At 42.2% G+C, this 66,087-nt stretch overlaps 2 protein-coding genes across 3 annotated transcripts; both read left to right on the forward strand.

Annotated features, from left to right (window-relative positions):
- The first annotated feature begins 1,494 nt into the window (after window positions 1–1,494).
- Window positions 1,495–28,774, forward strand: DYNC1LI1 (dynein cytoplasmic 1 light intermediate chain 1). 2 transcript variants are annotated; one of them, XM_075271333.1, is made up of 13 exons: window positions 1,495–1,797; window positions 10,779–10,852; window positions 10,939–11,055; window positions 13,074–13,304; window positions 13,457–13,626; window positions 18,546–18,639; window positions 19,237–19,372; window positions 20,462–20,573; window positions 22,726–22,785; window positions 22,919–22,960; window positions 24,606–24,726; window positions 24,821–24,964; window positions 26,040–28,774. In XM_075271333.1, exons 1-13 carry the CDS (start codon window positions 1,682–1,684, stop codon window positions 26,150–26,152), a joined length of 1,530 nt encoding a protein of 509 aa, XP_075127434.1. In that variant the 5' UTR covers window positions 1,495–1,681; the 3' UTR covers window positions 26,153–28,774. The 2 variants fall into 2 exon arrangements, with proteins under 2 accessions (XP_075127434.1, XP_075127435.1); XM_075271334.1 differs by having other exon boundaries at window positions 24,821–24,931.
- A 6,894-nt stretch (window positions 28,775–35,668) lies between these two features.
- Window positions 35,669–60,289, forward strand: CMTM6 (CKLF like MARVEL transmembrane domain containing 6). The gene is made up of 4 exons (XM_075271320.1): window positions 35,669–35,911; window positions 54,322–54,498; window positions 55,994–56,092; window positions 57,877–60,289. The coding sequence occupies exons 1-4, from the start codon at window positions 35,801–35,803 to the stop codon at window positions 58,036–58,038; spliced, it is 549 nt and encodes a 182-aa protein (XP_075127421.1). The 5' UTR covers window positions 35,669–35,800; the 3' UTR covers window positions 58,039–60,289.
- The last annotated feature ends 5,798 nt before the right edge of the window (window positions 60,290–66,087 follow it).

A 66,087-nucleotide genomic window follows, 5' to 3' on the forward strand; every position in this document is an offset into this window, starting at 1 on the left:
ATAGTAGTGTATAGTATACCATATAGTAATGTATAGTATACCATATAGTAGTGTATATTATACCATATAGTAGTGTATATTATACCATATAGTAGTGTATATTATACCATATAGTAATGTATAGTATACCATATAGTAGTGTATAGTATACCATATAGTAATGTATAGTATACCATATAGTAGTGTATAGTATACCATATAGTAATGTATAGTATACCATATAGTAATGTATAGTATACCATATAGTAATGTATATTATACCATATAGTAATGTATAGTATACCATATAGTAATGTATAGTATACCATATAGTAATGTATAGTATACCATATAGTAGTGTATAGTATACCATATAGTAATGTATATTATACCATATAGTAGTGTATATTATACCATATAGTAGTGTATATTATACCATATAGTAATGTATAGTATACCATATAGTAGTGTATAGTATACCATATAGTAATGTATAGTATACCATATAGTAGTGTATAGTATACCATATAGTAATGTATAGTATACCATATAGTAATGTATAGTATACCATATAGTAATGTATATTATACCATATAGTAATGTATAGTATACCATATAGTAGTGTATAGTATACCATATAGTAATGTATAGTATACCATATAGTAATGTATAGTATACCATATAGTAGTGTATAGTATACCATATAGTAATGTATAGTATACCATATAGTAGTGTATAGTATACCATATAGTAATGTATAGTATACCATATAGTAATGTATATTATACCATATAGTAATGTATAGTATACCATATAGTAGTGTATAGTATACCATATAGTAATGTATAGTATACCATATAGTAGTGTATAGTATACCATATAGTAATGTATAGTATACCATATAGTAATGTATATTATACCATATAGTAATGTATAGTATACCATATAGTAATGTATATTATACCATATAGTAGTGTATATTATACCATATAGTAGTGTATATTATACCATATAGTAATGTATAGTATACCATATAGTAGTGTATATTATACCATATAGTAGTGTATATTATACCATATAGTAGTGTATATTATACCATATAGTAGTGTATAGTATACCATATAGTAATGTATATTATACCATATAGTAATGTATAGTATACCATATAGTAATGTATATCATACCATATAGTAATGTATATTATACCATATAGTAGTGTATATTATACCATATAGTAGTGTATATTATACCATATAATGTTATACCATATAGTAATGTGACCAAGTGTGCATAGCCTTCTCGGTTGCTCTTTATTCTAGTTACTGCCATTACACAGACGTGCGCCCCTAGCCCGGCTCCATATGGCAGCACTTGCACAGATTACAGGACACTAGTATTAACCACCATACACACAGTCCAGTGATTCAGCAGGTATTACCGTCACATCGAATGGGCGGAGCCTATTCCCCGCCGCAACGTCACCTCCGCCATGCCTTGTGCCCTGACTCCGCCCCTCCTCCTGTCTCCCGCCGTCCTCTTGCTTCCCCCCCTCTCCACGGCTCCTGTTTCTTCTTCCCAGGAACCGCGCCTTGTCTGTCAAGCGGAAGGGTGGCCGGGACCAAATTTCAGAGAGGGGGGTGTCCCTGAGGCAAGCTGTCCTAATAACCATACTGAAAGCTGTCAGTAGTAAAGGAGTCCTAGGATGGCAGCGGGGAGAGCCGCCTCTTACTCGTCTCCATCCTCCAGCTTCAATGCTGGATATGGCAACAGCCACAGCGGGGCGGCGGCCAGTGAGGACGAGGATGGACAGAACCTCTGGTCAGTGTCTGTTATCTGGTGCTGGGGGCGGGCAGGGACGTCCAGGCTGTGCAGCCTCATACAGCCTGGCTGCTGCTCATTCATTAGCTAAGGCCAGAACCGTTATACGGAGCCTGTCACATACCGCACTACAGAGGGGAGGGCGCAGCCTCATTAACCCCTTCGTGCGTCAGACTTGCGTCCAATTTCAGCGTTGGGTGGAAAGAAGCCCAGTATTAACCCTTTACACATGAGTTACGTGAGCGGGCGGGACTAGATACAGGTGACAGTTTGCCAGTCCCCATCACTACACGGGAGGGGCCGCGCTTTACCTGTGTGGAGGTGGGCGATGGCAACCACCTGGGAACACGGGAGCGCGCATTGCCTGGTGGCTGAGCTGTGTGCGCATGCGCGGCAGCAGGGCTTGTTATGCTGTCAGGTAGCGTGTGCTGAGAGCTGGGCGCGGCCTGTGATGTTTGGGTGTGTGGAGGAGTAGGTGGTGTGCAGTCATTACAGACAGTCGTCAGGTTTGGGCGTGTAACTGTTACAGTCAGGTGTCATGTTTGGGTGTGTGGTAGAGTAGGTGGTGTGTGGAAGAGTAGGTGGTGTCATAGAGTAGGTGGTGTGCACCCATTACATTTAGGGGTGATGTGGTAGAGTAGGTGGTGTGCACCCATTACATTTAGGGGTGATGTGGTAGAGTAGGTGGTGTGCACCCATTACATTTAGGGGTGATGTGGTAGAGTAGGTGGTGTGCACCCGTTACATTTTAGGGGTGATGTCGTAGAGTAGGTGGTGTGTACCATTACATTTAGGGGTGATGTCGTGGAGTAGGTGGTGTGCACCCATTACATTTAGGGCTAGTTCGCACGTAAATTACGTGTGGCTTATTTTGGTCATGAAGAAAACCGCTTCCTAATTAGGAAGCAGTTTTTGGACCTTGCTGCGCTTTTTTTTTTTTATTTGGAGCGGTTTTCCTCTCCTGTAAAGTGAATGGTCCGCAAAGCCGCGTGGGAAAAAAATGTGCGTTTTTCGCCTCCCATTCACTTCTATTGCTTTCTTCAGGCTGAAAACGCTTGAAGAAAGGTCATGTCGCTTCTTTTTTCTGCTAGCAGAGAAAAACTGGTAGCAGAAAAAAAAGCTAGCGGTCTACTTAGACCACTATTGTAATGAGGTGGATTTTGAGGCGAAATCCGCCTCTTTGCCCCCATGTGAACTAGCCCTTAGGGGTAATATTGGGATGTGTGCACCCATTACAGGCAGGTTGGATGTGATGTTTGGCTGTGGCATGCAGGCACTACAGTCAGGTGTGTTCCATGGATGAGTATGTGGTGTGAAGGTCCTGGTCATGAAGCTGTCTTATTTTATTGTAATAAATAGTATACGGCCTCAGAACCATCTGTTATTTTTCACTATGCATTGTGTATATAGCAGGAAAATAAAAATAATTATTTTAATAATTAAGAGACGGATGTGTTGTATGACTGATGTGTATAACATTCATCTGGCCCAGCTGGCTATATAGGGGTCCATCAGGGGCTGGCATTTTACCAGACAAAAGTATTGCATGGCTTATTGCTAGGATGTGTTCCTTTACATTATCATCTGTAGGGGACCTGACCTCTGGGCCCCCCATCAGCCCTGGCAGCATGCTATGTGCTGTATTGTGGTCACCTGTCAATTTGGGGGCAGGGGCTACACATGCTATGGTCAGGTTCATGTATTTGGCAAATTTTATTAAGCTTGGGGTATTATACACCAGTATTAATAAACGGCCCAACAGGTTCAGGGACCAAGAGATTTATGAAGACACTGTAACCTCTTCAAAAAATCTCTCAAAGATCCTATGGCCAGAATGGAAATCTACGATTCCATACTAGGTCCCACCTGGAAACTGGTGTGAGATTTAGTAAATCAGCTGGAAGGAGGTGTCCCCACCTCAGGCTGCCCCTACTCTCCCCTCATGTAATGCCCATAGTCTCAGAATGTGGCAGGTTTGTGGCTCATGTTTGGCACAAGAAAGGGCCTTGCCCCAAATGTGCACCTCAATATTATCACTGCTGTAGAGGGGATGATAAATTCCCCCTATTGTCTGTGTAACAAATAGATGAAATTACATTTATTTGGCTTGGAGATGGTTGTCTGACATAGGCGACTTTGGCTGTGATCAAAGCCCCACAATTCCTTCACCAATGATAGTGAATAGAGTTGCATTGTTGTCCATAGTGTGCTGTGACCACAGCTTCAAGTTGAACATTGCACGACATTTTCTATTAGAAGTTGAGGTCACAATGCAACTCCATTGACTTGACAATAGCAAAGGAGTCACAGAGCGACTCGGGGATCTTTAGTCGCACGATAGGCCAAAGTGATCGTGTAGCCCTAGCCTTAATATTACTATAGTGAGCACTGTACTTGGCTTGACGTTCCCATGGACAGTGGATGGAACTGCAGTGTGCATACTTAGCCAGTTGCCTAATTCCAATGAGGGAGCTGGGCCCCCATTGTAGTCATCAGTCAGCATAGAATGGATAGGTGATAACATTAAGGCTTAGGCCCCAAGTGATGTAAATACTGCAGCAATTATGGTCACTGCAAAGTTCTAGTGAATCCCATCCACACATTGCAGAAAATTACGTGCAACGGAAATGTTGCAATTTACAAAACAATCATGGTTTTGGAAATCGCAGCATTTCAATGACCCCTATGGAAACACAGGCAATTTCCCTTTAGTTATAATTGAAGCAGAAAATCCGCCGAGGATACCAAAGCGCACTTTCTTTTGAAAAGCACTGCGGGGAAAAAACATGGTGTTTGCATTGTGATTCTTTCCTGCAGCGTTTTTTTTTTTGTGCTGTGGCCTTCTACGTGGGGCCTTAGCCTAAGAATTGGGCTGACGTTTTTAGTTGCCATTTTCTTCACCGTCTTCTTGCAAACAGCAATTTGCCACTGAGATGCCAAAATCTACTTATTTTTTTCACGTTGTTATTGCTAGGATGTATATAAAAATACAACTTCTAACCAAAATACAACTTGCAATCAAAATGCACTTTCCTAAAAACTGTAATATGTGAGGAGTTCATGCATGCCACTCACAAAAAGAAAACAATTACAATCTCTAATGCTAAGTAACTAGGGCTTCTTTCAGATTAGCGTAATATGGCTGCTGCTCCCCTATTACGGACATAACATCTGAAGCCCCCGCTGATCATCATTACATCAGTTAGGGTCAGGTCACACTACTGCTATGTAATTCTAATGATAGATGTAGACGGAGCCCCCTCCGTTGGTTGTCTGTCTGCATTCACCCCAATAATAAAAAAGATGTGATAGAAGGCATCAGTGGTTTGTCCATTGTTGTCGTCCTATGACGGATGACAGCAGTGGACATTAATAACACTCGCTATTATGGCCATCTGAAACCTGCTAATAACTGATTCTTTTTTTTTTTTTCCTATGGTGACAGTAGCTGAAAATATCTCATCTGACTGAGTGGAACATTTTACGCCTGTCAGAAACGTTTTGTATTCTCATCTCTAATGATAGTCGCTGTTCTTGTAACTGATATCGCTACAGTGGCAGTCATATTTTACTCTATAAAGATCAAGTAGTGACAGTGTCAGATATAAAGTTTATTGTTGTTGTTTGTGTATGTGCTGTTTGGTGCAACTCTTTTGGCACCACGATCTGGATGCTGGTAAGCACCTGAGTCATGGCGTAAATGACCTGATTAAGCTTAGAAGGTCATTACATTACCCCTCTATCTGACAGTCGCAGAGCCAAAGTACATTATGCTCTCTGATTGATACAGGTTATGTGTAGAGTGATATATTTTCATTCTTTATGCAGCTTTGCCCCCTCGTTTTCCGCACTGGCTGGAGATTCTGGTAGGGGGGTTATTTTAATGGCTAGTATCTCTGGATCTATAAGCGCTATTAAGATTATCTTAGATTTATTTTAACAATGAGAATCTCGGCACATCAACCCTGAACATAACATTACCTCCATCATATTTATCTGGATGGGGCTTGTAGAACTCCATGCTGCAGAGTTTGTGTAGCCTAACACGAGACTCACACTAGTGTTCCGGGACTCCGTCCCCACTTCTGCTTATAGGGATTTTTTTTTTTTTTTCTCTTTAACATGTCGGAATAGCATTAAGAAAGGCTATTCTTCTCCTACCTTTAGAAGTCGTCTCCAGCCCGCTGTTCGGTTAAAATCCCAGTTTTTGTCGGTATGCAGATGAGTTCTCTCGCAGCACTGGGTGCGGGCCTCGGCGCTCAAACAGCACTGGGGGCGTCCCCAATACTGCGAGAGAACTCTCTCCAGCGACGCCTCCATCTTCTTCAGCAACCACCTCTTCACTCGTCTTCTGGCTGGGGGTCACACTTTGACGCCTGCGCAGTCGGCTCTGCCATCGGGCCTCGTGTAGAGCCGACTGCAAATGCCGGCGGGCATTTTTTGTGGCTGCTACAGAGCGTACTGCACATGCTCGCGTAAGTGGTCACAGAAAAATGGAGTTCTGTGAAGAACGGAAACCCAAATGCTAGTGTGAACCTAGCCATTAATTTGCATTGTTTTTGTTTATCTGCCCCATTGAATGGCACCCCTATACAGATACTAAATAAGACCCTGTGCCTCACATTAATAAGTGAGTGACTTCAACTAATGGCAAAATTATCTCATGAAAGGGAGTCTGTCTGCAGTAAAATTCTTAGAAACTTAATCCCAGTACCTTGTAGAGGTCATTCTACAGTTTCCAAATATGTTTTATTCCAATTTGGAGCCTTTTGCATTTCCGTGCAAATCTATTTTATTCTTTTCAAATGAGGAGAAAAGTGCTTTGCACAAAAATTTAGAGCTGAAGCTAAGACACGCCCCAAAGCACATTTCCCCTAATTTGCATATGAATGTAATCGTTACTCCAGGCTAATATTCGGTAATACCTGACTGGGACTGTCACTGGCATAGACACAGCCGCACACCCCCACCTCCCACTACCTGCTCCCTCACACATCTCATAACTCTCAGTATTTGATGGATTGTTGACAGCAGTGATGACAGGGAGGAGGAACGTTCCTGCCTCTTCCAGTGATGCACTGATAAGTGGTGATTCGGGGAGGGCACAGGCCAGAGAACGGTTCAGTGCAGATTGAATAGTCAGCGGTGCTTAGCTGCTGCAAGACCTTACAGAGTCTACAGAGAGCAGGATGAGGCGCCAGTGCCAAATTATTTTCTTCTCCAAAGTATTGCAATAGCTTTGAAAACCCAATCCATAATATAACCATATATTGTATCAGCAGGGTGTGGGTGGTTTGCTATAAACTGTATTGAAGTAGGGTCCCAACTTGTCTCAAAGCAATCGGAATAGACTTCACACAGACGTGCAGTATTCCAATTTATTTATTAATCACCAGATCGGTGTAATTGTAAGTAATTACATCCAGCAGCGTTGATGTGGTATATCCCAGACGTTGCAAGCTATTGATGTAATACAATTTGTAGAGTAATAGTGGAACGTTTTTCGGTCAAAACTGACCTTCCTCAAACTCTACAACAGAAATAAATATATTTATTTTGATATACCATGTCAACGCTGCTGGATGTACTTGCTTACAATTACACCAATCTGGCGATTAATAAGTTGGAATATTGCACGTCTTTGTGAAGTCTATTCCGATTGCTTTGAGACGGTAGGTACAGTCTTTATTTCGGTAGGTTGCCATTGCTTTAGGTGGGATAGTTTGTTAGGGAGTGTTCATACTATCGTCGGTGTCTGACAGCTAGTGTCCGCTGCTAATGTCCGTGTCGGGTTTTGCTGTCCACTTAAAAAGTCGGACATCTTTGGGAACGGACAGTTAAGGACAGACACGGACAGTAAAAAAAACGCACTCGATCTCCATTTAAATCAATGCAAAATGTCAGACACAGCTAATGTCCGCACAAGATTTTGAAAGGACACTACCTGTCTGACACCGACGGTAGTGTGAGCGCTCCCTAACACTATTCTATTTAATACATAAATGGGAACTTGGTGGATCTCATTAGTCAGTGGGATCCACTGCAGAAAGAAGCTTTGAGTTTAGGTAATCCTGTAAATTCTATAGCACAGAAATCCAGTCCGATGCACCTTATCTATACTGATCCATTGTAACAAACCCCCAGAACAAGAGAAGCATTTGTGCTATTGCTTTTTCATTAAGCCCACATAGGATTGCCTAGAATGGATACAATTTCAGTAAGAGTAGAGCTAGTATTGGCCCACTTAGTAATGTGCATGGTTTGCCATCTCTATCTCAGTAGCAGATTATGTGGGAAGTAGAATGGAATTCTAGGATTTCAATGTGTCTGATATAATTTCTTCCCTATATTGTCTCGAAGCCCAAAAAGTGCATGCAATGTTTTTGCAACTTGCTGTCACGTGATTATATTAGAGGTAAAATGTGGTTGTTGCAGTTAGATGTAGTCCACAAGATTGCATGCAACTCAATGTATTTATTACGCTAGGGTCACGCTTGCCCTCGGGTTTCTATTCTTTGGGTTCACTTTGGAATCTGAATAATGGAAACCTGTGGGCCCGATGGACTATAGTGGAGTACACTGGGTGTCTTAACGAAAATGCAGAGAGAAAAAGCTTAAAAAGCACTTTTTTAGCAGAATAGATGATGGAATCCCTAAACAGAAATCAATTGCACATGTGAACCCAGTGTTAGAGCTGCAGCTGCCACTCAATAGTTAAAATCAACTCATAGGGCTACAAAAAGTTGCAGCGTAGCCCTGGACTAAACCTTCAGCCTTGGCAAATATGAGGTGTAAGGATCAGCCTCTGGATGTGATCAGGCCTGGTATATTTACTGATGGCAAGCAGTGATGCTGAAAATTATGAGGAATGCAACATGTATTATAATGTTACATAATTCTCACGGGTTATATAAATATGTATGAGGAAGTGTGTGAAAGGATTTCAGAATATACTACTGTATATCTCATGTTATTTCTAAAATTGAAACACAATGGGGCAGTTACTAATACTAAATTTTAGTCAGAGCAAACTTAAACTAGCCAACTTAAACTCAACTTTTAGACAACTTTTGATTTTCTAGTAGCATTTTTGTTAATAAATTTCCTGCGTTTTTCAGCCTTTCCCTTGTTTCTCTATTGAGAGCTATCGCCTGCTTCTAACTGTGTATGGTGTAGGGGTTTGTGTAAAATGTAGAGAAAATTAGGGTGGAGGTCTGACACACAGCACTCACATGAATCAGCTGGTCTTAGCAGTTCACTTTGACCACAATCTGCTTCATTCTCAGTGAGTCAGCTGGTAAGAACTGCTGATAAAAGGGGTGCAGGAATTTGAACCCCAACAATCTGATATTGGGAACCTTTTCTTTAGATATTGATGATCATAGCCCAGGAAACCCCCTTTAATAAACGGGATGTAAAGCATTTATGTCAGGTTTTTTGGGGTTTGTAAATTCCTCCTGAATTCTGGCACATTAGTAAATCTACCTCACCTATTCAGTAACGCTAGTACACCTACCTGACACATTATCTGTATATGCACTTGCTGCAGCTTGGTTTTTTGACCAGTGACCTTGTATTTTGCAGAAATGTCTCTGATTTCTGCAGCCTCATTGTAACCAGAATACAGTTCGTGCCTCTCTTGTAATGCCATCTACCATTTACAGTATGCCAACGCTTGTCTTTGGTCTCAGTTCTCTTACATCCGCATGAAGAGTAGTTTTCTCTAAGGGGTTGTTAATCCCCATGAAATTATTTTTGCAAACATGACAATTGTTTTGGTCTGAGGGCCACATTGTTAGATGATGCCACTCCCAAGCACATTGGAAACTTGTGCAGATGAAGCTAAGAAAGGTATATCTTTATGGTACATACACCTGATGTGCAGTAAAACAAGGCCTAAAGGCTTCTGCTTCATGTGTAGTGTGCATGTCCCTATATCCCTGGGGATGAGTCTCGTACTTGCCTCTGGTAGTTTATATGCTTTTTTTAATAAACATTATACAGACTGACTGGGGATGCGAAATTCCAGCCACATAAGGACATACTTGTAGTTTGGTGGCAACAAAGTGCGTATTTATGAAAAAAAATCTTTATATTGGCTTCAGTATATGAGAAACACTAAATCTACAAAAATGCCGTAAGGATATATAGGATTATGCAAGTATTATCCTTTAGAAAACACATTGACAATATAAAGCTATTGTTACTGCCTGTGCCAGTTCTATTGGTATCTATATACTACATCCAATCCCCTGGTACTGCCTCTAATGATGCCATTTAGGATGTGATCATTGATGAGGATGGTGACTTGAATACATTAAGCAGACATGTGCTTGTACCTTAAATCATAGTGGTTTCCTATTGGCTAAGGACCACAGAAGCATGTGGGCATTATAAGCTGTGCCAGTTTGCCATAAAGCAGGATTTGCTATATATGTCCGTATATTTGCGTAGGTTTTTCTTTGTACATCTCTGAATGGTCTAATTACCCACAGCTATTTGTCTCATTAAATGGGTTTATATAAAAGTACCATTGCCTAGTGAATTTATGGGTTATAGCATTGATATGTTATGAACTTTATAAGCATCTGATGCTACTATATGGCCGGACCAGTTTGAAGTTAAGAGTATCCACAGGATATGTGATAAATTTCTTAGCTCGAGAACATGAATCAGAGACCTCTGTCCCACACTGCTGTGAATGAAGAGGCGGCTCTCTGTGCAAGTTTCAAAAACAGTCAACACCACTTACTTGATTCTTTTTGGAACTCCCATAGAAATTAATGGAGACCTGTACATTTGCAGCTACCTTTACTTTCACAACGGGTGCAGGGCGGGGTCCCCAAGTCCCATTCTGGAGATACGTGCAGGTCTTGTTGATAGGCTGTGAATTTCTGAGCTGGGAAAAAATCCTTTCAAGTGGTTTTATGCAGTCACTATGTGGATTGCTAGATTAACTTTCCATGTCTGTATTTCTTCAGGTCATCCATCCTAAGTGAAGTCTCCACTCGCTCCCGTTCTAAGTTACCATCTGGGAAGAATGTGCTGCTGCTTGGTGAGTGGAGATGTGTACAGTCGTTGAGAGAGAAAATGATCTAGTACTAAGTAGCGAAAGAATTAAAAACGTTTTCTTATTTACAGGTGAGGATGGAGCAGGTAAAACCAGCTTGATAGGGAAACTTCAGGGAATTGAGGAGTACAAAAAAGGAAGAGGCATGGAGTATCTGTATATTAATGTCCACGATGAGGACAGAGATGGTAAGTAACGGGGATTAAAGCGGTTTTCCAGGCTAAAGTTGGTCATCAATATCAGATTGGCGAGAGTCTAACACTTGTCACTCCACTGATCGCCAGTTCACAACAGCAGAATCCATATGGAAGCAAAAAAAAACAGCTTTTCCAAATCATGGGGCCTCAGCCTTAAAGAGGACCTTTTATCAGATTGGGCACTGGCAGTTCTATATACTGCTGAAAAGCTGACAGTGTGCTGAATTCAGCACACTATCGGCTTTCCCGATCTGTGCCCTGGGTAAAGAGCTATTGGTCCCGGTACCGTAGCTCTTTACAGTAAGAAGGGCGTTTCTGACAATCTGTCAGGTACGTCCTTCTTCAAAGCAGCGCCTACCGCGCTGTACAGTGTGAGCGGGGAGGAACGCCCCCTCCCTCTGCTCACAGTGCTCGTCCATAGACGAGTATTATCAGGAGAGGAGGGGGTGTTCCTCCCCGCTCACACTGTACAGCGCGATAGGTGCTGCTGTGGAGAAGGACATACCTGACAGAAACGCCCTTCTGACTGTAAATAACTACGGTACCGGAACCGATAGTGCTTTACCCAGGGCACAGATCGGGATAGCCGATAGTGCGCTGAATTCAGCAAACTGTCAGCTTTTCAGCAGTATATGGAACTGTCTGTGCCCAATCTGATGAAAGGTCCTCTTTAAACTAGTTTTGGAGCATACAGTTAAAATGTCTCCCCTTTGTTATAAGGCTAGGTTTACATCTGTGCTGGCTTATCCTTTGTTCCGGCCTACTGAGGGACCCAAGCAACAGAGAGCCTGACCAACAAAATAGCAATTACCTTATGGACACTGGCAGACCACATAATCTGTAATGGGGTCTTCCCTTTTTTATACTGAGACCAGTGGAGAGAAAAGTTCTCCATACCGGAGTTTTCTCTCCAGTGCAGATGTGAACTTGGCCTGTCATAATAAGATTTCTGTGTAGATCATGTTTTTTTTTTTTTTTTTTTTTTTTTTTCACTATTCTGTTTTTCTCAACTTTGTGTGTGTGTGTGTGTGGGGGGGGGAGGGGTTGGGGTTGCCCTTAAAAACAAAGGACTTGAGTTTAATCCTTACCTCGCTCCGGAACTTGGTGTAGGGAGTCACAAAGACACCACACACTTTAGCTGGTTGGTTGATCCTTCCAAAATCGTTGGGCTTCTATTAATGTATGTGTGTACATATACTTAATATGTAATTCCTTTGTCACAAGTATAGGATGCTGTACTATATCCCTTCCTGGAGACTGGTAATCTGTAACATTTCTTTATCAAGTCATTGAATGCTCTTACTTCCATCTCCAATAAAGTGTACTCACTCTGCTGTACTTTCTGTTTAGGAAATATCGGAAGAAAGTGTTTCTCTAATGGCCAAAAAAACCCAAATTGATTCACGGCATTGTAGGAGTTCAGCTGTGATGTTTAGGCACTGAATGTATCTAACAAGCTTGTTTAGAATTATGACGAGCTGAATTTTGATTGCAGCTCTGGTCTACAACACAGGATGTAAGGCTTCATGCACATGGCAGAGTGTGCAGCCTGGGGCCACACGGTGACTCAGTGGTTAGCACTGCAGCCTTGCAGCGCTGGGTCCTTGTGTTCAAATCCCGCCAAGGGCAAAAAAACCATCTGCAAGGAGTTTGTATGGTCTCCCTGTGTTTGCATGAATTTCCATCCCATATTCCAAAAAGACATACTGATAGGGAAACAAGTACATTGTGAGCCCTATGTGGGACTCAGTCTACATGGAAAAGAAAAAAAAAGTGCAGCCCAAGGCTCTTCTGACTTGGGTTCTGATTCTTCGTTCTGTTCTGATAGTTATAGATCATGACCTATAAAATAACCTCAGGCTACAGACTCGGTCGTGTGCATAAGGCCTAATTTCGCATCAGTACAAGGAAATGCAAGAAAAGTATTGACTGTAAACTGTAATTTAATTATAAATTAATATATTTGAGTGGTCTTTGTCAATGTATTGACTGCATTTTTTTTGTTATAGATCAAACCAGATGTAATGTGTGGATCTTGGATGGTGATCTGTATCACAAAGGCTTGTTAAAGTTTGCTATGGATGCCAGCAGTGTGAAGGACACATTAGTTATGTTGATTGTAGACATGTCACGACCATGGTTAGCTTTGGATTCACTTCAGAAATGGGCTAGTGTTATCCGGGAACACATGGACAAACTGAAAATAGCACCAGAGGAAATGAAAGAGATGGAAGAGAAAAGTAAGTTTATCTCAAGTTTGCCAAGTTAAAGCTGAGGAAACAAGACTTGATATTGACAGAGGTCTTTCAGCTATTATTTGTGCTTCATGTCATGGATTTCTAAAGGTGAGTTCAGGTAGTTGGGTTTTACTAATTGTACTTTTTCTTTCCAGTGGTTAGAAGCTTTCAAGAGTACGTAGAGCCTGGGGAGGAATTCCCTGCTTCCCCTCAAAGAAGAAATACATCCTCGCAGGATGATCGGGATGAAAGTGTGATTTTGCCCTTAGGAGAAGACACGCTTACACATAACCTTGGCATTCCTGTAGTAGTTGTTTGCACAAAGGTCAGTTCATGGGATAGCCTGTTGTTTTCCCCGTGTCCAGTATTTTTACTTTAATTCCACTGACAATCTATGTCATCTACAGTACACAAAATACTGGAAGGACTAGCTTGATATTGCTTTGTTTTTTTATGTATATGTCTAGCTTACATTCATGTTTTGAGCCACATAGCCAATGATGCTAGAAATTCGCTTTCTGTCCCTAACGTATTGGGTTCTTTTTGGTTCATCTATAAGTGTATGTTCACATGGAGTTTCTTGCAGGCTGATTTTCAGTGGAAACCGCATCAAAATACGCCTCCAATTCACTTCAATGGGAGTCAGTAGCAGCTTTTTTTCCTCAGATTTTATTTATTTTTTTTCAGCTTGAGGGGAAAAAAAGCGACATGGCCTAGCTTCAGGCGGATTCAGTCTTGAAAAGCCCATTGAAGTCAATGGGAAGCCTGAAAAATTGCAATACAGGTTTTTAATGCGGTTTTTGCAAAAGCTGCAGCAAAAACTACTAGCGTTTTTGTAAAGTGGAGTTTCGAGGTCCATACAGTGTGCTGGAGCAAAAAAAAAAAAAAAAAATGTGGCAAAAAACATATTACAACAAAAAAGGGGCAAAAACCATTTCCTAATTCCTCAAGCAGATTTTCTCAGCCTGCAGAAAACTCAGTGTGAACAACAGTGCTCTTACTGTTGAGGATCTGAAAAGCAGCGGCAGCTTTCTCGCGTCTACACCAGAGCTGTACTGACATGGCAGTCTTATTCACATTCAGTAAAACTCTTGTGTTTTGTAGCCACAATGTCCTCGAAGTCAATGTTGGTTTAATAATAGTAACCAGAATTCTAGACTGAGGCTTCTAATACATTCTGCTGTAATTCCTTGAGTTATTCATGGTCTGTAATGCCCTAGGCTGAAGGGCATAGCTTAATGAGGGGTTTTCTACTCAGTAGACATGGACATGACATAACTAGGGTATACAAAAATTCTAAGCACAGTATAATGTGGTAAGTGATGGGCGAGTGATTAACCATGGAGAAAACCTAAATCTGAGGTTTATAATGCACATAAGAAATAAAAGGAACATAATTGTCCAATAAGTTTAGCTAATTTAATTGTACTGTATATTATACAGATGTGCTGCAGAGTATAGATAGTTACTCCCATCTCAGCCTCTCATGAGTATAGCAGCTGCAGTTATTTATATGTATTTTCCAGCAGCCTTCCCCCCCCCTCCACTCTCCATAGACTATTACGAAAACGTAAGGATCTATTCTGATCACATTTTTTACATCCATTTAAAGGATGCATCTGATGGTCATCAGTTTATATAGACAGCAGTGTTATGAAAAGGGAAAAAAGCAATATCTGTTTCTGTCCTTTTTTTTTTTTTTTTTTTTTTTTTTATGGGGGGGGGGGCGCAGACACAAGTATGGTATACTATGTTTTTGTGTCCTTCAAAAAGGACTAAAACTAAAAGTGGTGTGTTTTTTTTTTTTTTTTTTTTTTTTTTTTTAACCTTGATGTAAATGAATGACCATCCGTTTGTATCCTTTATGCATCAGTCTTTTGCAGCCTTTAAACGGATGTAAAAAACGTCATCTGAATCTCAGCTTGATATATGAAGATAACATACTTCTTAAATAAGATATCATATATATATATATATATATATATATATATATATATATATATATGATAATGTGTATATATATATATATATATATATATATATATATATATAAAAATATATTATATATATATATATATATATATATATATATATATATATATATATAAAAAATAAGTTTCTGCTATTCACATGAAGTTTTAACAGATCAAAACATGCTTTATAATTGGAGGTATACCTTACGTTTTATGCAGATTGTCACTGACCTTAAAGGGGTCATCCAAATCATCTGCATAACATCCACAGCAGTGCTAAACACTCACTATTCCCTTTTGCACCCTTTGCTTGGCTTCATTTTACTTGCTGCTCCTTGTATTCCTGATGTTTACATGCAGTGACTCTGTGGACAAACTACATTTCCCATGATTCATCTGTCTGCTCTCACTCTTGGTGTACCCCCTCCCTTCTCGTCTCTTCCTTGCAATGAAATCGCAGATAATAAATCTCTCCCATATCCAAGGTTAGATGCAGCTGTCATGTTTTGTTTGCTGCCTGAATTGCTCACAGGGAGGGGTAGTGAGCTTGCAAACTGAACGTGACTCTAAGGTCCTTGGCCTGAAAATTAATCAGATAAATGGTGCTGAATTTAAATAGGATATATATTAGGAAGTACCGTATTTTTCGGACTATAAGACGCACCTAGGTTTTAGAGGAGGAAAATAGGGAAAAAAAAATTTAAGCAAAAACTGGTAAAATATTTAATATATGGGAGTTGTAGTTTTGCAACAGCTGCAAGGCCACATTGACAGGTGACCCTGCAGCTGTACGGGGATGCATAGAGCGTTTTTTTTGCGGGGCCAGCTGTACTTTTTAGTTATACCATTTTGGGGGGATAGCTATTGCTTAGATCACCTTGTATTGAAAAAAGAGGAGGTGATTTAGAACTTTTATTTATTTCATATTTTTAAAGCTTTTTTTTTTTTTTTTTTTTACTATTTTATTCCCCCCCGGGGGCTTGAACCTGCGGTCACTTGATCGCAAGTCCCATAGACGGCAATACAACTGTATTGCCGTCTATGGGACATTCTGTGTATTAGTATTACGGCTGGTCATAGACCCAGCCGCAATACTAATATATAGCAGTGACAGGCCCGGGAGCTTCATTAGGCTCCCGGCTGTCACCCGAACAGGTCGGCTCCTGCGATATCGCCGCGCAGGAGCCGGCCTGCAACTTTACAGGTACAGGGCCGGTGGGGACCGGCCCCGGGGGAGAAGGGGCCGCTGATACTGACCCGGCATCCGCTGTACTAGAGAGGCGGATGCCAGGGAGGGATAGACGCCAGGGCCTGAGACATCGCTACGATCCTCCCCCCTGCATGAAGCCAGAGGCGGGGGCACGGAGGAGCCCCTGCCGCTGCTGGCTTCATGCGGGGCAGAGGAGCGCAGCGATGTCGCAGGCCCCGGCACCTGTAATGGCGTCTATCACTTACCGGCTTCCGCCTCTCTATTACAGCGGATGCCAGGCGCCACCTTCAGACTATAAGACGCACCCTTCTTTTCCCCAAAAATTTTGGGGAAAAAAAGTGCGTCTTATAGTCCGAAAAATACGGTATTTTGTATTGATGCCTCCTGCTTCAATATCTTCATGAATTAAGCCCTTGCCTGGGGGGAGAGACGGAGAAAGGAACACTCGGCCACATCCAAAGATTAGAGCTTAAGGGCTTGTTCACACGGACACAGAGGGGGCGAATTATGGCGCAGAATCTACGTCGTAATCCGCCCCCTCACAATGGTGGTCTATGGAGACTGCTAGCGGAAAAAAGAAGCGAGCTGCCCTTTCTTCAGGCGGAATCCGCGGCTGGTTCAGCCACAGCGTCCACCTTGCGGCAGCACGCTCCTGTCTAGATCCATTCATTTGCACTGCACGGCATTCCGTCGCGGCAGCCGCGATGGAATATGCACACGCAGAATTGCATGTGAACTTAGCCTGACAGTACCACAGACCTGGGACATTGTTCCTATAACCAAAAGAGACCATACCTTGTCAAAACGTGGACGAATATTGACGGATTAAATTGTTCCAGTTGGAGGCTATATGGATTCCTTTTTTCTTTTTTTTTGTTCTCTTAAAGAGGACCTTTCACCACTTTTGGGCACATGCAGTGTTATATACTGCTGGAAAGCTGACAGTGCGCTGAATTCAGCGCACTGTCGGCTTTCCCGATCTGTGCCCGCTGTAAAGAGCTTACGGTGCCGGTACCGTAGTGCTCTATGGTCAGAAGGGCGTTTCTGACCATTAGCTAGAGACGTCCTTCTGCCTCGCGGCGCCAATCGCGCTGTGCTGTGGAGCAGGGAGGAACGCCCCCTCCCTCTGCTCACACAGCTCGTCCATAGACGAGCATTATTAGGAGCGGGAGGGGGGAGTTCCTCCCCGCTCCACAGTACAGCGTGATTGGCGCCGCGAGGCAGAAGGACGTCTCTAGCTAATGGTCAGAAACGCCCTTCTGACCATAGAGCACTACGGTACCGGCACCGTAAGCTCTTTACAGCGGGCACAGATCGGGAAAGCCGACAGTGTGCTGAATTCAGGGCACTGTCAGCTTTCCAGCAGTATATAACACTGCATGTGCCCAAAAGTGGTGAAAGGTCCTCTTTAACAGCCATAAGGATATGCTGGAGTAATTTGTATTGCACATATCTAACATTAACTGGCACAGTTAGTGGAATTGACTGCCCCAAGAGGAGTTGCATCATCCAATGGATACATGGCCAGACACGACAGACAAATGGGAAAATCCACCAAATATGGAGGTTGTCACCTATACCGTTGCAACCCTCGGGGAAAAAAAAAAAAAAGGGATGAAACCCCAGGATAGAAGCTGTATAGTCTAGGTGAAACTATTTAGGTTCTATGAAGAATTTTTAGGGAGAGTATCAGAAGGGTGACCTGCCCATTACCCATGCTAATGAATGTTAGGGTGGTTTCTAGGTCCTGTTCCAGTCTGTCATAAAGTCCAAGTTGAGTGCAGGATGTGCAGCATTCATCTCACTATATATAAAGGAAAGAGAACCTCTATCTGTCACCCTATAGAGACTTATTCTTTTAGTGGGAGTGATCACAGTGTTATATGGATCGAGTGAACACCTGTGTGAAAGACCTGATAAGTTTGGAAAACCTTAGATGAAGCAAACTGTTCGGTGAACAGTAAGCGTTAACTTTTGCATGTCATCTACCTTTATAACCTCGGCTCTATACTCTTTCCTTCTAACAGTTTATTTCAGTAATCCCTCTATATTTTTTCCCAGTGTGATGCCATTAGTATTCTGGAAAAAGAACATGACTATACAGATGAACACTTCGACTTTATTCAGTCACATATCAGGAAGTTTTGTTTACAATGTATCCTTTTTATGAAGAGCCTACACATGAGACTTCTGAACAGATTGAGCTAAAGCTGGCCAAATATACTGACAGCCCTTTCCAAATGGCTTCCAGTGGTAGGTGTTGAATTGAGAGGAGGATTGTATGTACTTGATTTCAACATGAGTAATTCTGATCTATGAGAAGAGACTGATATCACTTGTACTAGCTGAAGCTCAGCTCAGTGGAAACAGCCTGGTCTGTGCATTGGCTTCACGCTGCTCGATGTAGCAAGATGAGACGGAGATACAAACAGCGGGAAGCTTTGCTTTCTGTGCCATGCACTGCTGTGTTTAGAAACCTGTAGATTATAGTGAAAAATCTATGTCCTCTTTTATTCTACCTTATGTGCTCCATAGAACTTGTAAGAATTGAGGTGCACTAGCATAGTTTTATTGTTCAAGTATGAACATTGTACAATAATACAAGCATTTTATACACACGGTGTAATTACTTAGTTGTCTATGGATTTTGTGGCTTGTGTTGCCTTCTAAAAGGTTTGGATGAAGACATTGCCCATCTGGCTGAATCTGGCTTGTGTTTTACCTAATAACTTCCTTGACCTGTTCCCTTCAGATGGCGCTGCACTAATTTATACATCAATAAAAGAGAACAAAAATATTGACATTGTATATAAATATATTGTTCAACATTTATACGGATTCCCATTCAACATGCCTGCTGTTGTTGTGGAGAAGGATGCAGTATTTATGTAAGTACTAGTCCTTCCATCATATCTAGAATAGAAATTGGCAATCACATATGTTTGGCTTTACAGAATCTTGCTATAGATTTGTGGCTTCCTGAAACCAATAAACGCTTGGACCTGCCAAGTAAAATTAGTATTGGAAACCTTGTAGGGTTTGAAGTGTTGCAAGTAAATCCTAATAAATTTGCAGAATTTACTTTGAAAAAAGCAAACTAAACAGAATAGATATACAGATGCAAATTGACCTGATTAGAATGGAAAAAAACAAAAAAAAACAACCTTTCATTGGTTTCAGGGTATTTCAATGTATTTTTTTAACGGTTTGCAGACCACCTGTCACTTGTAAACTTATGGTGGGTTGAGAAGAAACTTTGCAGTGATATTTAAAGTCTGCAGCCGTATGGAGAGAGTGCAGATAAAGGAGCTGCTGGACGACCCATAGAAAGGCCAGAAATGCTTAACTTCTGTCCTTGCCTTCCTGAGTGTAGAGTAGGGTATGGGGGCACTCGTCCACATTAGGGAGAGTGTTTGCCTACATAGGCAGTACGGAGACTTACAAGTCATTCCTGCTCCGCTAGGGATTATGGGTAAAAAATATGCAAATCTATTCTCCTGGATGGAATTAGGAGAACAGAGTGCACTCTGTACACCACCCTATAGAGGGCAGCATCCTTGTGTAGAGTATACAGATAAGGAAGCCACTGTGTCTCTTCTTCCTGGAAGGAAGGAGGCTATGTGATCTCTGAGTATTAGGAGTTCAGGTTTGCAGTGATTCAGGAGGTTGTATTCCTCCTGTAACTGACAATAACAAAAAAAAAAAAATGTTGATGTAAGGAATAAATAAAAATAAAAAACAAAGCTCCACCCATAATCCGCACTTCAACTTCTATCACCATCCCCAACAACCCAAAAATATGTATCTTGTATATAAAAATGACCATAATTGAATGCATGAATAAACCACAAGTAGAGAAAAAAACAAAAATCCTGAAAATTGGTCGTGAACCAGGATAAATGGTCTTGAATTGGTTGAGCAGCATTTTATCATTTTAATCTTCTAATTTTCACAATGTTTTTTTTTTTTTTTTCTAGTCCAGCAGGATGGGACAATGACAAAAAAATAGGAATTTTACATGAAAATTTTCAAACACTAAAACCAGATGACACTTTTGAAGAAATTATCACTAAGCCACCAGTGCGCAAGGTAAGCGGTATACAGCTGTGCGTGTCCTGTAAACTGACATGTAAATGCCATTTTTTTGATGAGGTTTGAAACCTTGGCTTTTGTGTGCCAAAGCTCATGGAATGTATCCTATTCATTTTTCATCCTGTTATATAAATGTTTGTTTTTGATATGGTGATATAATGACATTGAGCCTGTCTAATCCGCAGTGCCAGCTAGTGACCCAATGCCTGATAACACAAATTCACCATGAGCTTTTGCTACCTTGCTGGTACTGATAATGTCACCAACTTGATGTTGAAGATGGAACGGATAGTGTCACATACAGTACTAGTGTGCATTTCTCCGTTTACAGCAGCATTGATAGATGTTCTGTGATGTTATCACTATTTAGCATAAATTGAACAATTACATTTTCTGGACTGCAAAATGCCTAACTGCTGGTTGCCGACACTGCCTGAGTGTTGAGCGGAAGTGAACGGGATAACACTGCAGTACTTAGAACGCTGTCTTATTCTGAGCATAGCCGATTCTGGCATGTAAACAATAAAGACACCGCTCTCACACGAGTGCTGCGACCCCCTTCATAACAGTGGATTGGTGCAGATCCTGACAGTCTAAAATGGCCTGTGTGAAGGTTAAATCATTCATTTTGAAAACCGGGATCACCCCTTTTAATTTTCCTACTGGTTAGACTTCTGGTTTTTGCTAAAATAAAATAATGGCTTTAATGACTGCAAATACAAATCTTATTAGGATAAATTAATGTGGCAGAATTTGCCTCAAAATCCGCACCAAATTCAGCTTTAAATCTGCCTCTAGTTTTATTTATTTTTGTCTTGCACATTCTACCTGATCGTTCCCATTGAAGTGAATCAGAAGGATTAAAATTCCACCTGATGACTAGTGAGGAATTTGCAAATTTGCGTCCGATGCCGCGGCGGAATATTATGAAGCAGAAAAATTCAGCTTCAACTTCTGCCATTTAAACATCCCCTTATTAAGACAAAAATGATGTGGAAAAGCAAGCTAATTTAATATTTGTAGGATAAGCCCTTTAGTACTGTATTTTTCGGACTATAAGACGCACTTTTTTCCCCCCAAATTTGGGGGGAAAAGAAGGGTGCGTCTTATAGGCCGAATGTGGCGCCTGGCATCCGCTGTAATAGAGAGGCGGAAGCCGGCAAGTGATAGACGCCATTACAGGTGCCGGGGCCTGCGACATCGCTGCGCTCCTCTGCCCTACATGAAGCCAGCAGCGGGAGCTGGCTTCATGCAGGGCAGGGCAGCGATGTCTCAGGCCCCGGCGTCTATCCCTCACCGGCATCCGCCTCTCTAGTACAGCGGATGCCGGGTCAGTATCAGCGGCCCCTTCTCCCCCGAACCTGTGCCTCCCCCGTACCTGTAAAGATGCAGGCCGGCTCCTGCGCGGCGATATCGCAGGAGCCGACCTGTTCGGGTGACAGCCGGGAGCCTAATGAGGCTCCCAGGCCTGTCACTGCTATATTAGTATTGCGGCTGGTCTCTATGACCAGCCGTAATACTAATAGACAGAATGTCCCATAGACGGCAATACAGTTGTATTGCCGTCTATGGGACTTGCAATCAAGCGACCGCAGGCTCAAGCCCCGGGGGGGGGGGGGGGGGGGAATAAAATAGTAAAAAAAAAAAAAAAAAGCTTTAAAAATATATAATAAAAATATGAAATAAATAAAAGTTCTAAATCACCTCCTGTCCCTAGAATATATATATATATAAAAGTAGAAGATCATATGTCATAAACCACCGTTTTTTTTTCAATAAAAGGTGATCTAAGCAATAGACATTCCCCAAAATGGTAAACTAAAAAGTACTTCTGGCCCCGCAAAAAAAAAACACTCTATGCGTCCCCGTACAGCTGCAGGGTCACCTGTCAATGTGGCCTTGCAGCTGTTGCAAAACTACAACTCCCATATATTAAATATTTTACCAGTTTTTGCTTCAAAAATTTTTTTTCCCTATTTTCCTCCTCTAAAACCTGGGTGCGTCTTATAGTCCGAAAAATACGGTATATCAGGACAAGAAGTTGTTGAGTCTTTAGATTTTGGTGTGTGTGTTACCTGTTAACTCTGCTCGTGCTATAGTTTTATTGGTTCTAGGTTATTGTTTATACTTATTTCATCTTTTTTTCCAGTTTGTTCATGAGAAAGAGATTGTTGCAGAGGATGATCAAGTATTCCTTATGAAACAGCAGGTAAGTGTCTACTTGTGTACTAGACCGATGTATGTATTCAGTTATTAGGGTTTGTTGATGAATGTGAGGTTTTATATCGTTATGTTACTATTATCACGTCCTCTAATATAGCACGGTTTATGCTTTCTTCTAGTCACAGCTGGCAAAACAACCACCAAGCACCGCAGGGCGTCCAGTAAGTATTGTATTGTATTCTGATTCTTAATACTCTGAGGTAGAAATTTCACTTTTCCCAGAAAGCGGATTCATTGTGTAATGAAGTAACATATTTCAGTACATCTGCTTAGTGCCAGTGAATTAAGGCCCCATTCACATCTGTGTTCGGGCCATTCCGCTCCCCTATCCGCATGAAATACGCAGAGAGAAAAGTCCTGCAAGCAGCAATTTTTCTCTGCATTTTCTGTGCGGAAACCATACAGACCCCATTATACTCTGTGGGGTCCTCTGCTTTTGTTAGGTATCCGCTTTTTATGTGGATTAGGTTTCCGTTTGGGTGGCCAAGTGGATTCCCCGAAAGGAAACCCAAACACAGATGTGAACAGTGGGGCAAATCAACTCCGTCTCTTTTAGACAGCACTAATTTAGACCAGACAGTCTTAAACTTCACCAGATTTTTCAAAGTGTCTAATTTGGTTTAAAAATCTGTCATGAGACTATCTAGTCTGACTTTATACAACTTATTAGTTGGCTTAGTTTCTGACCCAAAAAAAAAAATGCAGCTAATATTGATGCGTATTGTGTCAGAAAGGCTCAGAAACTGTTAGGGTGAAAATGAGGTATAAAACCTTTATGCCACTTTTTGGCACAAATTGTATTCTTATTAGTTCATTATCCAGAGTGTTTCTACAGGACAGAGACAATATATGCCTTAGCTCATAAATTGCTGCAAACCGGCAGCTATGAGAATAAGGTCTGTATAGATTTTGATATTAAAGGGTTTGTCCAAGGGTTTGTTCACACTAGCGCTTGTATTCCGTCCGCAAGGAGACACCCCCCCCCCTCCGGACGGAATACCAACGCTAATGCAAGCGTTGTGCAGTTAAGCACACGGAGCCCACAGACTATAATGGGCTCCGTGTGCTTGCCGTGCACTGCCCGCACAATTCATTCGTGATAATAGTCTATGGGCTCCATGTGCTTTGCAAGCACATCGCTTGCAATTGTGATTGCATTCCGTCTGGGGGGGGGGGGTGTGTCTCCATGCGGACGGAATACAAGCGTTACTGTTCCACAAAGTAACTTAAATCTGGGATCCAGGGCAACGTACTGCAGTACATAGTGTTGCAGCACATTGTAAATATGTGTAACAAGGAATGACCTTACAGTGCCGAGCATTTACTATACACTCAGGAATTAGTTAAATGCTGGCCAATGATGGCAGCATAAAGTAGTGACAGAGATCAAGATTATATTACTTGTGAATGTACTTGCTGTCATTTTGTTAAAACAGCAGAAGATGGGGAGGGAGAGTGAGGACTTATGGATATTGTGGACTACCCTACGCACACAGAATACAGAGGACTACATCCTTGGCCCCCCACTGTAGATGAGACAGTGAATTTATGAAAACTACAGCAAGTACTGTACACTTGCATATGTGTTACAGGGATGGAATCGGAGTCTGTCACTACGTTAGTTTGTTACCAGATCTGAGGACATTATAAGATTGGCGACTCCTTTTGTTTAATTCTTCTATCATTTATTCTTATATTATACACACATGCCTAAAAATAAATCCAACAACACTTTCACTAACATATTGTTCAATAAAGTGGTCAAGTTGTGTCTCTCTTGTTAACCCCTGCTTCTCTTTACTACAGGATGCATCTCCTAGAGTACCTGGTGGCTCTCCAAGGACACCCAGCAGATCAGGGACTTCTAATGTTGCCAGCGTGTCACCAGTCCCTGCTGGCACAAAGAAAATTGATCCTAATATGAAAGGTATCCGAGGTTCTTACTGCTGCACTTTAGGAGACAAGACATATTGCAATTACTTGCATTAACTTTTTCTTTTTTTTTTTTTTGTGCGTCACAGCTGGGACAACTAGTGAAGGAGTGCTTGCAAATTTCTTCAACAGCTTATTAAGCAAGAAAACTGGGTCACCTGGTCCTGGAGGTACAGGCACCCCTGCAGGCAATTCAGGAGGTAATAGTCTGCCAACTGCTGCCAAAAAGCCAGGTACTCCACCCTGTGTGTCAAAATCTATTGGATTCTAGCGTTAATTTTTTCCATTAAATTAATTCATAGTTGTCATCAGATTGGTTGGTATGGCCGGACACTTTTTGTGTGCTTAAAAGTTCCCAGGGTATTCATACAGCCACCGCTTTATCACCAGTATCTACTGAAGGGCATTACAGAAACGTTATTATTTTGCTGGACACAACTTCAAAGTTTAAGTAACTTTATGCAATTTTTTTAATAAATCAGTAGTGCAGGTGAAGAGAACAAACTGCAATATACTTCACTGAAGAATAGTGTTTGTATCTTTGAGTATTATCTATATTTCTTATCTGAGTGATTTTGATCTGTACTCCATACACAACCGTATTATTGCAGTCTATGAGGTGCTAGAGAGACAAGAGATATGCGGCCGTTTACAGCATTAAATGAGTCATTTCTTTTGGGAGGAGGCCAAATTGTACTGCTGTGTCGTGAAAGAAGGCAGTCTCGCTATCGTGCAGATGTCTCATTGCTGTGAGAACTCTCCTCATTGTCTTCTCTATAAGATGTCTATTGCACAAAATTCTTCAGTGGCATAAGGCGCTAAATAAGTAAGCCGCACTTTTCTTAAACTATTAGTCTCTTCACTTCACCTGCACTATGTTCACACAGCCGTGAATTGTGATAATTCTCTACTGTGTGGTTTTGTTTTGTTTTTGGTTTTTTTCACTGACCCACTCGCTGTTGGGTCTGTGAAAATAGAGCAGTGTCCCCAATCTGTCGAGCATATACTGCTTTTTTTCAGGGATCATGGGAAGCAATATCCAACAGTGCGGAGTTCTTTAAAGACAACTTCTAATGATATCTTCTGTAATAACACGTCAGTAAGTTACAGTAATACTTCAGGTTTACAATACAAATACATAGGCGAACCCAGCAGTGTTGCATAGAAGCATCAGCCTTTGCTACTTGATGGGAATAGTCACTTCCTCACATTGAGTAACTGTTAGAAGTTACTAAACAGACCTGGACAATGTAGCTTCGGCATAGTGTATGTAATGTTCCTGAAACCTATTTTCATCTTGTTCTTCAGGCCAGAAGCCGGTGTTAACAGATGTTCAAGCAGAGCTGGAGAGAATCTCCCGTAAACCTGATCTTGTATCCCCTACATCACCAACCTCCCCTACAGAAAGTGAAGCATCTTGAAGATCGCAGAATCACCTTCGGAGCTGTGTAAAATCGCCTCTGCATTCTCCTTTCTCAGTGATTGTGGAACAGCAGAGACCAACTTTACCCCCACTGTTTTTTTTTTTTTGTTTTTTTTTTAAGTGAAGACACTTATCGTTTTGATACATCCCAAACTAACAAAATCCAGTTTTGGGATAATAGAAATCATGACTGGATGGAGATATAAATAATTTTTTTTTTTTTTACGGCACAGATTTAAGTTGCTCTTATTTTGTTAAGCTACTGTTTGGTAGAGCTGCAATTCTTTACAGTTACTTACCAATTCTGAGGAAATGTTCACGAATAAAACTGCAATTCAATAGGCTACCGCTGGTTCGCCAGTGTTATGAGACTATGGAAAATGGTAAGAAAGAGGTTCTGCTTGTTTTATCTAGAAGGTAAATGGAGGAGGGGGCAAATTAATTTTTTGTGGGCTTTTTAGAATACAAAATTCAATTCGGAACCTAAGTAATGACAACTGGCATTAAGAATATTGCTGCTGTGCTCAACAATACACTGACGTACGGTATGGGCAGGTTCTATTACCAATAACTGCAAGCACTGAATGACTATCTTGTGTGATTTCCTTAAGGCGCAGATTAGTTTCACTGTGTAGTATTATCTAACGTCTCAAGATTTGTTTGTCTGCTGTGTACAGCTCTGCACTAGCCGGTATGGTTTACATTGGTGGGTCACAGAGTCCTGTCTTCTACAATCAGTTAATAAAGTTGTATTTATTATCTGCATAGATTTAACTTTTTTTTTAATAATTTTGTTGAGCTATTTATTTTAATACTTTGGCCTTATTTTAGTTTCTGTGATTAGAATAAGTACTACTAAGAAGTCTAGAAAAATATTCTAAGTAATTTACTTAGGGTATACCTATATCCTTAAATTCCTTTGTAGGTGGCATCTGGCTTACCAGTTATACATGTATGTATAAAGAGAGGCTGTCTGTGCTTACTCTAACTAATCCAGCAGTGGTTAATGGACAGTTTTATAGGCCTACCTTTTGTCTCTAAGCAGATCCCCAGTTACAGTGAACTTTAATGTGATATACTAATCACCTTACAAGTGTCCAGAGGGCAGTCTAGAAGCCACCAAGTGTTCAGGCCCTGCTGAATAAATGCTGTCCTATACTGGTCTTGATTGACAACTTCATTACTCTTGCCACCACTATGCCTTCTTTTCTAGGTGTACTACATATGTGCAGTATAGTCATGGATGCCCACATGCACGACCTTGGGATAGCATCACACATGTGCAAGATTTCAGTGCAGGAGACCATGATGATGGACAGTACTGAAGCTCTCTGTAAAGTCCAAGGGGCGGCATAGGGCAGGAGACAAATACGAGAGAGCATACGTACTTGTGGCTTTAGGACCGCCCACTGGGCACTTGTAAACTCATTTGCATATTATTATTGATTGAACCTCTCCCCTGGGACACAACGGTGCCGGAACTACTTTAGATGTTTTGTTTTGTTAAAATATTAATGACCTATCCTTATGATATCAGACCTGTCCAAAGGCTGCAGTATTCAGGTGAGCGCTGTGGCCTCTTTGCTGAATACGAAGTACAGTGCTGTACATTGTGCAGGGGGCTGTGCTTTGTACTGCAGCTCTGCCACATTCACTTTATGGGGCCTGAGCTGCAAAGAGGTGGCGCAAGGTTTGGACATAATGTTACTGGCCCACGAAGCAGAAGCCGTGTTCATCCCAGCACCACTGTCACTTCAAGCAGCTGATCTGCAGGTGTCCTGGATATCGGACCCCCCCACCACCACCACCAACCATATACTGATAACTTACTCTAAGGACAGGTCATCAGTATTTAACTCCAAGAATAAGGAACAAGATGCTGACAGGTTCCTTTTAAACATAACATTTTTTCCATAGTACTCCAAATAAGCTTTAAAACCAAAATATTTCACAATAGTTATGCGTGTAAGCTTCTCCAGTGTCAGTTTCAGGAAATTATTCCATAAGTGTCAGGTATTCAATGTTCAATTCAGTTAAGCTCCTCTCCCCAAACCTAGCACACTTTCTTATAAGCCGTTACCAGAACAAAACCTACAAATAGTTGTATTGTTGACAAAGTAAACTGTTTAGTTATTTCTGATCTTCAATCCACAAATCTCCCCTTTAAGAACTAAGATCACTGTATCCAAAGCACAGAAGTAAATTTACTTTATCCATCTCTTGCAATTTCATCATTTCCATTGGATGGGTTATGGTTTCTCAGATAGGTTTCTGATAAAAAATTGCCAGAAAAAAAGTGCATGCTTTATGGATTTCTCTCCGATTTTGTGTATATATCATCCATAACTCAACTCCACATGTATCTGAGTGCCAATTCTCTCCTTTAAGAAGGATCTTAATGGATTTACCTGACATTGACCTCAGTTGCAACAATTTGTTGTATAGTGAAATTGTACCAACAGAATGGATATTCCCAAAAATGTACTTTCAGCAGAAAAACAAAATATATCCATGAAAACTATTGGTGTGTGGTTTCTTTCATAATCGTTCCTTGCTACATGAATGAGTATAAAATGAGAATAGCTATATACATCCTGAATTGTTATATAGAGATATATGTGATATATTTATAGAACTACAAAACTGATTCTATTCCTATAGAACTAGGTACTGCTCAGTTTTTGCAGGACTGCAATATTGATGACAAATCCTTAGAATAAGCTGTGACACTCTGGAACAGGCATAGCCTGGGACTCTGTGTAGCAAGCAGAATTCAATGGCATCTTGGCCATGACATGCTATACCGAACTGTGCCTGTTCCCTGCTGATCAATGGAGATGCTGAGGGTCAGACCCCATCAGTCCAATATTGATCTAACCGAAAGAAAAAAGACAAATCCTACCTGTCAATAACTCTTGACTGGCGTGTTAGCTTAACCCTTTTGCATATTTGATGGTTTACTGGGTTTACAAACAATACATTAAATAATATGTTTGTATATAGTTCATAACTATGCTGAAAAATACGTGATAAATATGTCTGAAATATTTAGGTAGCCAATGTTTGAATAGAAAGTTGGTTTAGAAGAGGTCATAGAACAGCTGGTTGCATTTATGAGGTTGTAAAAGTTCCTATGTGTAAGGTCTGGTTCACATCTGCCTTCGGGGATTCCGTGTCCCTCTCCGCGAGAAAAGCGCTGAAAGCAGCACTTTTCTCTCCATTTTTCACACAGAAACCACATGAACCCCATTATAGTCTATGGGGTCTGTGGGTTTCCTAAGGTAACCACTTTTTTATGCGGATTAGGTTTCTGTCCAAGCGGACCCCCAAATGCAGATGTGAACCTGGCCATGTTCCTGTCATGTGATGGGAACATAGCAGAGATTATGCCTGTGTACATCTGTAGCTAAAACAGACCTATGCATTTTGCTTCTTAAAGAGGTTGTCCAGGGTGTTAGGTCAACTTACCTGATCTTTCGGACTCTCAATGATTGACCTGGGGGTTCTGGCCTGGTAGTACAGGTAATACCTGTGAGATAACTGGAAGAGGGAGGTGACGATAAATACCCAGGGGTAAGAACACTGGTTCCAACCTCCAGGTCCACCATAAAATGGCCTCTGAATCAGGTAATTTAATCTAAACAGTCCGGACAATCCTTTTAATCGTGGACCATCTGGCTTGAGGCAAGCAGGAGATGGTAGGGGTGGAAGTGGCAAGACCAGTGCTGAAGGCCCGCCTCTAGTGCACCAGCTGCCTTTTTTTTTTTTTAATATACATACTTCAAAGTTGTTTTCCCCAAATCTACAAAAGTGGCATACATAGCAGAGGTATAATGTTTATCACTGTAATGTGCTCTGCAATGTGGTGGTGATGGTTGAATTTTCTTGGGGAGGTGGGAGACTGTTTGTTTTTAAATCCTTTGTTTTTAGCCCTAAACTAGACAATAAAGACTAGAATCCTTCCTAGATTCCCCTGTGTGAACTAGCCCTTAGAGTAAAGGTCTCAGTAGGTTAAAAAAAAATATTTGGATAAGTCCCAAAAGACACAGTGCAATATCCACTTAAAGAGGACATTTTGATGTCCTTGGGCACATGCAGTTTTGTGTACCACTAAAAATTCAGTGCACTGTCGGCTTTCCTGTTATGTGCCCCGGGAAAGGGGTTGACATATCGGTGCAATTATCGATAGCTTTTCACTGTCAGAAGGGTGTTCCTGACAGTTCCTCACCAGTCAGCGTCATCGCTGTCATACCAGTAGGGGTTAAAGGTCAGTGAATAGCACTCATTCAGATTTTTTTTTCCCCCTCCATTATAATCAAGACCCCATTCTAACCAATTGTTAGTAATTGCTTGACCGTTGTTTGGATCCCTCTATGGACTGCTGGTGCAAGTGTAAATCTAGCGCGAGATAACACCACTGCAAGTGTGTGTGTGTGTTTGATTCTGTCATAATACCTGTCCAGTGGTGTAATGGCGGGGCCCTAAGGCAAACATTTGATATTATACCGCAGAGTATAATAATCGGAGGATACAGACATTAAAAAAGTTACTTACCCTTCCTTTGGTTCTGGCGCACACCCCTCTGATGTTGGCCATCTTCAAAGATATATATGGGACGACATGTGAGTCGACCTTGCATTGCAACGCATAAGGACGCAAGCCCGGCACACGTCGTCTGGAACGTCACCAAGTAGGCCCGGAGCCAGTAAGTATTTTTTTTTATTTTTTTTTATGTCCCCTCACCTCTCTTAGCCCTCCAATCATTATACTTGGGGGTCTGAAAAGCCACACGAGTATAGTGGGGTTTGCAGGCCTGCGGCCTTACTTACAGATTCCCCCTCCTGCTCACAGCCTCCGTAGAAGGGGGAGCGCCGACGGTCATGAGCAGGAGCAAGAATCAGTAAGTAGACTTAAGGATTTAATTGAGGATGGCTTACCTATTTCTCAAACACAGCTTCATGCATTAGCTCCTTCTGTCAAGCCTCACTTCCTCCATTACGCGCAATTTTATAGTGTTATTAAGAAACTGCTATCACTTGCCAACCCATGTCGTAAGCTTACAGCTTTTGAGAAGAGTCTACTTGCGAAATTACCGTCCCAATGAAAAGTCTCATGCTGTAAACGAATGCTTGCGGATTATGCTGACATTGACAAACCCCCTTATGTCTCTGCTTGGGAGAAAGAATTGGCCTTGACCTTTTCTGAGGAAGATGTAGATTTTATCTTGAAACGTAGTTTTGGACAATCTAGGTGTGTGCGCTTACAGGAACTCCACTATAAAGTTTTAACTAGGTGGTATCGCACGCCGGATTGGCTCTTTAGACATGGTCTTAAAGATTCTAATAAGTGTTGGCGCTGTAATTCTGAAGTAGGCACGATGTTACACATCTGGTGGTCGTGTGATCTAATTGAACCATTTTGGAGAGAGATATCAGACTTTATTAACAGACTTTTCAAAACATCACAGGTGCTTTTCCCGGATCAAGTCTTTCTCACGGGCCCTGCAGGTTCTTTGAGCCCACATAAACGAGAGCTGTGGTTCCACTTGATTGGCGCAGCAAAGTCGCTGATTCCCTTACACTGGTTAAGTTCTTCCCCCCCAACCTTTCAGGCATGGCTGGAGAAATCACACCAAATTGCTCGTTTTGAGGAGTTAGTGAGTTGGAAAGATAGATCTCACGATCGATATGTCAAGGTTTGGAAGAAGTGGTGGAACTTGGTATCGTGATTCCTTCTGGGATTTCTTCTTTTTGGGAATCAGGTCCTCTTTTCTTGCTTCTTCACTCCTTTCTTTGTTGCCCCCCCCCCCCCCCCCGCTTGCCTTCTTATGCTCGCATCGGAAGTTTTTTCAGGTAGTTACTTAATACTTATACAGAATGACCTACACAACTGTATGTTCTTTTGACATAATGTGTTTTATTATACTCAACTTATTTGTTGGATTTCGTTTACTTGTTTTATTTGAATTTTCAAAGAAATCATTGGTGTTTGTATCTTTGACTGATTACACCTAATGTCACTGTACTTTCTTGTGTATAAATATAAAGAAAGAATAAATAAAAAAAAGAATCAGTAAGTAAATAGGGCCCGTTACTTACTGGTGTTACGCCAGCAGGTAACAGCTTATTAAAAAAAACACAAACCCATCAGGGGCCCGTGGTGCCCCCTAATGTCCCAGGCCCTGTGGCAGCTGCCATTACAATGGTTACGCCCCTGTATTTGTCCCTAGTGAAAATGAAGCAGTAGTTATTAGTGATGAGCGAGTAGTAGTTGATTGAACACCTCGCCAGCATAGATATGCGTATAATCGGCCAAACACCAAGGGGTTAAATGCATCGAATATTCAAAGCATTTAACCCCTTGGTGTTCGGCCGATTACACACATACCTATGCCGGTGAGATATTCAATCGAATACTAATTGCTCATCACTAGTAGTTATCTGTGATACTCGATTTATATTTTATTTAGAAACATTCTGCAGTTTACCTGTTTGTCCACTAGATGTCAATTTCTAATTCACTTTTACTTAGGCAGGTATGATAAAATGAAAAAAAAAAAGTAAGCACTGCACAAAATGTAAAATAAAAGTGAATCTGCAGCCAATCTCCTCCAAACCTAAACGCCATGTTCCCACTGTGATGCCAAGATCACAGCCATATTAAACTGGTAGGCCTGTAGATCTGACAGGACAGATAAAGTCATATCATAATATCTACAAGCTTGACAGAATCTGAGATCCAGTTCATTGCATGGTCAGAGTGCTCATTGTGCAGAAAAACTTGAGGCAGTTCTACACCAACTCTGCCTTCTCCTCATTCTTGGTGGGGGTCCCAGAGGCATGACTTCCACTAATAACGTGTGTGGGCTTATTTTAATTTCTATGGGGTCCCCTTAGCTCTGTGCATACCACTGAAAATTGCAAGTAATTTCGCTTGGTGTATGTTCATTTGGTAGAAATACACATGCTGATAATTAAGGTCCACACGCCATTAGCCCAATTCAATGGGGCAAGTTCACCTGCAGTCACCTTCCGTATTTTCAGCAGTATTGCTTCTAGTGCTGAAACACTCCTGAAAACTGAAACATTGCACTCATGTTGCAAAATGTACACCTCTAACACCAACGTATGTCACTGTATAGCCAAACAACATATACACATGTGGACAAAAATGTTGGTACCCCTCGTTTAATGAAAGAAAAACCCATAATGGTCACAGAATTAACTTGAATCTGACAAAAGTAATAATATATATATATATATATATATATATATATATATATATAAAAATTCTATGAAAATGAACAAATGAAAGTCAGACATTGCTTTTCACTTCAGCAGAATTTTTATTTTTAAATAAAACTCATAAAAACAGGCCTGGACAGAAATGATGGTTCCCTTAACGTAATATTTTGTTGCACAACCTTTTGAGGCAATCGCTGCAATCACACCATTCCTGTAAGTGTCAATGAGGGGCCCTGTCAGGTGAATATTCCACCAAAAACTGGTCCTGTCTTATGTATATCGGTTGTGGTCGCTTCTAGGCCCCAAAGGTCCCTCTGTCACATCAAATATATTACTATTCTAAATGGCACATGGTGGGAAGGAGCCCTATTACAGAATTTACATTGGGGCTCAGAAGTTTCCAGTTACACCTCTGGGTCCCATCATGTACAAGATTAAAGGAGTTGCCCAGGCTAAAGTTTTATTTACTAATTAGGCCAGGAGAAATGAAAAAAAAATAAAAGAAAGCCATAGTCACCTGTCCCCGGTAGTCACGGGTGTGTGGAGTAGATTCAACTTAGTCACGCTGATCGCATGCTGATACACCTCCTGTACGTTCCCCTTGTGACATCAGGGTCTGAGAGGGCTGTGAGGGAGATATCAATCATGGCCAAGAGGTGTGATTAGAAAGAAGACCAGGTAAGTAGATAAAGATATGTTATTAATGTCACAATAAGATGATGCAAACCATTTTTGTATATTTCAAGGGTTTTTTTTCATTCTTTCATTTATGGTACTAAAACACACACACACACACACACACACAAAAAAAAAAAAGATTATCACTGTGATCATACTGATTTGCAGAAAATAGGTGACAAGTCATTTTGACAGCACAGGGAATGCCTTAAACACAAAACCCGTAAAAAGATGGTGCAATTGTGCTTCATTTCTAACTACACCACATTCTGATTTTTTTCCAGTACACTGTAAGGGCTCGTTCACATCTGCGCCCGGTCTCCGTTCTGCAGGTTTCTGTTTCCTGCACAAAACGGCAGGAGACGGAAACCTGCAGGACTCTTTCATATCCATTCATTTGAATGGGTGAGAAAGCTGTCTGGCCGTGAGCGTTTTATGCTCTCTGCTGTGAAACCAGTTTTTTTTAAAATCGGACACAGAGTCGGACATACAGTATTCTGTGTCCAGTTTTAAAAAACCGGTTTCGCGGCTGAGAGCATAAAACGCTCACCACCGCATCCGCTCTGACAGTTTTCCGTCTTCTGCATGCAGAAGACGGAAAGCCGAGAACGAAGACCCGAACGATAGTGTGAACTGAGCGTAAGGCATATTAGATGGTAGCATTATGAAGTACGATCCCCCCAAAAATTAAGCTATCATACTACTCTTTAACTGGAAAAATAGAAAGGTTACAGCTTTGGGAAAGCAGGGAGAGAAAAATTATTGTGACTGGAAGGGGTGTAAAAGAGTTGGTCCGGTCCTTTTAACCCACAAACCAATAACAATGCCGAGTAGGGGGCTTCACATCCCGCCAAAGTTGCCATGCAGCCCTAACCTTAAAGGCATTACCCACTTTGTAATATTTTTTTGCCTATTCAATAGAAAAGGTCATCAATATTAGATCTGCGGGGTCTGACAGTCAGGATCCTTGCAGATCAGCTGCTCCAGGTCAGCATGGCTCCCAGTAATGTTTAAGTGGCAGTGTAGCCCTGTCCTAGTGTGTAGCCCTGTCCTAGTGTGTAGCCCTGTCCTAGTGTGTAGCCCTGTCCTAGTGTGTAGCCCTGTCCTAGTGTGTAGCCCTGTCCTAGTGTGTAGCCCTGTCCTAGTGTGTAGCCCTGTCCTAGTGTGTAGCCCTGTCCTAGTGTGTAGCCCTGTCCTAGTGTGTAGCCCTGTCCTAGTGTGTAGCCCTGTCCTAGTGTGTAGCCCTGTCCTAGTGTGTAGCCCTGTCCTAGTGTGTAGCCCTGTCCTAGTGTGTAGCCCTGTCCTAGTGTGTAGCCCTGTCCTAGTGTGTAGCCCTGTCCTAGTGTGTAGCCCTGTCCTAGTGTGTAGCCCTGTCCTAGTGTGTACAGGTGGTACAGGTGATCCCCCAGCACACAAGCTGTCCTGCCTTCAGGATAAGAAGAGTTTTGGTTTTCTTTATTATCGCAATAAATTCGCCAGGGGGAAGCCGAGGGCCAGACTTGTGCGGAACTCCCCATTAGTCAGTCGTGTTGTGTAACGTAACGCCGACCTCTCAGCGCCCATAGTTTCACTTTCACTTAGCTGGAGTCCATTTTCTAGAAGTCGCTTGTAGAGAAGGAAGTGCAGGGAGCACAAAGAAGAAGCCCGAGAGCCCGGGAGTACGGGAGTACAGGGAGGACGAGCACCGGGGCACACTGTAGGAACGCGGACACTAAGGCACGGTAATGACGGAACCTAGGACGTATAACCCGACCACAGAGTCCCTCCCCAAGCCCAAGACGTTCTGCGGCTCCGAGCTGGAAATGAAGCATTTGCTAATAAAGATCGCCCAGCTGGTAAGTGGCTGCGCCGTGTATTGTAGTGGGGGCTTCTTATTAGTGGGGGTGGGGAGAGCGGGGCGGACACAAAGCAACAGGAAGTGCACGGACGCGCTCTGTGCGCCGTGTGAACAAAGCCATGTTGTGCTGTACACATTACACGGTGTAACCTGCACTTGGTGGGAACCTCACCTGTCTACTCCTTAAGGAGGGGTTTAGGCGTCTTCAAATACGACCCCGCGCCCTCCTTCAGCGCAATTTCTTTTTGTACCCTTCTTGGCTGGTTTTACGTGATGCTTTTCTCCACAATAACGCATTCATTATTACATTAAAAAAAACCCTGCGTTCTTCAAAACATGTTTCTGTATAGTTTTTTTATGTGTAGAAAATCTCTGTATACACCGTAGTCTGTATTGGCCCCTAAATGGCAGAGAGTAAGGACTTGTTCACACTTTCAGGCGCCATGTCTATGACTGTGTGTGTGATGATTAGGCGACATATAGCTCTATACGTCTTTATACCGCCCACGGTTCTGCGGCCACAATTGAGGCCAATGAGAACGGTCCACAAAATGGACAGGAATAGGATCTGTCCAGAGTTTTGCTCTCGGCCCCGTACGTCAGAACTTGAGAATAACAAGAAGTGACCTGGTTTTGGTAACTGCACCCCTCCAATAATTTCTAAACTGGTATAGGGAGCCTTTTTTGTTTAATCCCAGAGATGGTTTCCAAAAGCAATACGCAATAGATGGAACAATATGAAAAGTGAAACTTTCCCAGATACCTGCTATTTCAGCACCCGCTATGTCCTGCTTAGCTTGGGGCACTGGTGAAAGTCGGCTCTCCAATTATTACGCTCTGATCCTGATTTTGGAAACTCCCTACATGCGACCCTAAGCTTTTTCCTGGAAATGTGACTGGGCTTATAAGTGATAGAGCACCGTGCACATTGGAGGCAGAGTCTGGTTTATAGGGCTGTTTTAGTGGACAATTGCAGCCTCTGAGGAAAATTAAAAATGATGACCCCCATTTTAGCGATTGTGCTGCGATATATACAATTTTTCTTTTTTCGTGGTTAGCTATAGCCACACTGCCATTGCTATAGAGTAACGGACACAGACAGATCCTCCTCTGTGTCCTCACAATGTAAACCACAAGACGCTATCTCATGTTTGTTTACTTATGTAATAATAATAAATTTTATTTATATAGCACCAACATATTCCGCAGCGCTGTACAATTAGTAGGTTTCAAATACAGACAAAGATACATTACAAAGAAAGTCATTTCACACAATGGGACTGAGGGCCCTGCTCGCAAGAGCTTACAATCTATGAGGTAGAGGGGGTGACACAAGAGGTAACAGGGGCGGCATTGCTTATACAGAGGTCAGACACTTTTGTAATAGAGGTGACTGTCATTACACAAACATAAAACTTTATGAGCCGTCACTAGTCGTGTCCTTTAACATGTGGGTCGAGCTTAGACCTATAAAGTTAGCATGAGATGACATCATATCATGTGGGGAAATGTGGAAGCGGGGACAGAGCAGGGTTAAATTTTGGGGATTCTAATTATAGTATTGAAGGGTTTACGTTAGAAATTGTGTCTTTACTTTGCGTTTGAAACTGTAGAAATTGGGAGTTAATCTGATTGTCCGGGGTAGAGCATTCCAGAGAAGTGGTGCAACTCGGGAGAAGTCTTGTATACGAGCGTGGGAGGTTCTGATAATGGAGGATGTAAGGGGGCGTTCATACTACCGTCGGTATCCGACAGGTAGTGTCCGCTCAACATCTTGCACGGACGTTAGGAGCGGACACTAGCTGAGTCCGTGACACCTGTCATTTATTTAAATGGGCATCGGGTGCGTTCTTTTGCACTCCGTGCCTGTCCTTCCCTGTCCGCAAGTGAAAATGTCCGACTTCTCAAGCGGACAGAAGAACCCTACATGTCGGGTTTTTCTGTCCGCTTGAGAAGTCGGACATCTTCACTTGCGGAGAGGGAAGGAAGGGCACGGAGTGCAAAAGAACGCACCCGATGTCCATTTAAATAAATGACAAGTGACACAGCTAGTGTCCGCTCCTAATGTCCGTGCAAGATGTTGAGCGGACACTACCTGTCGGACACCGACGGTAGTGTGAATGCCCCCTAAGTGTTAGGTCATTGAGTAAACAGAGAACACGGGTTGAGCGGTAGACATAGATGAGGGAGGAAATGTAGGGAGGTGCAGTATTATGGAGAGCCTTGTGTATGAGAGTGATAATTTTATTCTATAATATAATGAATAGGCAGAATACAAAGTACTGCATAGTGCATAACTTTTTTTTCCTTCCACCAGAAAAGTAAAAACCATGAAGGAAACTTGTGTCATATTTTTTACATTGGGGGTAAATACAGATGAACGCCTGATGGAAGTGTCTTATCTTCATCCGTCCTCAGGCATATGCGGTTTTATACACCGCTAGAAAGCTGACCGTGAGATGAATTCAACGCACTGTCGGTTTTCCCATTATGTGCACCTGGGGCTTGGATATCAGTGTCGTTACTGATCTCTGCCTGCTGTTAGAAGGGCATTCCTGACAGTATTCGTCCATAGACTTGTACTGGGGGGGGCGCTCTTCACAGTTCAGCATCATCACTGGGCGTTAAGGAATAGCCCCTCTGACAGTACAGGGCTATGGACAATACTGTCGGGGGGTGCGTTCCTCACAGGCCAGCTAGACTGTCAGGAATGCCCTTCTGATAGTGGGCAGAGAAAAGTAACGGGAAAGCCGACTGCGCAGAATTCTTGTGGTATATAAATCCGTATGTGCCTGAGGACATGAAAAGTCCTGTTTAATGTCTGTTGCTTTCTTGTGATGGATGAGAGAGATGGACATTAAATAAAGGTAGTTTGAACCTAGCGTGGGATTTGCTGCACCCATTGCTGAACCAAGGTCATCCCCTATATGTGAGTAACTTTTACATCAGTATCCCACTCTCTAGATGCCTCCATTTCAGAGAAACTGCAGCTTGTAGGACAATGCACAAACATCTGAGAGGCCTCCCTAGGGCACAGGTTGTAGCAGAAGCAGTGAAAACAGGGTGGTCTGCAATGAGAACATGCTTTTGGTCAAGTATAAGGACAAGGGGGATGTCCTTGTACTGTCCACAATTCAGGGTATCGGCAGAACCATATCCCTTTATGTGGTATCAGTACCACTACCCCCAACCCAGACTTTATCCTGGCCTATAATGCTAATTTCTGAAGCCGTACTGCCATGAGAAAAACAAGAGCGCTATACAAAGTTCTGGCTGTGCACATCGTACACATGGGAATAGATAACACTTTTGCGATATAATAATTTGCAGGCAGGACATTCCTTGCGCTTCAGGAGGAAGTTATCAAGACCCATGATATTTGGGGACCAGAAAGGAAGGGCCCCAGTACGTCTGAAACTGAAGGTGCCCATATTGTACCAGGGCAATACTTTCCAAGTGAAGTTCCACAAACTGCAAAGAAAGGAAGACCCATAAAAGATGCGCAGTGTGTTCCATAAGGAAACATACCATTTACGCTGGGTTCACACCAGCGTCCGGTCTCCGCTCTCAGGTTTCCGTCTTCTGCAGACAGAAGACGGAATCCTGTCAGACTGTGTCTGTCCGTGAGTGCTGGTGAGCGTTTTATGCTCTCCGCAGCGAAACCGTTTTTTTTTTTTTTTAAACCGGACAAAAAGTCCTGCATGTCCGACTTTATGTCCGGTTAAAAAAAAAAAACTGTTTCACCGCTGAGAGCACAAAATGCTCACCGGTGCTCACGGCCGGACTCTTTTCAAACCCATTAATTTGAATGGGTTTGAAAAACGCCTGCAGCTTTCCGTTTCCTGCCCAGTTTCGGGCAGGAAACGGAAACCTGCATAACGGAGACCCTGGGCGCAGATGTGCCCCGAAAAACCTGGCCTGTGCATGAAGATTGCTTCAGATTATATCACACGTACCTGGGTTATTAATTATTTAATTTATTTGCCCTAGTCTATCACCTCTTTATACTGTAACATACTCAGCACAGATTTACCTTTCAACCTTTGTTGAGCATCAATTTCTGGAAAATAAATTGATGTGATAACTGTGGGGTCCAAATGCTCATTATACCCCCTTGATAAATTTTTTAAAGAGGACTTTTCATCACCTCCAACCTGTCCAACTATCACTTAATAGCTGCTGATCCACTCATTCTGGTGCAGCGGTAATTTTTTTCTTTATCTCCCACCATTCCCAAACATTCAGTTCTGTTCGTTTTGGTGTCTGATCTGCTATATAGTCTTTGTATCGTTAGGAGGGCGGTGTTAGACAGGAGCAGACAATGGGTGTGATTCTGAGCTCTGACACTGGCTGCCTCTAATTGGAGCCCTGAGTCACACCCCCTGCCTGACACCACCCTTCTGACATTACACAATTTAAATAGCACCTCAGACATCTAAACTATCTGTGCCTGTTGCTCAGGAATGGTGGGAGCTAGAGAAAAAGAATTCCAACTGTGCTGTACTCAGTGAAACAGCAGATATTAACCAGATGCTAAGAACAATTAGTGAATTAGTGGAGGTGGTGAAAAGTCCTCTTTAATGGGTTGTCCCATCACAAGGATCCTATCTATACTGCTTGTTAATGTGAATGTAAGACTTTTCCTAAATACATTGCTTCAGCAAAACTGCTTTGTTTGTCCACTGTATTACTTTATTCATTTCTCTGTTGACACATCCCTTGACTTATCTGGTCAAAAGTCAAGTGATGTATCTGCTGCTCTCAGGGGGGAGGGAGGAGGGATAGTGCACGGGAGCGAGCCTGGGGGGGGGTAGTTTACACTTTGGGGGGCGGAAGGGACCGCCAATACAGACCTGTCATCCACTGTAATAGAGAGGCGAATGCCGGGGAGGGTTAGATGCCGGCACAGATGCCTGCAACATCGCTACGCTCCGGCCCTGCATGAAGCCAGCAGCGTCAGGAGCGATGCTGCTATTCCGGAGGGGAGGAGCGGAATAGCAGCATCGCTCCTGCCACTGCTGGCTTCATGCAGGGCAGGAGCCTAGCGATGTCACAGGCACCTGTGCCGGCGTCTACACTCCCCGGCATCCGCCTCTCTATTACAGCGGATGCCGGGTCTGTATTGCCTTGCTGCATCGGGAGCGCACACGCAGGGCCAGCGGCATAGAAGTGACGACTTCTCGCCGCTGGCTTTGCATATGTAACCCCGCCCACCAATGACGCAACAAAGCCGAAAGAAAGAAGAATTTACAGCAGCGAAGACTGGTGAGTATGCGACGTGGGAATACCCCTTTAAGGGGTGTAGTTTCCAAACTGAGATCATATGTTGGGGTTTCCACTGCACTGACCACTGCAATGTACAGCTTAATTCTATGAAACACTTGTGGGGAATGCTTACTATTCCCCTTGATTATTTTTTGAGGGGTGTAGTTTCCAAAATGAGGTCATATGTTGGGAGTTTCCTCTATTCTCAGACTTGGGTGGCTCTGTAAATGAGACATGGTACCTGAAAACATTTACACCAAAATCTGCTCTCCAAATATTAGACATTTCTGAATTTGGGTAAAATTACCTAATGCATTCTGAGTAAAGTTTCTCCTTTCTAATCCTTGTGGAAATGAAAAATTTGGAGCTAAAGCAAAATTATATAGGAGAAATGTTGTTTTCCATCTTCACGGCGCAATTCTCTAGGGTGAAATTACTCACTATAATCCTTGGTAGATTTCTTGAGGGGCCTAGTTTGCAAAATGGGGTCACATTTTAAGGGTTTACACTGTCCTGCCACCTTAGGGGCTCTGCAAATGAGGCATGGAGCCAAATGATGCTCATTATGTTTCGAGCCCTGCTTGTCCCCATACACCAATTTAGCACAACATGACATTTTGTAACAGACTGTGGGGTGCATTTTCTCCTTTAACCACTTATCAAAAAAATTAGGGTAAAGCAATATTTTATTGGTTAAAAAAAAAAAAAAAAAAAATAGTTTTTCATTTTCACATCCCAATGGTAAGAAATTCGGTGAAACAACTGTAGGGTTAAAATGCTCAAGAAATATAAATTCCTTGAGGGGTCTAGTTTCTAAAATGGGGTCACATCTTGGAGGTTTGTACTTTTCTGCTACTTTAGGGGGGTCTTCAAATGCAACATGGAAATGATTCCAGTAAAATCTCCCCTCCAAAATCCAAATAGCACTCCTTCTGTATTGTGTCTTGCAGTGTGCCCATACATCAATTTTTATGTACGTGGGATAATTCCTTGCTATAGAGAAATTTATTTGGGATGTATTTTCTCCTTTAACCCTTTGTAAATTCTAGGGCTAAATGAATATATTGATCAAAGAAGTTGAAATGTGTAAATTTCACCTCCATTTTGTTTTTATTCTTGTAAAACAATGAAAGGGTTAAGAAATTTCCAAAATTTTGTTTTAGGCTGGGGCCCCACAGGACGTAAACGCAGAAGGAAAAATTGCGGCGTTTTACAGTCAGGGCAAAGTGAATAGGATTCCAGCGAATCCCATGCCCACTTTGCGGTAAAAACCGCAGTGCAGACACACTCCAATTTCCAAAAACCAGCATGGTTTTGGAAAGCACAGCATTTCAATTACACCTATGGAAACGCTGGCGGTTTCCCCATATGTATGATTGAAACAGAAAGTCTGCAGAGGAACCTCTGCAAACTTTCTGTCTAAAACACTGTGGAGAGAACCGTGATGTGTTGCTGCCGCGATTTTCGCTTTTTTGCTGCTGGACGTCTTGTGGGGCCTTAACCTTAAAGGGGTTTTCTGGGCAGTAAATCATTTTTTTTTATTTTTCAGAAAGATCTGTTAGTGCTAGTAATGGGTTAATAAGTACACCCATATACCTTTAGCAGTGTTTAGAATGTTTTCTGGCTGTCTCTGGCAGCTGCTTTTGTTTACTTGGTGTTAGCTTCCTTCTGTGCAGCTTCCTGTGTAGCTTCTACAATAGTTCCCTCTCACTCAGCCCCCCCTCCTCTCTCACTATGTTACACTCCCTGTCTCCCTAGTTTAGCGATCCTGCCTATTACTAGCCCCTTCCCATTTCTCTCTCTAGCTTAGCGACCCTGCCCATTACTAGCCCCTGCCACCTTCCCAACGTCTCCCTAGCTAACCGATTCCACCCACTACTAGCAGGAAGGAACAGGGGAGGAGCCATTCTAGACACAGAAAGGCTTGGTAATTATTGATGGGAGGGGGGAAGGAAGAGTAATGGTGAGGTCCCGGTTCATAAGCGGTGAAATGGAACGTCACCGGATTATTAGAAAGTGTCCCTTGAGTTTTCACATGAGCACTCCAGTGATATGGGTAATTATTAGAGATGAGTGAGTACTGTTCGGATCAGCCGATCCGAACAGCACGCTCTATAGAAATGAATGGGTGCACCTGGTACTTCCGCTTTGACGGCAGCCGGCCGCTTAACCCCCCGCGTGCCGGCTACGTCCATTCATTTCTATGCGAGCGTGCTGTTCGGATCGGCTTATCCGAACAGTACTCGCTCATCTCTAGTAATTAGATTCTTTTTTAATTGAAGTAAATTAGACGTTAGGTGGGGGAGGGGGTTTAGTTTAGGGGTTAATTCTTATTTTATCCTGGACAACCCCTTTAAATTTTTTCTAGAGTGCAGTTCTTAGCATAGGGTCATTTATGGGGGTTTCCATTGCAGAGGCCTTTCAATGCCCCTTTAGAACTGAACTGGTCCCTTGAAAAATGGGCTTTGGAAATGTACGGTGCTTGAAACTTGTGGTTCGAGTTATAAGCCTTATGGCTGGAAAAAAATTTTTTAAGTTTAATGCCAACATAAAGCAGAAATATGGTAAATTATAATTGCAAAGTAATTAGGGTAGTATGACGATAAGACTGGCAGATTAATTTCAGAGTTTGAAAATTGCATTTTTCTTCAAAAATTTTATATTAAACATATCGACCAACCACTGAGACAAAGCTCAATGTGTCACGACTAAGCAATCTCAAAATCACTTTGATAAGTTAAAGGAAAAATATATTTTTGTACCAGTGGATATGAAGTATAAAGTATAAGAAATGTAAGTTAAAGCACTTCAAAGTTATTACCATGCCTATGATTATACCTATATTATATAGAGGAGAGTAACATTGTTGTTAGTTATGTGTAATCTCCTCCCCCAGGTCTCCTCTCATTATACTCTGAGGTCTGGAGAGACTCCAAGTGGGTGGCGAACCCAACATTTTTGGAAAACTCTTAACGAAAACCATAAGGACTTCTTTAGGATATTATACTGTGTTGAGGGGCCAGTATGAGGCGTTATGCTATGTGATGGGCTTCTTTGGGGCATTATACTGTGTGGAGGGGCCACTATCAAACATTATACCTTGTGGATCCTGGTAAAGGAGGCGTTGCCACATGGGGCCAGGAAAGGGGGCAGTATGGGGGGGGGGGGCATGTGTGTTTTGGGGGGGTGGCTGTGGCAGTTCAAAGTTTGCTATTGCTAGTTACGCCCCTGTGTAAGATGTAGCTGGCGTTTCACGTTGGGTTTCCACATAGGGCTCACAATGTACATTTTTTCCCTATCAGTATGTCTTTGGAATATGGGATGGAAATCCATGCAAACACGGGGAGTACATACAAACTCCTTGCAGATGGTTTTAGGCCCTTGGCGGGATTTGAACACCAGGACTCCAGCACTGCAAGGCTACAGGGCTAACCACTGAGCCACCGTGTAGCCCCCGTTTCACGTTGTTTTTGTTCTGAAAGGAGGGTTTTCTGAACCTTTTGTAATATACTTTATTAACCTACTAGCCTCTGCCCGCGACTTCGTTTGCGGGTTGTTGGTGTCGATGATCCGCCTATATTCAGCAAATTGCTTCCGTCGATGGTTTGCCTGCTCCGGCATTTCAGCAGCTCTCAAGCTGTCCTGCTGCTGAACTTGTTCCTCACACCGTGCCAGCGATTGTTCCGGCATGTCAGCAGCTCACTGGGACGCCATATAATGAGCGTGTTGTTAGTGTTGATGATCCGCCTGCTCCGGTATTTCAACAGCTGTGAAGCTGGCCTGCCACTGAACTTGTTCCTCGCATTGTGCCCATGATTGTTCCAGCATCTCAGCAGCTCGCTGGGAAGCTATATAATGAGTGTGTTGTTGGAGTCGATGATTCCCCTCAGCTGCGCTTGAGGAGAACTCTGTGACTTCTGGCTACTTTCATAGCTCTCGTTTTTTGCGATAAATTTGATTTTCTTTTTCCAGGCATGTTTAAAATTGGCAAACTCCCATTTTGACTTAAAGGTGTTAGCTCATGTCCTTTTGTGAGCACTGGAGCAGATCAGATAATATGCAAATGTAAATACATACTGAGGGTTAGCGTGTGTTTACACAGAGTGATAACAGCCCTGGCTGATATAAGGCTGCTGCAGGAGCAGTGTAATATAGTATGTGAACCTAAATTCATAACAGTCGTGAAGCCATGTCATTTACCGGTATAAAAAGTAGCTTATATGTTAATCGAGGTTACAATCTATCTATGTGCCAAATTTCATTCAAATCCGTTCAGCCGTTTTTGCGTGATTGATGAACAAACATCCAAACACACAAAAATACAAACTTTCACATTTACACACAAAAATACAAACTTTATTACTAGCTTTTACCCGCGACTTTGTCCGCGGAACCCCGACCCCCTGCGGGACCCACCTGGAGCAGTGCGCAGGCTTGTTCCTTTGCCTTGTGTCAGCAGCGGGCCCTTCCTACACCTGTGGGTCCATGGACCCTCGGGGCCCACCCTGCAGCCTGCTGGAACTGTTTACCTCCTCTCCCTCCTGGCGCCCGCCACCCCCCTTTCTCCATACCCGCTTCCGCGTGTGGTCACTCCTTCCTCCTACCCCGTGCCCCTTTGCCCCCCAGGAACGTGCCCCCTTCCGCCCCCCCAACCCCATGTCCCCTTCTCCCATGTTACCTACTCTGTGCCCCCTTCCCCCGTCTTACCTACCCCCCCACCCCACCCTGCGGCCCGCTGGAACTCTTTACCTCGTCTCCCTCCTGGCGCCCGCCACCCCCCTTTGTCCCTACCCGCTTCCCTATGTGGTCACTCCTTCCTCCTACCCCATGCCCCCTTCCCCCGTCTTACCTACCACGTGCCCCCTTTTCCCCCCACCAGACCCGACTGTGTGTCCCCTATCTTTCAATCCGGGACCCAAGGTATGTATGTGCGCATTTCCAGACAAATCCGTTCGCCCGTGTAGGTGTGATTGAGGAACAAACACACAAACATCCAAACACACATACTTTCACCTTTATAATATTAGTAGGATTGGGTTTCTGTTTTTTGGGTTCCCGCAGAACGGAAACCCCAACGCAACATTATACCAACAAACAATCTGTGTGTGTATAATTCAGTGATAGAAACCTACAAGTGAGAATGTTTGTGGACCTGTGTGATTTGGGACAGAACTGTCTTGTTCCCGAACACACATATTACCTAGAAGACAAGGCAGTAGTCGTCCTTATCTACAGTACTTTGTATATTACAACTTTGGAGTTGATCTGTTAGGGTTTTTCCCTCCCGCCTGCAGATTATGCCTTTTATGCATGGTGATTTCCGTACAGGCCGTGTTGCTTCCTGGAAATGCTTGTCTTGTGTTCTGAGAAGGCAGCTGATCTTCAGTGTAGAATATCAGAAACTAGGCAACTCCCCAAACTACAAAAACACAGCGTCTCTCTCAATGTTTTCTTTTTTCCTCCATCCTCTGCTCCATTTATAGTCTGTGCTATTGTGCAGTGTTGATCAGAAAGTATATATAAGACTGCAGAGTATCATTCCCACACAGTATGACACTAGTATGACATTAGTATGTTTTAGAGGACCTGTCTCCCGGTGTGAAAGGGTCGGTATCCCACATCATCTGATGTGGTCTCTCTGAGTATTATGGTGTTTAATTATCTATATCTGTTCAGCCTTTCCAAAGATATAAGCCCTCTTAGTATTGATACAAATTAGCAACTACTAGGAGAGTGAATGACGTTTAACAAATCTCATCCATATGAATCAGTAAAAATTCATTCTGGAAATTGAAGGGCAGTATAGATTTACTATTCTGGACATGTCATATGGGTTATGCCATAAAAATTATTGATCCATTAACTGAATATAGGATAAATTGCTGATTTGGGGTACGATTGCTGAGACCATCTGCTCGCGATAAGAGTATGGTACTTTAGCTATGTCTCCCCTTGAAACGAGTAGTGCAGTACATCTTCAACCACTGCTACGTCCTCAGTGGGAGTAAAACACCCCTGTTTTCTCAGGATCCATCTACGATTTATTCTCTATCCTAATGGATAAAGAGTTAATTATCTTATCTCCGTTTTTAAAGTGCTGAGGTGGGTGTAACCCTTTACATTTCAGAGCATCAAAGTCTGCTGACAGATCTGCTTTATATCAGAGGATATACACTGAGTTCTGGCATACCATTGTTGCTGTTCTCCTTATAGCTTAGCTAACAGTGTAGTGTGATGGGTGGAACTGAACTGACATCACAATGTTGTAAAGAAGTGACTGGCGGGGCAGAGTGAAAGAATGCCAGGAACTTGCTGACCTTATGAAGCTGTAGCCAGAAGTTTCCCATGAGGAAATGTGCTAAATGTTTGAGTGTGCAGGGGAAATCTGGCAGATATTTCCTTTTTCTGCCTCTGGCTTGTTACAAAGTATCTCTCTATAGATGAGTTTCTGTATGTTCTTTATACGTGACCAAACAACTGGACCGATCCTCACCAAATTTGGCACACAGGTACATCAGGTGTCCAGGAATGTTTTAGACCGGGTCTCGGCTCTCTATGACGTACCGTTCCTGAGATAAAGTATTCCCAAAAAAATTACCTGCATTAGCCAAAAGAAGCCTGCAAGTCTTTCACTCATATTCCTATTGCCATACATATGGTCACATGTCCCTTTTCAGCCAATAGATCCTCGCAAGGGCTTAGTCTCCACATTTCCATAACAGCCCAGCCATTTGTCTTCAGTATTATAGGTCAGCTTTAAAGGGGCAGGCCATTATGGATGACACATGGTCACATAAACACAGCTTTACTCCAGGTTTCCATAACAACCGATTACAGGTTTTTCCCTGATATCCAAACTGCGATAACACATGATCACATGATGCTTATGGACCAATGGAAACTCACAGGTTGTTCAGTTTTCACATACGCACAGCTTTACACCAGGTTTCCAGAGCAACCAACCTATTCTTATAGGGCCACTACGTAAACAAAAAATGAAATATACCCGTGTGAAGCCGGATCCTCCTGCTAGTGATTTGTAAAAAGTTTATAAATCTCTAACAAGAATGCTTCACCGTTATAATAGCAAGTAATACATGTAGATGGCTCTGCCTAGCGTAAGGACTATAAGGCTGAGGCCGTATATTGTGTGACTTTTTTGCAGATTTTGCTGTGAGTTTTGAGCTAAAGCTGGGAGTGGATATAGCAGGTGGAAGATGTATAAGTGCTTTCTTTAGATTTCCTAAGCCTTGTGAAAACATTCTTGGCTTTGATGCTAAAGAAATGCAGTAAAATCTTCAACAAAAAACACAGCTTTTCTGCAGTGTGTGGTTTCAGCATAAAAGGGGTTGTGTGATTTAATGAAAAAGAGAGCTGTGCTTATCTCCTGACCCCTGCGTCTTCAGCCTCAGTCTCTGCTGCTCCCTTCTAGTGTTTGTTGACAGAGCTGCAGTTGTCACGTGTCTCTGCCGTGATGTTATTCCATGTCTTTTTTTTTTTTTTTTTTTTTTTGACCCTTCCCCCACCTGAGGCTAGTTATTTATTTTGTTTTCAATGAAACCGGACAATGTCTTTCATCTACCGTATATACTTGAGTATAAGCTGAGTTTTTCGGCACAGTTTTTGTGTTGAAAAGCCCCCCCTCAGCTTATACTTGAGTCAAGCAAAAAGAAAAAATAATATTTTTTTTTCTTTTTTAGGAGGGGGGGGTCTGTGACCGGCTGCAATATCAATGTATATAAAATAGTGGGGAAAAAAAACACATAGTGAAACACATACACATTAGGTATCGCTGTGTCTGAAAGTGCCCGGTCTACTGAATATAGGGGATCTGCAGTGCTCCTGTTCTGTCAGAAAAGGGTTAATAGGAGCACCGCAGATACCCTATATTCAGCCAGGCCGAGTTCCAAGTGGGGGGAAAAGAAACCAGTCCTCAAGCTCAGGGAAGGGGCAGACAGACAACCAAAACACCCCCTCCCCTTCTCCAGCAACTACTGCACCCAAAAACTGATCATTTAAATTTTTGAAATTTTCCAGTAGCTGCTGCATTTCCCCCCCCCCCCCCCTCGACTTATACTCTAGTTAATAATTTTTCCCAGTTTTTTGTGGTAAAATTAGGGACCTCGGCTTATACTCGAGTATATACGGTAGCTTCAATTTCTCACTTACTTTAGGCAGCGATCTACAGGCACAATAGTCGTTGGAGGTGCAGTAGGAAATTTTAATTTATTTAAGAAAAAAAAAATATTTTGTAAATTAAAATTGATGATGATGATAGTTACATAGTAGCTGAGGTTGAATAAAGACTTCAGTCCATCAAGTCCAACCTATAACCCTACAGTCCCCTACAGTGTTGATCCGGAGGAAGGCCAAAAACCAGCTCTTAAGCTGTCCTGCTGCTGAACTTGTTCCTCACGCCGTGCCTGCGATTGTTCCAGCATCTCAGCAGCTCGCTGGGACGCCATATAATGAGCGTGTTGTGTTTCAGAAGTATTGCAGTGATTATGGTTGATCCAGCGATCACTTGGTCAGGTTCCCTAATTGAGGCTAAAATATAAAAAAAATTAAAGGTAAAACATTTAAAATTGTAGAACACAGATTCCAGTGCTAGCTTTTTTTTCCGCTAGCGGGAAAAAAAGCTAGCAGAACCGATTGAAATCAATGGGAGGCTTTTTTTTTCAGCGTGGAAAATTCAGCACCAAATTCCACAACATTTTCCTCCATGTGAATGGACCCAGGTCTACCATTGCTTTATGACTGGTGAGGGTTCAACCAATGGCATATCTCCTGATCCAGAGAACGAAGGGGCCACAGACTGATTTAGCAATGTGTCCTGTTCACTATTCTCTGGATCGGTGGGGGTTTCCAGAAGTTGCACTCCACATAATGTAATGGCTTACGATCTACAAAGTGCTGTTTAGTTACGCTGTAGTATAGGAAGTGTTGTTTGTGTTACTAGTGGTTAATGTTTTATCAGTGTTCCTGACAATTTCAGTAAACTTGTCATTCCAGTAAATGTCTGACAATGTCTGGTTACTGATTCCTTATCTTATATAATGTTAGTGATATGAGTCATCTTATAGCAGAGATGGTTTATAGTACTTTGACTGTGCAGATCAGTCTAAAGGGACCCCCAGATTATAATAACAGCAGTCTGTCCATAAAAGGGACAGCGAATAACGTGTGTGTGATGGCGTTCTGTCAGCAGGTGAATGGCCGCTTTAAAGCCTAGACATTCATGTGCTGGCTGTTTTTCACTGTCATGTGAATAAATCCTTGTTTGGTTTTGGCAAAGTGTAAGACTTGCCTGTGGTTTTTGGCATATGTAAAGAATATATGTCTGTATTTACATAGGTAAGTCTAGATATGGAGTGTGTTGTGTTGGATTCTGTCTTATGTTTTCTGCACAGGTATAAAGCTCTTTTTATCAGACAGGACTCCTATGGTGGTGTGTACTTCAATTGAGATTCTGTAAGGGTTGGTAGATATCTGCGTTGGTATTCCGTCCGGGGGAGTCCGCATGGGGACCCCCCGAACGGACTACCAAATGCATTTGCAAGCGCTATGTAGTAAAAGCACACAGATCTCCAAAGACTATATTGGGGTCTGTGTGCTTGCTGCCAGATCTCCGCACAGAACATGTGGAGAAGAAAGTACTTCACAATCTACTTTCCTGTCTGCATGTGCGTTCTTTACAGTCCGTGTCTGTCATTAAGTGTCCGTTCACAAAGATGTCCGATTTTTCAAGTGGACAGCTAAATCCTACATGTAGTTCACACGCTAGTGTGAACCCTGCCTTAAAGAGGTTGTCTGGCTTAAATTAAAAATGAATCCCTAAATTAAACCCCCACTGTGAAAGGAAGAAGGTTGGAGGCAGGTGAATGGCATCTATCAATGGACTTATTAACATCACCCATTATTATGGTGGGATATCATGAAATGTTATTACGGTAAATTAATTTCCACAAACCCCATCCTGAGGATAGGATAGGCCAGAAATAAGGATAGGCCAGAACTATCCAAGCTTGGACAACCCCTTTAAGTTGTACACTAGGATGGGGGTCTATGTCAGGAAAGCATGACACAGGATTCAGTCTTTGTGAACAGTTTATCCAGGACAAACCCAGACCTTTCCTAAGACATACCGTGAGTGTCATAAGTGGGGGTCACGCCTGATAATATTTTTCCCCCAGGTATGCCATCCATGTTTGGGTAGGCACCCAACCCCGGGGCTTGTGTAAGGCAGCAGATTTATGCAATCTTCAGTACAGGCCGCGGTACCAGGCTCAGAGCTCATCTGGGCGAATTTATGTTTCTGTGTAAAAGATTGAGGGAATGTGGCACTCGAGCACTTAACTCCTACATTCAGCTGATCATTGGGGTCTGAAAATTTGCACCATGGTCCCACACTTTACAGGCTGATCTGAAGGGCCAGCTCTGTCCTGGGGAGCCCCCTGGACCCAGTACAGGTGGTGGGTGACGAAAGGACACTGTCCGTGGTGACCTCCATGCTGGAGAACAACTCCCATCCCATGTGTGAGACCTTGATGGGACTTGGCAGCACTGTAAGTGACCGTCTGCTTCACCCCAAGTGTGAGAAGGAGCGCTATCGTAAGTCCTTCCTTCCAACCGCGACCAGGCTGTATAATCTACATCAGACCAAGCGAAGATCACTCCGCACAGAGAACTAATGATTATGAAGTCTTCCTCCTTTCTTCTTCTGTTCCTTAGTTGCTACGGACTCCTAGTATATGTTCTCTTCTCAGCTTATGTGTGTCTATGTCTGTAATATATTACTGTGTATTATCCTGTATCTGTATTACTATGCTGCTGTAACATACTGAAATTTCCCCACTGTGGGACTATTAAGGGATTATCTTATCTCTTATCTTACATATTAAAGGTCACATATACAGTATATACCATTTTGCATAATATCCTGTAAACTCTATAAACTGTAAAATGAGTGACTTAACTGCGTTGATGTAGAGGTTGAATATGTTGAGCATTTTGGGAGCCTTTCCCATTTTTTCTTGCATAGCTAGCATCCCCGGGAGTAGAGGGGCCTGCAGAGAACAGCCAACATCTGTGTCAGGGAAGCTTTCGGTCTGGATAGGAGCCACTCCTTTCTTTACAATCCTTGCCTGCTGAGGACTATAATTTTCCTGCGGCCTCTCCCATGCCTGTTACTAGTTAACATCTCTGAATATCATCGTTTCTCCCCATTTTTGCTTTTCTAACATTTGTGCAGGTTCTGTTGTCAGCAGCTTATGGTTCTGTGTCTTATACCGCACATTTATCCAGCGTGGTCAGGGTTATATTTGTCCTAAATGTGGGCTGCCAGTTAACAACCCTGAACCTAAAGGGGCCGATCTCTGTGTCCACACCCTCAATTTCATTTTATATGATGGATGAAATGATTTTCCTGTTTCAGCTTCTTTTTTTTTTTTCAGTTCAGTTGTATGAAAAAAATTACAATTATTTCATAACTTTTTGTTTTTAATGTGTTTGAAAATTACATGGCAACTTTTGCCTGGCGCATCATTACATTTCCGGCAATACCATATTTATATCGCTTTTATCAGGTTTTACCACGTTTGCAAATAAAACGTCACTTCTTGAAAATGAACAGTTTTTCTGGGGTCACCGTATTCTGATGCCTAGAACTTTTTTACTGTTTGGTTGACAGAGATATATCAGGACTCTTTATTTGTGGGCAAGTTGTAGTTTTTGTTGGTACCGATGTTTTGTAGGTATGACTTTTTGATCACTTTTTTGAGGAAACGAGGTGACCAAAATACGTTAATTTGCGTACGTGAATATACTTTATTTTTAAGTTTTTGATCGGAGGGCTTCCATCCCTCTTCCCCCCCGAATGTCAGAATCACGGCATCTGAGAGGTTAATCTGTAGGGGTACTCTTGCGGCTAGTCCTGGGCCTTGGCTGTAGAATATCACTGGGTTCCAGAAGTAATGCCTCAGACACAGCTTCTGTGCCCCTGGCATTACAGTGCTGAACTATTACACCGCTGGGCGTTAACTATGCGTTCAGCATGACGTAATAGTACGGCGCACAGCAGGAAGGGGTTAAAGTACTTGGTGCCCACTAAATCTTTCTGGTGTGGTTCGTCTAATTCCCATCTGTCCCTTTTTAATAAAATTGCCAAAATTTCCTCAGACTGCTTTATGTATGCAGTTCTCTAATAACCCAACACATTCCTCCCATACTTTTAGAGTAAGCTCACATGGTGGAAAATGAAGAGGAATCCCTGTCCATTTTCCTGCCGCATACAAGAAGTAATTTTGTTGCACACACTTAGGGGTTAAAGTGAAAAAAAAATTTTTGTGATTTTATTTTAACAGGATTGTTAACGCCATTGACACAATGCAAAGTAGTATTGACAATAAACTAGATCCGTAAATAAATCTTTTGACGTTTCGGTCCTTAGACCTTCCTCAGAAACGATCTATTTGAAACTTGTATGGGTGAAGCCTCATGTGGGAAATATGAAATGGATACGGACTAGTAGGCAGAGCCTGGAGTGTTGGCATATAGAGCAGCTGTCAAGCCGCAGGCTACCTGCTTCAGGCTCTCTGTATTCAGGGTAGGGCATTGACAGCCAGACTCGGGTTTCCGCTGCTGGTTAGGCCCAATGTCTTGAGCTGTGGATTCTGGGGATGAATCAGCCGCAACGAGATCAAGCAGGACTCTTAATTTTTTCAACTTCAACAATGGGAGGAAGAATCCGTCCTCATCCTCTGTGTGCACGTATCCTCTGATGGCCATTTCTAACTATGCATTTTGAGTTTATTGTGAAATGGCCATCAAATCCACTTGGAAACAGCGTCTCATTGATTTCAATAAGAAATATGCATCATTGTTCAAATAACACATTTCTTTAGGCAACTGGAAAAAATGTATTAGAAACCGATTTTACCCAAAAATCAAGTGTAAGATTGGGCTAATGTCCAATAGCAAATAGTTAAAGAGTGACTCCTTTGACATTGACTCCTGACCTTTTTCATAAATTTATAGTGTTTCTCTTTTTATTCCCCCTCCCCCAACCTTACCCAAACATCATTTTTTAGGTGCTTGTGTATATGCATAGATAGAAAATCTGATTGACCTATGCTTGTCTTTTAGGTGCTGTCCTTTTTGGCCTTCATATTAGAAGAAGTCATTGAGCAGTGTGACTCCTGTGCCGGCCTGTACATCTTTGAGTTTGTAAGCTGCAGTGCCTTCTTGCTTGCCATCCTTATGCTGGTTGTGTACTGGTCACCTTTGAAGCGAAAAATTGTCATTCCAAGCTTTAAGAAAATTGTAAGTATGTTTAACTAACAAAATGTAAATTTTGCCATATATGATGATTTAAGAACTTCAGCCTATTCCCTATACACTGAGTAGGGACTAGTAATCTGAGTGGTGGGGGTCTGAGCACTGGGACTCCACTGATCTCAAGAACGGGGCCTGCTCCTCTGTGTATCAATTGAGAGATAGATGCATTTGTCCATTGGGGTCCACTCATCACTATGGACTACCGGGAATATACTGCATATCGAGGTTAAGTATCAATGCCAATCAGTACCACTATATAGGGATTTTCTAACTAAAAACATGGATATCCACAGGATATTCCCATAAATGTCTACTACTTTGAGGTCTCACCTTGGAACGCTCACATGTCTCTAAAATACTCCCCTCATGTCTGTGCCCTGACTCTTACCTGCCCGCTATCTCACTGATAAGACCGTCCTCCATGGTTGTGCTGATGAATACAGAGCTATGCTGTGTCTGTAACTCTCCTAGAAGTGAATGAAAACTACTATTCAGTTCTATGGGAGTTAGGGCCCCTTCACACAGAGTATACGCTCGCTGATTCTGAACGTGTGACACTTTCTGAATCAGCGGCGTTCAAACAGATCCCATTGCGTTCTATGGGAGCCGGCATACGTGCGCTCCCCATAGAAATGAATGGGCTGCTTTTTTCCCTATTGCTTTCAATGTGATAAGCAGCCCATTCATTTCTATGGCGAGCGCATGTATGCCGGCTCCCATAGAAAGCAATGGGATCTGTTTTAACGCCGCTGATTCGGAACGTGTTACACGTTCAGAATCAGCGAGCGTATACTCCGTGTGAAGGGGCCCTTTTCCAAACAGCATGGCTCAGAGGGGTACGCTTTTATCATAAGGCCAATAACTGGGGACAGTCTTGTCAAAAAGATTATGGTCAGGTAAGTGAATGGAACAAGGAAGCTGGATGAGTGGTGGTCATTTTGAAGGGGAGACCCACATCAGTCAGATGTTTATGGTGTATCTGGCTGATCTGCCATAAATGTCTTTCATGGAAAACCCCTTTAAGGGAAATTACAATGGAAACTGAAGGGATTAGTAGGCTCAGTTGGCATACTGTACATTGCACATAATAATAGACACACTTGCCAGGACTCCAGACCTGGGGAGATCAGCAAAATGGTCACTGCACCAGGCACTGAAGCAGATCCTGTGGGGAAAGTATAACATAATGGGGTTAAATGAAGGGGGTATGATTTTTTTTTCTTCTCTTTTTTTTGCCTTTTACGTCACATACAAATCTCTTATAAAAGTGCACTGTCTAAATCACTGTAGTGCATCTTTGCCTCTGCATTGGTGTAAGGATACGTATTTCTTTAGTATCACAAGTGTTTATCTAGTCCTTTTGTCTAGTAAACTAAAACAAGAATCCCAGTGTCTCATGAGGCTCAGTGAATGACATAACTTTACTTTGAGCGCCACCTAGAGGAAAGAACAGGAAATGACATTGGTTTTACTTTTATAGGATTTCTGGGTCACCGTAGCTGTCGGCATTTGTTTCCTGATAGCTTCTATTATATTTGCGGCTACAATGGACAACAATACATTTGGAAAAGTATCTGTGGTAAGTCAGGAATATTTGTAACTTCATTTATGGTAGGTCTAGGATTGTATGAGAAAATATACATTTGGGGATATCGCTTTTAAAAAAACAAAAAAATACCAACAAAACTTATACATTAGAAAATAGACAGTTGAGTCATACTAAAAAATATATGGTATATACCAATGATGGCCTTTTAGAGACCGAGTGTCCAAACTGCAACCCAAAACCCACTAAATTATCACAATGTGCCAACACGGCAATTTAACCGTAATACTTAATAAGATGTGGCTCCACATTTGTGGACGGATCCGCAAAATACAGTCGTGTGAATGGGGCTTTATCGAGCTTTCAATAATACAAAGGACTTTGTGCTGAAATGTAATAGTTTGCATTTAGTACTTTTGAACAATTAACGTTCACTATTTCCATCACACAGGATCTGTTTTATAGTGACCGTGCAATGTTATTACAGCCTGTACTAGTATCACGTCTGGTATAAAACAGGGACTGTGTGATATAAATAGTGAAGGGGACCCCAGACAGTACAATCTGCCGCAGAGTGGCCCCCACACAGTACAATTTACCACACAGTAGCTCACACACAGTACAATCTACCACACAGTGGCCCACACACAGTACAATCTGCCCCACAGTCTCGGTCCCAGACAGTATTATATGCTTCACAGTGGCCCCCAGATAGTATTATTTACTCCACAGTGGCCCCCAACAGTAGTTAATGCTCCACAGTAGGCCCCCCACACACACAGTATTATATGCCTAACAGTGTGTCCCCCACACAGTATTATATGCTACTTACCCATTATGCAGTCCCACGAAGAATGTTGTCCATCTTCTTTTGACTGCAGGCATTGATGACTTGCGTCATTGCGCCTGCTTCGGGGCACAGGTCACATTCTGCAATCAGTGTAAGCTGCGGACCTGAAGCCTACACTGACATCTTTCAGCTGTATGTGCATTTGCACAGCTAGCTGAAAGCAGCGATCGCTCACTAACTGGGAATCTGGTACAGGGCGACTGCGCATGTGCCAACAAAGAGGGCTCTGCGTTCCCTTTCTAGCACGTACGCCATAGGTTCACCATCACTCTAAATCAAAAGGTGATGGATCATGTGCATTCTCCTAGACTCCCATATACAGTACTAGCTATACCCGCGACTTCGTCCGCGTCCCCCTGACCTTTGCGCGAACCACCTGCAGCGCAGGCCGTGGTCCCCCACACCCCTTTCCTTGCGCTCGGCGCGGGCCCCTCCCACACCAGCGGGACCCCTGGCTGCTGGCCCCCCCCCCCCCCAGTCCCCCTCTTACCCCACTCCTGTGGACTCGGCCAGCTCCATCTCCAACCCCCCGTCCCCAGCTCCATCTCCAACCGCCCCAGCTCTCCCCCAGCTTCTTCTCCAACCCCCCCAGCTCCCTCTCCGACACCCTCCCCCCCCCCCAGCTCCGTCTCTGCCCCCTGCCAACCCCAGCGCCGTCTCCGAGGTGAGTGACCCACTTTTAAAGTAGCCTATGTATCCTTCGGTGTGTGAAATTTCAGAAAAAAACGTCCAGCCGTTTTAGCGTGATTGAGGAACAAACATCCAAACTCACAAAATAATATTAGTAAGGATGTGGGAGATTGGGAAGCACAGTGCATGATCCAGCCTCCTCTTATGCATTATATGAGCGAACATTATAAGTGGATGGACACTGGACTGATTCAAGAAACCTGTATAAAGTCTATTAGGAAGTATCACTGGATAAGTCCTACATATAACTTTTATGGGGGATTTTTCTATCTCCTAGGCTTTCGGATTTCTGGCCTCCTTCGTGTTTCTCCTGGAATTCATTTTCATGTATAAAGGTGGCTACTGGCGACCACAAGCAGAGACCACAACAGCAGCAGCAGGAACAAATGGCACAGTAGAGAGAGAGCCATTAAACACGCCAGTTCAAGCCACTGCCTGATTTTCTAGTGCGCCGATTCTGAGCACTAGCAGATCCGCCACGGGAAAGTCTCTCCATCGTGAAATCCATTGATTTTTATGGTCTGTTTTTTTTTAATCCAAGTAAATACATAATGGAGGATGTAATTCATAAACACTATGTGGATACGCAGAAAAAGGTTGCCTTTCCAGATCACTTCTCTTTTATGCTGTAAAAGTTTATTTTTTATTCATTGCAGATAATGGTTTATTATATGCATGATGGATTGCTTCACTTATTTATTTACTGTCCAGTCAGTATGAAAATAATGAAATCTTTTAGAATATATCTATGTTTTTAGGCTGCCGCAAACTGTTGCGGATCCCTACAGGCCCAACTTTTATAAACGCCCAGTGCCAATGGGAACATTAAAGACTAAGCCTTGGCTATTGCTGTCACCTGTCACAGGCCTGCCTGAAGGGTATAACCTTATTCGGTGGTCTCCTGCCACGCTTTCCACACTGAAGCCACGGTAACAATGGACTTGCGGCTTCTTCCCTCCATGATGCATTTCTTGTGGGAAGATCCGCACCATATAACCTACAGCACAGTAGTTCCCATTTGAGCAATGGCAGACAGCAGGAATGTTTTTCGTGCCAATTCTGACATGGAAATTGTCCTGAAATCGGCACAAAAATATCATTTAAACATACCCTAATAGGGTATTTAAGAAAGGATTTTCTAAACCAGACCCCCCCCCATTAGTGAAGTATATACTTTAATAGGTAATGGATACGCTGAGATATAGAAGTGCCTGTAGAGAATTTTCGACCATTATTAGGCAACTGTAAATATGGTTTTAGGGAAAAATTTGGGCCTGTTCTGGCAATACAACCTTCTCATAGCCTGAGCTCATTGGGAAGGAAGTGACAACTCCGGGGTGCATTTAGTGCCCAGACCTGGTGTTGAAGGGACTGCTGCGGGGGTTTCAGCCATATCATGTGCAGGAAATCAACATTTGTAGTGTTTTATTACAATAAAAAATGTGAATCAATGTTTTTAAGCAGCTGAAGATTTCTCTGTATTTTAATATCCCTAATTTTTTAGTATTTTAAACAAAAATCTCTAAAATACAACTACTAATCGCAGTGTATGATAATAGTGACTTCTTCTCATAGATGAGAATACCCAGATTCTGCCTGATCTATCCCATCTAAAGAATTGTGTGCCTACTCAAAGGATGGAGATCTTTACCCAATTATATACTTTAGTTAGGGTGTATTTGTACAAGACTTTTGTGATCATTTTAGACAAGCCTGCTTCAAAAATCATCACCAAATGTACATTGTGATCCCTATATGGGGCTCACAATCTACATTAAAAAAAAGTAGACTTTGTAGGCCATGATAACCTAACGTCCATATACCTTAAAGGGAGCCTGTCACCAGAACATATCACCCCAACTCCACAGATAGGGTCACCAAAATCAAATGGTGTTTTTAGCCTTGTGAATCCGTGCCTCAGTCGCTGAGATTTTGCTGTTTTTTGTCAATATTCAAATGAGCAAGGGTGTTGTCCCTTATCTCTTTGTAAGCAATGGTAGCACCTTCATTGCTTCAAATAGCCAATCCGTCACAATCCAGAGACCTGGTGAGAGCATGCTGGAGGCAGAGCGATAAAACCCGCCAGATGTATCATTACTTATGCCAGTTATCCGGCATGCATGGTGCCTTTTAGGCCCGGTTCATATCTGCGCATGGGTTCAGGAAGTCTGCTCGGAGACCCCTAAACGGAAACCTAATCCGCATAAACAGTGGATACCTTAGGAAACCCGCGGCCCCATAGACTATAATGGGGTCTGTGTGTTTTCCACTTGAAAAATGCAGAGAGAAAAGTTCTGCTTGCACTTTTCGCTGCACATTTGGAGGGGAACGGAATGATCCCAATGCAGATGTGAACCGGGCTTTAGAAAAAAAATGAAGGGGGATCCGAAGGAACCGCCTCAGAAAGTTAAAAAATGAAAAGCGCCAGGTATTTGAACTATGCATTATGTATTTATTGTGAAATTATGTAATTTTTCTTTCCTGCGTTGTTTGCATAGATGAAATAATAAGTGACCATTTTCTGTATAAAACACGGCATAAATGAATATCTTGTAACTGTTTCTTGGAGGTTAAATCTATGGCCGCTGGTATGTACATATCTGAATCTGATTTTGTCTATTTTTAGTATTTTAGCTTGAAGTGATTTTATCCTGCAAGACAATACATATAATATTAAATATATACACCAATTTTGGATTTGTATGTATTTATTTAGGTTTGTATTGCTAGTGAATGTGTTATCCTGAGAAAGAAAGTGAAGTGTGACGGATCTATTGTGTGGTATCTGCTAAGTGGACATAGGGAAATGGTGCAAAACTCTTCAAGAGTGCATTCATGTTATGATACTAATGCTCACTACACCCCTTTATAAATTCTTGTAGCGATTGAGACCATTTGGTATAATTGTGTTTTTTCACAAATACGTATTCACACTATGTGCTGCTCGACACTGCTTTTGTGTTTTGGATAAGCTGTTCTCCAATACTATGGCAGGGTTACAAATCTCTTTTTTTCAAATGTATTCAATGCCTCAGGAAAAATTATTTATGCTTCTGATTTACATCGGAGCTGGATCTACCTGGAAACTGTAATAATCGGTGACATAGCTCCTATTTATTGCAGCTGCCATAGAGAACGCACATATTGCTGCACAGCCATCATAAAACCCATCAAACTGAGCTCTCTGTCAAATGTCGTCTAGCTGAATTGTATATAGTTTACAATTACCTTTGGCTGGCTTTCAGGATCTGCATTCAGGCAACAAGACTTGGATCAGCAAAGTTTGGCTCACTTCACCCACATGTTGTCCAAGTTCATAGGCAGCTTCAGGATCTTGCAGCTTAATATGAATCGTAAAATAGGTCCACATCATGATATCTACATAACTTGGTTTTTCCAGTACTTCTCATGGATGCTCGATTTTAAGGCACAAAACTTGATCCTTGTCTTGTTTCTTAAACCATTCAATTCAATTTTCGCAGTATGGCAGGGTGCATGACCAGCTGAAAGAGGCCACTGTCATAAGGAAATACAACTGTAATAAACTTGGTATGCTCAAAATTATTAGGCATGTGGTAGACATGAATATCAGGGCTCAGTTTTCCAGCCGAACAATACTCAGAGCTTAAGGGTCCATTCACACAGAGAAAAATGGTGAAGAATTTGGTGTGGAATTTCAGCTCTGCTAGCAGAATTGGACCCATTGAAGTCAATTGGAGGCTTTTTTTTTCAGCACTGAAATTCCACACCAAATTCCTCCGTGTGAATGGACCGTTAAAACAATTTCCAAAGGCCTTTCATAGTTCCTTAGTGCATGCAAAATCTTTCCCTAGTAATCCACGAACATGTATTTGGCTGTCCACATGAAAACGCGATTCATCGGGCCAGGCCATTTACTATTGATCTATGGTCCAGGTCTGATATCCCATAGATTGTAAGCCCTCGCGGGCAGGGCCCTCTACCCGACTGTGCCAGTCGGTCACTGTTAGTATTATATCTACCTGTATATTATGTGTACTGTATGTAAACCCTCAAATGTAAAGCACCATGGAATTAATGGTGCTATATAAATAATAATAATACTAATACACATGCCTTTGGCTGTGGACAGTATACACATTCTGACCTGTCCCATCCATAACAAGCCATGATGCATTGTGTGCTGTATTATGACATATAGGCAACACTACCTTTACAGCAATTTATGCTTTTTTGTCCATCACATACAAGTGAGATTTTGGTGCCCATGAAGCTGTTCTCAAGTCTTGCAATGAAAGGTACAAAACACTGCAGATCAGGAATGAGACGCTCTGACCCAGTCATCGACCCATCAAAATCTGGCACATTAGACGGTTAGGCCCTATTCACATCTGTGTTCGGGTTTCTGTTCGGGAAGCCCGCTTGGGGAATCCTATACGCATTAAAAAGCAGTTACCTGGGAAACCCGTGAACCCCATAGACTATAATGAGGTCCATGCGGTTTCCGCACAAAACGTGGAGAGAAAAGTCCTGCAAGTAGCACTTTTCTCTCTGCATGTTTCGTGCGGAAATCACAGACCCCCATTATAGTCTATGAGGTCCGTGGGTTTCCTGGAGGTAACCGCTTTTAATACACAGATATGAACCAAGCCATAGATCTTTGCAATTGATCATGTATTTTTTTTTTTTTCCTGCTTCGAACACCAACTCTCATAAGATAAGATAATCCTTTAATAGTCCCACCTTGGGGAAATTTCAGCATAACTGAATGTTCAGTAACTGCCTAATATATCCCATATATATCAGGCTATTGAGTAATGGACTCAAATAGGTTTTTTTTTTTTTAATCTAAAAATATCACACCGGTAACATGAACATTCAGAATTGAACTTTCCTTCTCATAAAGCCTGAGCGTGCTAGTAAGGCAACCTATTTCTCTTGCCCTCCTGCTGATTCCCTTTTATTAGATTATTTCTTGCAGTTTTATTTTCCATATCATCCCTTAGTAGAATACTACACATACATCAGAAGTCAGGCATACTGATTTGTATTGTGTCACAATATGTTACCGATACATTTGTAAGCGTCAAAGACCATTAAATTAAAGTACTTTTAATGAGAAGGTACAATGAGAATTACAAATTCTCCGGCTGCAGGGAGCAGCTTTATTCGGAGGATTTTTTCCCTAGTTATGTTACTCCCTATAATGATGGCTGGCGTGTGATAAAGAATATGTGCAGATCAAACAAAAGAGCCTCTGTGCCAGCAGTTCAAAGGACTCGCTATGTAGATATTAGGTGTCCTAAGTCAGAGAGACTGTAACAGCCAGCTAGAAAGTAAAGGAAGAAAGAATAATATTTGTAACATGAGATACTGGGAGTCAAACTAAAGGGATCCTCCACCTTTATATACCACTGCCATGCAGGTAGCATTTCAGATACATCACATGCTATCTATTGATTTGTTTTGCCGAAATTTTGTATAGTTGTGCGCCCTTTAAATTTCTGGTGCGATTCACTAATCGGGTGCAAGCAGTTGATAAATTCCATAGACATGTCCTTGTCCTTTGTCTTGCACCAACATAATAAATAAGGCGCAGACAGAGAACAGAATGGTATTTAAAAGAGATTCTATCATTAAGCGCCGCCATATGTAAATGAGTTTTCAGACAGTACTAAGGGAGTCTCCTGTACTGTCCAGTGACGCCTCCATCTTCTTCATCCAAAAGTGCCAACTGCGCATGTCCAACAACATGTCCGGCCATTTTCCTGTGACCTCTCCCGTTCTGCTACAGGAAAATGGTCGATGGACATGCACAGTTGGCGCTTTTGGATGAATACACGATGGGAGCGTGATAGAAGAGGCGGTCCGAGGAAGAAGATGGAGGCGTCTCGGGAGAATTTTCAGACAGTACAGGGGACGCCCCCCAGTGCTATTTGAAAACTCATTTACATGTGGAAGAAAAAATAAATTTCTCAGGAACGGCATTGCAGATCAGAATAATAAAGGTAAGAGAAGAATAGCCTCTCTTAAGGCTATTCCTACGAGTATTTAGTTAAAAAGGGGATTCTAATGATAGAATCCCTTTATAGAAGCAGAAACAAGAGACTTCTCTGGATCTGCAAATATGGCTTCATATCCATTCAGCTTGTTCAATGAAGAGAGAGTCTCGGATTTTTCTGTCTTAGAGAAAACTTTAGCCATCAAATCCAAAATGAAAAAGAATTTCTTTAAAGTAGGCCATGGAGGTTTCTCTGCGGATGTTCTGCTTCAATTATATCTATAGTGAGACTGCTGCCACTTCCATAAGTATAATTGATATGCTGCCTTTTCCAAGGCAATCACCACGTGCTCGCACCAAGCATTTTCCGGCAAAGTGTGGATGGACTTCACTAGAATCCCATCCACTTTGCCGTGACTCTAAAATGCTGCAGTGTTTCTGCCCAAACTCCATAGCTTTGTGTCTTCTGCAATTCTTTCCTGTACTCTGCATTGTTTTTACATGACACCCCAAGTGAAGTGATTTTGCGCCTTTTTTTAAAAAAGGCAGAAATAAATGCGGCAAACACATGGTCGCCTAGACTGCCAAGCCTATTTCTTGCCAAAATCATAAAGTGGTGCATAGACAAAAAAAGGCGCAAACACTTCATAAATCTGGTGTAACAGCGATAAAGGTGTAGGAAAGGCACAGCTCATGCCAAAATCAGGGGCAAATAAATGTGGCCCAATGAATCTGCATCAATTGGCTGAAAATTGTCTGCTTTTGGCTAGTGACGCCATCACTAATATTTTCTGCCGATTTTTAACCTAAATCATTTTGGCAGGAAAAAGACTAATGTGTATGACCAGTACACACACTGATCAGTCATAACATTGAAACTAGTTGCCTAATACTGTTTAGGCCCCATTATACTACCAAAATAGCACTGGACTATTGAGGCACAGACTTCACTAGACCTCTGAAGCTGTCCTGTGGTATCTGACATCAAGACCTTAGCAGCAGATCCTTTAAGTTCTGCAGGTTGTATTGCGGGTAGGATAGGACTTGTTTTTCCAGTGTATGCCACAGATTACTGATCAGGTTTAGGTCTGGAGAATTTGAAGGCCTGGTCAACACTTGAACTTTGCAAAAATTGTTCAAAGGTGGTTTGAGGAACAGGACAGAGTGGCAGCGCACACTATCCTGCTGAGAGAAGCCACTGCCCTTGGAAAATAGCATTGCCATGTACAGATATAACTGGATCTGAACATTTTTGCATGAATTCTGCATGAATTCCAGTATTCAAGGTTTCTCAGCAGAATATTGCCCATAACATCACTCTACGTCCGCCGGATTTGTCTTCTTCCCATAGTGCATCCTGTGTTCCAAGCAACTTGTTCCATTACTCCATGATCCTTTTTTTGAGGTTCATGTGGTCATTGTAGATGCATCTGCCAGTGGACAGGGAATAGTGTAGGCTCTCTGTCCTATCTAGGATTATGCAGCAAAGTTACAATATACCGTCTACTTTGACACCGATAAGAGGGAGCATTTATATTAAATTATATTAAATTTTTTATCTCATTTATATTCGGTAGCTCTTCTGAGCTTGATAAAGGCAACCTACAGCCTTTTCTATCCATGCACACACACAGATACACCTACACCTTTTTGGTGTACATATATAAAAGGTTTCTTCATTTTCATAGAATCTGCTATTAAACAAGACTCTACTTTGATTTTAGCGCTAGATTTTAAAGGTTCACAACCGCTGGAATCCTTGCTATGTGTTAAGGGCAATTCTGCCTAAAAATCTAATTTTTTTTTTTTCAAGCTTATGAGATATTGTTGATTTTGCTTAACTGTCTACAGCAAACAGGGAAAGGCCTGCGTGGACTAGATCAGACACTGGGGAAAAGCTAATGTGAATGTCACAATGAAAATCGGAATCAGACAGACTATTCCTTACAGTATGCTGAAGGAACGGAACTGTCTGGTGAGAATTGCGAGCATGGAGAACATGCTTCAGAGACTGAGGTGAGCACTAAAACGAGTATGTATTATAGTGAATGGAAATCTGTATAGAGAGTCCTAGAAAATCCCATCTAGATGTCTTACGCGTAATTATTTCTGAGCCTGTATTTTCAGACATTTTACCGTATAAAATGAGGATTACCACATCAAAATAATTCATTTCACATTTAAAAACACTGATTTTACTTTTTTCCAATGACATACAACTTCATAAAATAAAAAAAAAACTAAAAGATCATCATGCCATTATCTGAGTATATTTACATGCACATATAGCAACTGCGTATGATTCTCACGACCCATATAGTAAGGTTGTATGTACTTTATGTGCGGGAAAAAAAATAAGTTATAGGCTGCCTGTGCTGCTGTATCATGTATATCTCCGCAGCCATCATATACACTGTATATAGCCCTGACTAGAAGCTTAGGTCTTTACAGTCAATTTATTCACAACCAAAACTGTAAGTATAATGGCAGACATCTTATATTGTTCAG

The sequence above is a fragment of the Leptodactylus fuscus genome, chromosome 4 (assembly GCF_031893055.1).
Source record: "Leptodactylus fuscus isolate aLepFus1 chromosome 4, aLepFus1.hap2, whole genome shotgun sequence".
NCBI classification, from domain to species: Eukaryota; Metazoa; Chordata; class Amphibia; order Anura; family Leptodactylidae; genus Leptodactylus; species Leptodactylus fuscus.

What these genes read in the sequence shown, in the direction of transcription:
- DYNC1LI1 (XM_075271333.1), top strand. Translation starts at nt 1,682, where the DNA reads ATGGCAGCGGGGAGAGCCGCCTCTTACTCGTCTCCATCCTCCAGCTTC. An exon ending in GAGGATGGACAGAACCTCTG is followed by an intron (nt 1,798 to 10,778) that starts GTCAGTGTCTGT and finishes GTATTTCTTCAG; the next exon opens with GTCATCCATCCTAAGTGAAG. An exon ending in GAGAAGGATGCAGTATTTAT is followed by an intron (nt 19,373 to 20,461) that starts GTAAGTACTAGT and finishes TTTTTTTTCTAG; the next exon opens with TCCAGCAGGATGGGACAATG.
- CMTM6 (XM_075271320.1), top strand. Translation starts at nt 35,801, where the DNA reads ATGACGGAACCTAGGACGTATAACCCGACCACAGAGTCCCTCCCCAAG. An exon ending in TTCCAAGCTTTAAGAAAATT is followed by an intron (nt 54,499 to 55,993) that starts GTAAGTATGTTT and finishes TTACTTTTATAG; the next exon opens with GATTTCTGGGTCACCGTAGC. An exon ending in CATTTGGAAAAGTATCTGTG is followed by an intron (nt 56,093 to 57,876) that starts GTAAGTCAGGAA and finishes TCTATCTCCTAG; the next exon opens with GCTTTCGGATTTCTGGCCTC.